Source organism: Vigna umbellata, chromosome 6 (assembly GCF_029865625.1).
Source record: "Vigna umbellata cultivar VRB3 chromosome 6, Vumbellata_1.0, whole genome shotgun sequence".
Taxonomy (NCBI): domain Eukaryota; kingdom Viridiplantae; phylum Streptophyta; class Magnoliopsida; order Fabales; family Fabaceae; genus Vigna; species Vigna umbellata.
Genome location: NC_142170.1, coordinates 11,745,588 through 11,817,676, shown reverse-complemented (window position 1 = coordinate 11,817,676; position 72,089 = coordinate 11,745,588). Strand labels below are relative to the sequence as shown.

Here is a 72,089-nt window from a genome sequence, read left to right as displayed (position 1 = left end):
TCCCCCATTTTTGCCACGAGGGTGACCGAGCGGTCAAGACTGAAGTTCACCGAGCGGCCAACACTAAAGAGGACCGATCGGTCTAAATTGGAAGAATTCAAGAGGAGCACACAAGTCAAAGGTTAGTGTCTCGGTCTCACAAAATCCTTACCGAAACAGTAACAAATTAAAAAAAAACTTCCATATATATGTTGATTAATTTAAATTAAATTGGAGCTCTATCTAAACATGTATTGACATATTTAAACAAAAAAGTTATTGAATTAAACTTGTGACAAGAGCGGTCAAAACGAGTAATCTGATTCGATCCGGTTTGACTCATCACAGGTTGGTCACTTAGTGAACCAACCCAACCCGACTCACTTATTAGCGAAATGAAAAAATTCGAACCCGGCTTGACCCACCATGGGTTGGTGGATTAAACGGGTTGGCTCACTGACTCACTTAATTATAAGTTTTTTTTAAATAAAAAATTATAACTTTTTTAATTCAAATCTAAACATATTTCACTATAAAATGATGTAAAACTTTAAAGACAACTCGAAATAAATAAAAATATCATACAATCCAAGCGTAATCCACAAACAAAAACAAAAAACAAACAAATAAGTTTTTAATATTGATAATTTTTTTCATCACTTGTCCATGTATAATATTAGAGTATTGAATAGATAAATCTATAATATTTTTCTTTTTTGAAACATCTATTTTTTTTATCACATCTACAATATAATAAAAAAATCTAACTAATAATATTGAAACACAAAATAATAAATAATTAAATTAAATTAGGTAGGTTGGTAAGTCAATTCAGCTCCTTACGGGTTCAACACAGGTGAGTCGAGTTTTAAGTAAGTCGAGTCGGATTAAAAGCTAACCCGCATAAAAAGTTACATATTTTCAAGTTCAACCTAACTTAAACCCGTGTTAAACTGGATTAACTCGCGTGTGTATTAAGATGAACTTTATTATTATCGTTTATAGAATTTCATGTAATATCCCAATGTTATAAGTCATTCAATTCATCACACCAAATTATAACACTATTAATTATTGCTTCTAAAATTTCATGTAATATCTCTAATGTGATTATTTATTATTAATTATGATTCATTATTATTTGATTTTTTTCTAAAAACTTCAATTTTCATTGGTGTTCCTCATTTTTAACATATATAAGTGTTGATATAAATCTAAAAGTTAATTTCTCAATTCAGATTCAAGACAGTATTATGGGCACATTCATACCCACCACATGATTCCAGGAAGGTGCTTGTGCTCAAAATTGATTTTGAGTTTGGTTGATATTTACAATCATTCAATATTTTATAAAATAAGTTTAAGAAATGTAAAAAACATTACATAATTGTATATTTTAAACATAATAAAACAATTTATAATTAAATATTTTGCTTTATCTTTTAGTTATATTTTAAACAAATTTATTTATATTTAAAAATTAAAGAAATTTTATCATATAGTTAATTTCATAATTTCACAACATAACATTTTAAAAAGTGTAAAATATTCATCTGTTAATTAATTTATCCAAAACATAAAAGAAGCGAGAGCAACATTGATTGTAACATGGTCAAACATCAAATAGCAAAGGAAAGAAGCAAAATTATATTAAAGTGAAATTAATTTAATTATTCATCTGTTAATTAATTCATCCAAAACATAGAAGAAGCAAGAGCAACGTTGATTGCAGGTGCAACAAAACATGGTCAAACATTAAATAGCAAAGGAAAAGAACCAAATCAAAGTGACATTATGTTGCCCACAAGCATACAAATCATTCAAAACCCTTTGATGATTCATTCATTCAAAATCGCTTAGGCTTTGTTGAAATTGCAAATCGACAAAGTTCAAGAGAAAAATATAGTCTTATATGAATATTAACTCTTGTAGGTACATCTTCCCAAAATCCTCAAAGCTACTAATGTTTACTCATCTTCAATGTGAATTCTTGTTTAGTAACTGGTTTTAAAAATGAAGACATCGAGTCCCTATGTTATGAAAAATGTATGAATAAGATTATATCCGTTAAGTTGACAGCAACGGCATTAAGTCCTGATGTGAGGGTACTTTTTCTCTTCTCTCTTATGTTGTCCAGTTTTTTTTCTCTTGTTCAGTTTTTTCTTTGATGATTTGTTGAACTTGTTCTTTTTTTATGGACCTTATTCATATACTTTTCATAACATAGGGATCCAATGTCTTCATTTTTAAAATCAGGCTAAACAAAAATTCACCTCTTAACATGAGGACGAAGTAAGCATTTAAGCTTTAACAAAAATTTAAATAAAAAATAAGATATTAAATAATTAATAAAAAAACAAACATTGAACTTATATTTCTTTTTAAAAATCAGAGTAAAAGACAAAATGGTGGGAAAGAAGTGAGAAGAGAGCGGCGGTTTAATCCACGTTTTTTCATCCAAAAACCAAACACAGCCTAAGTTATTTTAGTAGCCAAACATTCTTTTTTTACACTGCAGTGAGGTAGTCAAACCTTACTTCATGGTTTATAGGTTTGATTTTATAATGATTAAAAGTATCTACTCTAATGGCATAAGAAATATGCTTCTCAAATATTGTCTTGGTTTAATAGCTGTCAATTATAGATAAGTTTTATTAAGTAATTATAAATAAATTATTATTATGGAAATTATAAGAATATGATGTTTCTACGTGTTGGGTATGTAATTTGAGACATTTGAATCTAATCAGTATATGAATGGTATATTTATATATTAAATATTGGAAAGTATAGAGATATTCCATCCAAATATTAACAAAAGTATAATGGTATTACAAATTATAGATTATTAATCAATTTTGTTTCTATGAGATATTCTCATTAAAAGAATTAGTTATAACATGTGACACCCACTAATTTTTTCAATAAATACATATATACTTTATTAATGTAAAACTACGGGGTTAAAAAGTTGTCTCTTAGATAAAAATAAATAAGATGAATAAATATAATGAAAGAACTCAGACAATTTTTAGATTGAAAATAACGTCTTAGTTTCTTATTTTTTATATAAACTTGTTCACAGGATATATTAGTATTAATTTTTTCTATTATATCTTCTCAAAAAGTGTAACATATGGAAGAAATAAATATTATTGAAAAAATCAGAGCAAAATTTTATTCCACTTATATATGTTTCAACCATTTTTTTTAGACTTGTAAATCATATATGCACTTAAACGATTTATCTTCTTATATAACCTTTCTAGCAATATACAACACTATGAAAAGACTAAATTTCAAAGACATTTTTCATATTTTTTTTAATTTCAAAGTTAAATCTAACTCTTTATTACAAAATCATCTAAAAGTAAATTTGTGATTTTTTTTTCCTTTTTATAGTTAACGAGGATAGAAATGTTATGGATGATATTAGATTTGTTTTCTCAAAAAAATGTTAAAATATTACTCTTTTAGTATGGAATGTATGAATTAGGAGAATTTAATTTGGTTAAATATTGTGTCACCCGTTAAAACTTTGGTTATTTGTTATATGATCATTTACATATTGATTTGAAGAATAAAAGTTAACTTTTTTTCCCATTTATACTTTCACATTATTCTATTGCCACATAATTGAGGAAATGGTTAAAGGAAAAATTTTAACATTTGTAGTTTTTCTTGAATTCAATTGGTCAATTTATAAAGTTTTCTTATAGTTCTTTGCTTAAAGTGGTTGTCAATATACTTGGTGATAGTATATTTTATATTCCAATTAAGGAGTTGATGCGTTGGGACTAGGAATAAATTTAAGAAACATATGAATAATATTATTTCTAATATTTTGATGTCATTTTTTAATATTTAAACTAGAAGGGTAGGATGGAATTATTTATGGATGTGATATAACAAGCCTCGTCTGCTAATTGGCTTATGGTGAACACTGATGGTATAGTTAGGGGTTATCTTGGATATTAACTGCATGTGCTAGTGTATTTTTAGAGAAACCTAGGGTGAACGTGTGAGTAACTTTTAAACTTTTTTAGAAGAACAAACTTCTATTTATGTTGAGTTTATGGAAGTCACTTATGCTTTTCGACAGTCTTAGAAGGAAAACTTTTAGAAATTTTAGTTATAAAGTGATTTTGTTTTAGTTTATTCTGATGGTTAGATCTACAATGATTCTTTAAATTTTTAAAAGAAGGTGATGCTAATGATTGTATTTTTATAAGTATATTTAGTTTAAAAATTTTCACGTAGAAAATCATTTTGTTAATAAGTTAGAAATTTAACTTTTCTTTGTAAATAATCGTATAAGTTGTTTAATGTTTAATCTGTATTTATTGAGATTTTTTTTATAATAGATATAGTTTATTCATGTTTTATGAAGTATTATTTTTTATGCAATCTCTTCCTACTTTGTATTTATTTATTTTCATTTGAATCAATTTTAATAAAATGACAAATAATTAATAAATTTTAAATACATAATTAAGATATTAAAGTTTATTGTAATGTCTAACGTAAACTTATTTAAGTTTATATTAACTCAATATATAACTAAAAATATAAATTCTTATATATATATATATATATATATATATATATATATAAAAGATTATTCTTAATATTTATCATTTATTTGTTTTAATCTAAAACCTAAAAGTAAGTTACTAAAATCATTGATTTAAAATAAAGGAAAGATGAGAAAGAAGTGAATTGCTAATGAGTGAGAGTGATGTTTATAAGTTTTGTAAAAGTAATTATATTACGTATATTAATGGGTCTTTGTTTTGTACACCTTTATAATTTCTTCCCACACCTCCAATTAAAGTGGAACAATAAAAATAGGCTTAATACCCTATTTTGTCCCCAGTTTCGCTCGAAAATATCAAATTAGTCCATCCTTTAAAAAATGAGTCAATTACGTCCTCACTTAATAAAATTTGCATCAATGAAATCCCTTCCGTTAAATCCGTACAAACAGCGTTACTTAATAATAGAGAAAAATAATTAACGCCGTTTGTACGGATTTAACGGAAGGGATTTCATTGATGCAAATTTTATTAAGTGAGGACGTAATTGACGCATTTTTTAAAGGATGGACTAATTTGACATTTTCGACTGAAACTGGAGACAAAATAGGGTATTAAGCCATAAAAATAACATTTTAAAAATTTTACATTTCAATTTATAATTGTATTAATATATAATCTAATATACAGTGAATAGACTCTTTCTATTTCTTCAGGTAGAATGTAAAGTTTTGGGTTTAGGTTAGATTTTTTTTTCCATCTAAAGAAGTATTCTTTATCATATTTAAGTGGTACTTATATTTGAGTCCTAAATAAATAAATAAATAAATAAACACGTTAATAATGATTGAACATTAATTTATGGGTTAGTGTGTGGTCTAAATTTTAAAAATAATATATACCATCCTCTTTAATCCAACTATATTAAATATCTTTTTACGTATAAAAATAAATTTGAAATTAACTTCGATTTCTAGAGATTCTGTTTCACCCGAGTTAATTTTCTTTTCCACTTGGTATTTTCTTTTTGCACTTTTATAAATATAAAAAATTTCATTTTATCTTTGAAAAATGATTTAGATTGTGCAGTCTGTAAATTTTTTTTAATATATCATCTAATCTTGTATGTGTAACCTTTTTATATGAAAAAAAAATTCGAATTATATAATTTATAAATTATTTTTTCTTTTCAAATTGTATAATCTTAAAAAAATTTATTTTTGTGAGGACAGTTTAACCATCTCCATGATGGTGCGTATGGAAAGTATGTGGGTGCAGAAAGAAATGATATTGACCCAAATGTGGAATCCACACCCTGAAAAATGATTGCCCATAAGGCCCACTTCTGTAAGTGACTCAATCCTTTTCTTTTAACAAATTGAATCTTCTGTTGGGACGGTTTAATATTAATATTTGAGGGTTACTCCCTTCACCACCACATGTTGCTTCTTGCACCTCTTTAAAATCATAATTCTGCAGCTCCATCCTCTCACTTTTCACTTTCAACGATTTGCTTTATTTTATAACAATTTTTTTATACATAAAAAATGTTACAAAAATTATTAAATTATGTAAAATCTACACAAATAAACATTTATAATGTTTAGAAATTAAAATCTACAAAAAAATATTAATAAACTAAAATAAAAAAAATTTAAAAGAGTTTAAACACAAAGGCTTGAACGATGTGGGAAATTCGTTCAGCCTTCAACAGATCTTGACATCTGTGAACGGATCTCAAGATCCATTGAAGGCTGAACAGATTTCCCATATTTGTTCAAGTCTTCACATTTCTCTTCTTCTTTCTCTTACACAACACATCACATACATCCATTTAGAGAGCACATATATAAAAAGAATAAAAAGAAGGAAGCTTTAACCACAAAAGTATGCAAAGGAAAAATAAACGAAGAGAAAGAGAGAGGAGTGGAGACTCTGTGTGTGAAGAAAAAAGGAAAAAAGAAAGTGAGGGGTGAGAGTTCTCTCCGTGAAGAAGAGAGAGAGAAAGTGAGGGGGTGAGGGCAGCAATATTAGGGTTTTAAAAAAGGTAAATAAAATTAAAATGATAAAAGTTAAAAATTTTTAATCTAAGATATTTTTGGAATAAAAAAAATTGGAGGAGTTGGGAATATTGGAGGAAGTAACTCTCTTACTATTTTTGGTTGATTAATGAAAGCCAGGCCATTTGATAAAATCTGATGGGTTGATTCACATTGTCATATTATAACAAAAAGGTAAAAAAACATTTTAAATTTTTTTACTGTCCATTTGATTTGATAACAGGTTAAAAAGCAGTTGTTCTTTAGATTTTTATTTTGTTTGATATTTATAATTTTTATAGTTATCATTTTATCCACACGATTATTTTTTTTCTCAAGTCGCTATGAGAATATTTTGATGAGTTTAATTGTTTTTATACACGTTTTTAAGCACCTAATTATAATTCTCCTTCTCTTTTTATAAATCTCCCCACTACATTCTATGTCTTATTTTAATTTCTTTCTATACTTCTCTTAGTTGTAAGAAAAAAAGTTATACATACAGAATTTGTCTTTTCTTAATTATGGATTAAGAAAAAGCTCACAATCTTAAGTATGTAATTTTTAGTTACTTATTTTTCATAACATGTTTCTACAATATATTCTTACTTCTTTTTCTATCACATTATTCATATTCACACACATTTTTCACTTCTAGATATCCTCTAATTGCACAAAATAACATTAATGAGAATATAGTATGAATAGTTTTAATAATAATTTTTTGCATTAGTAGAGAATAATCTTAGCTAGCAAAGAGATAGGATAGAGCTATATTATTGCGTGTTGTAGATGCTTCGTGTTGATGGCTAAAAAGAGATTTGGTGATAATGGGAAAGGATGCAAAAATAGTGATTTTAGATTTTAGGGACATGGTGAGTAATTAAAATAACTTTTTAAATCCTCCTTACCATGATATTCGATCACGGATTTTAACAATTAATGCTAAATAGATTAATTTAAATTTCTTAAATTTCGAATTATTTTTTAGATAATATAATTGAATTTTTCCTATGTTCTTTTGTTAAGATTTGGTTGGTAGGTTTCAATCAATGTCAAACTACTAATATTATAATATAGATTAACTTTACGACACATAATTTATGATTGAGTCGAGTCTTTGATCAAAACGATAACATTTTAAGAAGACTCAAACTAATTATGCTACAACTGTAAATAATTTTTTTTTTAAAATAAAACATATACGTGAAACAGAAAAGATTATGAATAATTCCAAGATTCCATTTTTGAGTGGAATTTAAAAATTTATAATTTTAAGTAGTTAAGTTGTTTGCATAAATTTCTAAATATCGATTAAAAAAAGTTTATCGAAAAACAGATTTTAACATAAACACTTTAAAATCTGGATAAAAATCGTTTATATTTCTACATTTAAACATATGAATAGTGTTTTTTAAGATTCAATTTATCAAAGAAAATTTGATTAATAAGTTAAATGAATAGTGAAAAAGTCATTTGAAAAAGTTTATAAATATGTTTAAGACAATTAATTCTTGATTTAAATTAAAATTTTCATTTTTCTATATATTAATCTGAACTCTTTAAACCTTATTTCTAAGATTTTTAGTTGATTTCTCATCTTTTCCACGATCAAATTATATTAGTGAGAAGACAATTATGATTAGTTTAAGATAAATTAATAAAAATCCTTTTTTCCTCTATAATTTTTTCCTTTTCATTTCCTGGATGTGTAAGAGTTTATTACTCCACTGTTTAAAATAACTAAGGAATACTATTAAAAGTAATATGTATTTGGAGAAATTAGTAATATAAGTTGAAGTTTTTGAATTTTTACTAGAATAGTTTTGGAAGTTTGTGGATATTGGAGTTGTTTTTATTACAAAGCAAGCTACTTATAGGTAAAAAGGGAAGTAATAACCTTCACGTGTTCAAATTTTTTAGTTCAGATGTGTTGAGAATATAACAAATGTATTGGTTAGACTTAATATTTATTTGAGATTGAAATTGTTAGTAACACAATTCATTTTCTGCATGAATAACTTAAAATTGGGAGTTTGTATTTGTTAATTTTAGTTTGAGTTTGGTCTACAACGAAGATTGTGTATAATAGAGTTATGTTATGATGATCGATACATGTTAGAGTAAAAAACTAATTATATCCTTTCATTTTAAATATTTTTTTTATAATTTTTTCTTGATATGCCACTTAATAGTTATCATGACTAATAATACGTATCATTACTTAATTATCCTAGTGATTGCTCAAACAACATAACACTTAATTAAGGAATAAATGTTAATTCTATAAATTTTAGTCTTATATCATAAATGAATGTTTGAGTAAGAAAATGTCAATAACTTTTTCTTATTTAAAATTGTCATTTATAGACAGATTTACTCACATAAATATATTTTTTCTTAATTTACTAGATTCAATTATTAGTTTTTTTCTGTTTGATAAAAATAAGTTATAGAAATTATTTTCAAAGAACACTCTCTAATTTTAATTGTTGTTTTAATTATATATCTAGCGGAAACATTTTGAACTACTTGTATTCATCTGAGTCTAGTTTGAAAAGACACAATATATATATATATATATATATATATATATATATATATAAAGAAAATAACTTACTAATATTTTTAATTATTAAGATATTAATGGCTAAGAGAATAAAAACATTTTTATATTATACTATGTAAAATATTACTGAAATACAATTAAATATTAAATTGTAAATTAGGTGTAATTTATAGTTATAATATAACACTAAAAAGTTAAGAAAATGTACTTTATTTGTTAACTTTTTCATATAAAAGATAACCAATAACTAATTGTCTGATTGCAGATTTCATAAAGTAGCTAACTATTTATGTGAATATAAGAATTTTCTTACTGACCTTCTTATATTTAATTTACTAGGATTTTTTAAAGCATCTTTCTAACTTATTGTGTGACACATCTATGCATTAAATTAAATATTTTAATTTGAACAGTGTTTAGAATGCATAAATGTGAATATTCTCTGTGGATTTGAAAAAATGGGATTTGTTAGAAACTCGTGACAGACAATAAGGATCATACTATGTTTAGCCACCATTGTTAATAATATATTTATGAAGTTCACGTGCACATCTAGTGTTACTGTTGTTCATGTATCATAGGTTAAACTTAACTTAGATACCTCTCCAATGTCATTAGGGTTTTTCTTTTAATACAAGATTTCGGTTTTTGATTTTCTGCACTAATATTTCCATATAATTATACCTAAATATGTGAATATTTTTTAAAATGGCATTGGATCCTCTATATTTCATCTTTGCCACTTTATATAATATTCTTATGAAGAGGACAAACCCTCAATATTCTTTGGTATGTGATTTCTGACAGCTACTGACATTTTGTCAAAATATCTTCCTTTCTAATTTATTTAATTGTTGAAATTGTTAGAATTTTAAAAAATAAAAAGGTAATAATATTTCACATATTTGATGCAAAGAAAAAAAAAGTTGCAATACTTATAAGAGTTAAAAGTAAAAATTAGAAAAATATGGATTGAAACACTCCTAAATTTATTTTGAAAATAACAAAAAATAAAACATTTGATTATTTACTCTAATAAACAAGCTTTACGTGTGCATGAAGAGTATAAAGAATTTGGCAAAGAGATTAGCACAAGCTTTTTCAACCACAAGACAATGAATATAATCTTTTTTGTCAAAAGTTATATTTTTTTTACCATTTTACATTATTTTTGCCTCCCTAAGCATAATCTGAAAAGACAGTGTTGCTACACTTTTTTCTTTTAAATTCACATATATATGGATGTGAATTATACTATGTAAATGGGTCAAATTTAATGTTACAAATTTAAGCTAATTTTTATCAAGACTCTCTTTTATTAAATTTATAAATAATAGACCTAAATGTATATAAATTTTAATCATTTAATCCTTTTATAAATATCTTTAATTGGTAGATATTTTATTTTTAAATTTTATTCTGATAAAAGACATTTTGAGAAAACTTGTTTCTATAGCCAATATTAATAAAATTTTCAATTATAAAGATTGGTTAATTTCACTCCTGTATAAACTGAGGAGGGAGTATTGATGTGTTAATATATACTTTTTTTTTTCTGTGTTATAAAGAACTTGTTGATATATATTAGTCTGAGAGGTAAGAACCTTCAATGAGAGGAATCATGATAAGCATTATAATTAACAGAGACTGTCATGTATATAAAAAAATCTTAAAACAATATTACTTTATTGATAAAAAATAGAAATAAAATTAAAAAAGTGTCATTGAAAATTATTTGAACAGTTACATTTATAAAAATATAATTTAGAAATATTTTATCACATTACATTTTTTTTTTCTCTCTAACATGCAAACGAAGATAAAGAAAGAAGACAAGAAATTATGCTGGAGACCAGATCGATGATGTGGGCCACATGAACGAATTTATAGAGAAAAGTGAAGCAATAGACAGCAACTCGCTCAAGAGTTTATCTATGAAATAAGTATATAATTTTTTAAGTAAGATATATATAGATATATAGACTTCACATTCTTTATAAACAAAAAGTTACTAAAGCAATGGGATAATTTTAAATTTATTTATAAAATAATTATTTTATTTTTAAATAACTTTCATTTTGATCTTTTAAAAGTTATTTGTCATATTTATGAAGTTTTGGTTTTTTTATTCTTATGTCATTTTTTCGTGTTTATTAACTATACTATATAAATAACAATAAAATTGTTGTATTTAGGTATAGTTTATTAAAATAAAATAAAAACTTTAAAAAGTATCAGTGTGGACTTATTTATTTATTTATATCACTCAATAATCATTAATTTTCAGTTTTTATTTTGTACTAAATCAAACACGGGTGAAAGAGAGAGTTGGTGTGAATGCTTATTGAAATCGATCGAATTTAAGAATCATAATCGCATCTAAATTAAGCAACTGTGTAAAATATCTATTAAAATTATTTACATGGAAATAATGATATGTAAAATATCTATTAAATTGTGGTTATAATTATAATTTTTAAAGTTTACTTCATGTTGTAATATTAAAAATTGAAAACTCTTATCATTTATCATTGTCCTCTAACATTCTCATGTTTCAACTTTTGAGCCATAGACACAGATACATCACTCTCTCTCTCTCTCACACACATACACAGAGAATGGTTTTGTGTTGTGGGCTCCCATTCCCATTCCCAACAGGTTAAGCCTCACGGACACCATCATCATCACAACGCCACCTTCTCTCTCTTCCTTCTTTCTCTTCAGATTCAAATTTCTTATTACATTATATATATAATGAGAATTTCTTATATATTTAAATAATACATATACACAGACACAATAGTATCTGTGTTTACGTTAATGTAATATAATATAATCCAATTATGAATTAATATTTTCATGGTTGCATGTAAAGAGTCACCTATGATCTGAAATTAATGAACCTAACTTTGTTTCTATTCAACTTAAGTAAATACATATTTTATGTAGAAAGGTAGTACACGTACTCAGATGTAATTAATAGTTTCTATATAAATATTAATTTTCTTACAAAAAATTATCACCAAATTATAATTTATTTTTTATTTATAAAAAGGAAGAACCGCGCGGGGAAACAAGAAAACAATTAACTAATGAATAAAACAATATGATTGCATCGTCATCAGTCACGAAAGAAAATATGAGAAACATGACATCCCATGTTTTGCCAAAGTATCTGTGCTGGGAAATTTGTCTCCCAGAATATGTGTTCCTGAGAAATTATAAGCCACAGGGTGCAAACATAGAATATTTACCGTATTTGATAACAAGATTCCAACTCATAAATATCTTCATAAAATACATGTTTAATTATATTATCACGTGGAGCAATTTGTTAGCCACAGGGTGCAAGCATAGAGCATCTGTCATTTATTTATTTATTTAAAGATCTAAACTTTTACCATATTTAGCCATGTGGAGAAGTTAAATGATTAGTGCATGCTATAACATAAATATCTAAACGAACTGCTGAGATGACACTTTAACTAACGTAAATTAACTATGATGTATATTTAGTAAAAAAAAAAGGTAATTGATATTTTAACGAGAGAAAAGCCAGTAGTTAAATATGTGAAATTTAAGAAGGTTTTCCAATAACATTAGCAGTGTAGGAAATGACAGGGTGAAGAAGCAAAGCTTCGTGAACGAACAAAATATATATAGATAGTTGTATATGAGATTGAAATGAATAAACGGTTGGTAAAAAGTTGACTTTTAAGTGTAATAATCTTATAAGATGAAGTTTTCATGTACATTTATATATATCATATATTATTATGAAATGATTTAATTTGTAATAATAGTGAAATAAGAAAAGGAAGGTGGTTTAATTTGACTTGGTAGATTAACAGTGTTAGTTTGATGAGTAGATAGTAGGTACTGGTTTTGCTAGCTAATGGGTATTGGTATATATGGTGAACGAAAGCGAGAGACAGAGAAAGTGGTCCAGCTCAGTCTATGGCTGACTGACACCCTCAGCAGCCGTGTTGATAAGGAGAGAAATCAGATTCAATTAATTTTAACATATTCACTCCCAAACTATTCCTTATTCTCTCTTCTCTTTCACAATTCTCCAACATTTCTCCTCTCACCGCAATTCACATGTACGTCAAACAACCATTTTTCATTTCTTCTCATCTATATGCGTGTACCTTTTCTTGTCTCAAATCGTGAAATTAAATAAATTTATTGTCTTTTAACTTCTTCCTTGTTATGCCACTTTGTTTTGCAGTGCCTGCGTCACCGTTGTCTGCTTCAAAACTTTTGAGCTAGCTTGTACTTTCGGAATTTGCGAGGTTGCTTGTTCAGGACACTTCAAAATTCTCTTCGGTTTCAAACATGATGTCTGGTGAAGCAATAACTGTCCCTTCCAACCTCAGAGATTCCTCGGTTCAAGTTCACGACCCAATCTCAAACCCTAATCCTAACCCTAATCCAAACTCTTCGGTTAAGAGAAAAAGAAGCCTACCCGGAACACCAGGCAAGTTATTATCCAAGTCCTTCTCTTATGTCAATCAATCAATCTCCGTCTTTGTCTTGTATATGTTATTTTTTTCTTATATAATTCACAAAAATTATATTAATTAATTCTGGATTAGTAAATTAATGGACCAATATAGCAGATCCGAATGCTGAAGTGATTGCTCTGTCGCCAAAGTCGCTGATGGCCACGAACCGGTTCATATGCGAAGTGTGCAACAAGGGTTTTCAGAGAGACCAGAACCTGCAGCTGCATCGGCGAGGGCACAATCTGCCGTGGAAGCTGCGGCAAAGATCAAAGGAAGAGGTGAGGAAGAAGGTGTACGTGTGTCCCGAGAAGAGTTGCGTGCACCATGACCCTTGCAGAGCCTTGGGAGACCTCACTGGGATAAAGAAACACTTCAGCAGAAAGCACGGTGAGAAGAAGTGGAAGTGCGAAAAGTGCTCCAAGAAATACGCTGTTCAATCTGACTGGAAAGCCCATAACAAGATTTGTGGGACTAGACAGTACAAATGTGACTGTGGCACAATATTCTCCAGGTATCTACTATCACTGTTAACACATGCTTCATCATATCAACCTCATTCTATTAATTACTTCATGTATGTCTCCACTTGATTTGATGCATGTTTAATTATCATATGATAATCTCATCAGTTCATCTATTTATGAGATGAAATAATTCTTGAATTTTTTAATATGGCCAATTCTTGAATTTAATGTATGTTGGGACGTTTATTAAATGCAATTAATGTTTTGAACTGAGAAGTGGAGAATGTTGAGGAATGATGTAAACGGTGTAGGGAATTAATTATTGTAGTTGTTTGACAAATCAGGAAGGACAGCTTTGTAACGCATAGAGCCTTTTGTGACGCTATGGTGGAACAAAGTGGGAGACTTCCGGCAATTTTATCAAACCTCGGAAACGATATTTTGATGAACGCGCAAGGCCCGAGACTAATGCCTCAGGGACTACAACTACACGGGTTTCATTCAGAGTTTGGTGGGCCAGGTTCAGAATCATACATGGGAAATTTTGCTGATGCTGAGCATGTTGAACATAAGCTAAGGTTGCCGATATGGCTAGACCAGACAAATCTTCAACTCAACCATCCTCTTGGCGTTGTTCCAGGCAATTCAAGTGTATTCTCAACTGGAACAACCTTGCCGGAAACAAACAACATGTTCGGGATATCGTCGTCACAGGCACAGTGGACAAATTACCGATACCCCGAAGCATCTTTTAGAAGTGCCAGTGTTTCTGTGCCTCATGGACTGAAGCTAGAGCAAGAAGAAAACAAAGGGGAGTTGTCGCATAGCGTGAGCTCTTTGTACCCAAGTCACATGGAATCTATTAGGATGGGTGGTAATTCACCTTTCGACAACTCTAACTTTGGCCTGTTAGACCCGAACATGTCAAGCACGTCAACCAACAATGTGGTCGAAATTCAGAAGATATTCAAGCAAGGAAACGAGGCTGAAAACTTCAGTCTCATGGTGAGTTCCCAGGCAAGAAGCAACATGGAAAGTGGGTTTTCCTTGAGTTGCAGGAAGAGTTTGGAGCATATGGTGATGCCTGGCATCGAAGAGTGGGAAAGTGGAGAAGCAGAAATAATGGAGAAGCAAGTACATTCGAGTTCAAACACTGAAACGAAAGATTTCATGGGTGTGGGAGATGGGTCAGTGATGAACCTGCAAAGGCAGTTCCTTGGACACTACTGATGGAGTTGGGTTGATTGCATGATGATGATGATGATTTCGAGCATTAGAGTTTAGAATGAACAGAAGATATGTACCTCAAAGTGACGATAACAAGGAGCTGATACCGACCAGCGAGTGATTGGGTGGGCATGCACAGTGAACAGGGAGCTATCACGTGATGAAATCGATATCATAAAGGCATCCCGTGAAGGATGTGGGGGCCATTGCGTTTTCGAACAGACAATATATATTCTCTCTATTCTATGCTACCTAGCTTCTTCTATTGTATATTCTAAGTAACAATTTCATTTCCCTCTTTCTCTTTAAGTTTCATACATTCTGCATATCCTACCGAGTAATGCTGTGTACTATAGGGCAAACAATAATAATAAGTAGACACACGTACACACACACTACTCTTTTTCCTCCCTCAATGTTATCTTGCTCAAACACTACCACTTTCAACTCTCTTTTTACTTTAAACCAATCTTACAAAATCTTTTATGGTCATCAAATTTCTATTTTACAGGTTTTGGAAACAGTTGCGATATAATATGTGTATAAAATCACGAACACTGTTACGATTTTTTTACCACTACAGTGTTTTAAAAATAAAACACAGGCCTTGTTACGTGTTTTTACGACGATGCAACTTTAGCAGCTACAGCATCTGTTGTCCATGACCTACTTTTTATTTGTTTTCTGTGACCTTTGGGAGGCTGTGAACTACTTCCCCCCTCAAATAAAATACTCACAAAGAGGCAAAACCTTTCTTTCCAGCTATTTCTTTTTTGTTGTTTTTCACACACAAATATATTATCTGATGTACAAAAGCGTGACCACTGATTCAACTATTAAACCAAGTCATGTGTACACTACTTTTCGTATTTAAGCAGGACCATATATATATATATATATATATATATATATATATATATATATATATATATATATATATTAAAATTGTGGTCACATTATTACAATAAAAGTTAAATTTTGAAAGAAACGTATGTTTCTTAACTAATAAATTAATTAGTCAAGATTAAGATGATATATGCATGCAAAACTTTGTAAAGAAACAAAATGTAACAATTAAAGCTTTTTGGTTGCAATTCTTGTAATTTATTTAAAGCTATTATAAATATACCAAATATATCTATTATGGAAATTAGACCACAATTTTAGACCTATAGAGTAAAATTTTATTTTGAAGGACTTGAACATGAGATAAAGAAAATTTTGTATGACCGTCATCTCCTTCGTTTGATGATTTAAGAGGGGAGACGATTCTGATACACTTTCATTTTCCCAAAGCTCTCCATGACAAAGTTTTTCACGTAATCTCTGACATTTCAACCAGTAATAGAATTTGCTTACCTTATTGATTTTTCTTTTCTTGTTTTGTTTTTTTCGCAGACAATACTTGATCTGAATAATATAACCAGTCAATTATGTATATCTGAAAGGTATACATAATTTCGAGTAAATAAAACTCTTCTAAAAAATAAACTTCGGTAAGTAGCTTATAGATAACATATTATGAATAGTCAAGTTTAATTTAGAGAATATATTATTGAGTGTCAACTTTATTAGCATTTGATTTGATTCGAAAGAGAGAATCGCCAAGTCATAAAATATTATGACCTAAACATAAAATAAATACATTTCTGTTTTCGGTTTGTTTTCTGGAATAGTTTAACTATTCTATTGTTGAAATTCTTTTAAGACATTATTACTTACAAGAAATTCCTTTTTATGATCGTTAATTTCTTGAAAGCTTTCTTATAACTATTATATCATCGTTAATTTCTTGAAAACTTTCATATGACTATTATATCTTTAAAAGATGAATGGTGAGAATAGAATAGAATGTAATGTAATGTGTGTGTGAATAGAATGTAGGTTCATAAGTCCTAAATGATTCGGAGTCAACTCTTGTTTCATAAATACGAAGTTGATTTTTTTTGCACGTCTTCAAGTTTATGTAGAGTGATAATTCTCTTTAAAAACATTTTTTTATGTCTTCAAGAACATGAAGCGAGTCCTTTTCCTAATGGTGTCTCATTATTATAAATGCATGGTGGATAAATTGTATCACAGATTGCAAATGAAACAAGGACAAAAGATAATATAAAAATAGTATACATATACCTATAAGATGAATAAAACTATCATTCAACAATTAATTAATCTTTCTCAGTACTTTATTGCCCTTTTATTCCATGAATATATATGTGGTTGCATCAATGACTATAAATGTCTAGTACAATAATTAATTTTATTAGAGTTTGCAGACAAAATGAGGGTACGTGGTTTCTTGAAAATGTTTGTCCACTTGTCATATTTCATATTTTCTGCTCATCTATCAATCTCCAATTTAAGAAATATAATTTCAATTAAAAAGTTCAAAATGTGGTTCTTGAATAATGGATCATTATAACCGATTCCAATTTTGTTCAGTGATAAGTTTGACTTAAAGCTTTAAAACTATTTTTTATTTATATATCACATTATTTAATATTTTTTTTATAATGCTATAATGGATCAGAGGAATTCATGGTTCTATTTCATAGGTTTCACAATTTTTTTTGAATTAATTTTTTATTTATTTTTGTTCTAACCACAATTCCAAATTTTGATTGACATAAGACACTACAAAAATTACGTATTTTAGAAGGGTTTTTTTACATTAGGTATCATTCTGAATCTATTTAGAAGATTTCAACATAACATGTAAAACAAATTCAAAATATCTCAGTTTGAAAATGGATTCCTAACAAAAATTTGAACGAATGGCTGCAACATTTTTACCTCTAAGCCTAAAAAAGTGAGCATGTATCCACATTATCATGAGAAGAATAACTAATTCCACTAGGTTTGTACAATTTTTGCAATTAAACATAAAATAGAAAAAAAAACTTTAGAAACAAATTAATATAATCAAAATCACTACAACAAAAAAAAAATTAAAAAAAATAAATAATTATTAAAATTATAAAAAAATAACCACAAAAAAATATTAAATTACGGACAAACTTTTATCAATAAAAACAAAATTTATCAATAAAACATAATTTACTGATATTTTATCGAATGTTTTAGAATTTTAATTAGTGATAAATATTTTTCAATAATGAATCTATGGATAGAATGTTTTAGTAAATAATAATATTTATTATTGATGAAAATAACCATTAATAATGGTTATGTCAATAATATTTATTGATAACTTATAATGTTTATTATCGAAGCATATTTTTGTTAGTAAATTTTGTTGATAAAATGAATGTTAAAATTGTTGTTTTTGGTTTTAACAATGTTGTTGGTAAATCCATTAATAACTAAGTTTTTTAAATATTATTAGCAAATTAATTGGTAGTTGATTTTTTTGATGATTTATCGATAATTCACTTCTTATAAAATTTGTTCGTAAATTCATAAAAAAAAATGTATTTTTTATAAAGTTAATTCATAGTTTTATCACTAAATTTATTGATAAAATGGACACTATATTTTTTAATTAAATTTGATAAAATATTTGTATAAATTAATTAGAAATGAGTGAGAAGAAGATAAAAAGGAGGAGAAGGAGGAGCACTAGCAATAGTCACGGAGATGACAACGACTGTAATGGCGATGACAACAAAGGAAAAGAAGGAGAAGGAGAAGGAAGAAAATAAATATGAAGAGGAAGAAGAACCGAAAGTTCTATTGATGAAAAATTGAGCAATGATAGCACACACTAGTAATAACAATAGTGGAAAATATGGATAAAGAAGAAGAAAAAAAAAAGAGAAAACAAAATAAAAAAAAAATAAAAATATTAAATCGTGATATGTATAACAAATTTTGATGATTATCGACTAACTTTAGATTTATGTAATTTCATTATAGTCTTAAAATAAATTTATATATTATAGAAAACAATAAAAAAAATGAGGTGGTGATGGATGATAAAAACATGTTCACTTCTAATGTGACGTGAAATGATTACGGTCAAGTTGAGATAATGGTTAGAGTGAGTTGCTTGGTTTTTTTATGTGTCACATAGGTTATCTTTTCATAAAAAGTCTTGGAGGGAACAATAATGATAATGTATGGGTAGAACTTGATATAGAAATAATGGATGAAAGGTGGTGCATCCATGGCTGATGGTTTAGAGGTCAATTCACAGAACCGTTTGGATATTATTTAAAGGAGACATATCTTTTACTTGCTTTTCGGGTTGTTGCACAGCTATATGCGTGCATCATATATATGAAATGATTTTTCAAAATTACTCATATTTTTCATATCCTCTTATGTACAAATATTTTTAATAATATTTTATTTTAAAGTATGTAACTCAACCTAAATATAATACTTTATCATTGAAAAAATTACTATATGATTAAAAATATAGATAGATCGAGTAATTTGCTTCAATAAGGAGAAAATGGTTATATGGAACTAAGGGGCATTGTGCATAGAAAGTTTAATCAGCTTTAATTTCACTTTTTAAATAACATAATAATTACTATAATGTTGTATTATTTATCAAAAGTATTAGATATATTTTTTATTTTCAAATTATTTTTGCAAGTTGGTTTCATTCTTAAATTACAATATATATTGTAATTTATAGAAATTATGTATAATATGCTTTTTAATATTTATTGTTGCATTATAATTTATAGTGAAACTTTGTTTTGTCATATGATAAAATATATGATAAACATCCACGTGCCACTATTTAAAAATTTGTTTTACATTATTTTATATTTAGTTTAGAAGAAACACATAATTTTTTTAAAATATTTTAATAGCAAAAAATATATTTAACGTTATATTATATCACCTAATGGTAACAAATCAATTTATCTAAGTAAATTAGAATTGAAAAATAGAAATCGCGGTTATATATATATATATATATATATATATATATATATATATATATATATATATATATATAGGGTTAAATATGTTTTTAGTCCCTAAACTATTGACCGTTTCTGGTTTTCGTCCCTCTTCCAAAGTAAGGTACAATTTAGTCCTCAATCTTTAAAAAACGTTCGTTTTAGTCGAAAAAACGAACATTTTGAGGACTAAAATGAGGACTAAAAACAAAATTTTGAGGACTAAAACGAACGTTTTTCTAAAGAATGAGGACCAAATTGTACCTTACTTTGGAAGAGGGACGAAAACCAGAAACGGCCAATATATATATATATATATATATATATATATATATATATATATATATATATATATATATATATATATATATATATATATATATATATATATATATATATATATATATATATATATATATATATATATATATATATATATATATATATATATATATATATATATATACACACACATAGATACTGTGCGGATATCTTTTTAATATGTTAAATCTTTCTTTACGTATTTCAATTAAGATAATTTTATTAAAGAGTTAATAGTTGAAATAAAATTTGTAAGCTTCCTGAATAATTTATCTATTTTTATTTTAAAACAAATTCCTTCTAAGACATGTTCAATAATTTAAAGGTTGTGTATATATAATTAATTTTGAAGTGCCCAAATTTATTCATAAAAAAGGATGAAATATAAATTAATATTAGAGTATTTTTCAATAATTGTTATAGTTATTAATCTAATATTTTAGAGAGATGAAATAAGGAAGATATTAGAGTTAGCAAACATAAAAATTTGTTTTGGCTACTAAGAAGAAGCAGACAAACATAAGAAGAAAAAGACAAAGCTTAGAAGTAAGAAAGTAGTATGGCACTCGTTTTATTTGAACAAATACATAGCAGTTAGTTCTTCAATTGGTTGGTATATTCAGACACATCACCTTCCTATATACCCAGAAACCTCAAAAAGACGACACCAAGAACAAGAGGCACCACCCAACTTCCTCTTACACCAATTCTCGTACCTCCAGAGGTCACAGTGGGAACAACCTGCGTTGACGATGCCGACGATTCTTCGGAGGACGGCGGCTTCACCTTCGCCGGTTCAGGGGCCCTCGCCGTTTCAGTAACCGGCGCCGGCGGCAGAGTTGGTGCAGAAACGATTGTCTTTTTCTTAGTGGGGAAAAACTCGGAAGGAAGAAGCACCTTACCTACCTTATAAACAGCAAGATGCTTATCCATGTATACGATCCCATTGATGGTGGTGTTAACTTGTCCCGTGGAGATGTTAACGCTGCCCCCGTAACTTATCACGTCGAGCTCCACCTTCCCGGGCTTGTTTCCGGCGAGGGTTCGAACGGGGTTGGTGAGGGTGTCGAAGCTGGCGCTGGAGATGAAGTCCGGGAGGACGTGGAACTGAACGAGCTTCAGTTTCTGGCCGTCGGAGAGCGTGTTGAGGAACCCCGGTGGGAGCTCCGAGAAGGCGCCGTCTTCGGGTGCGAGAATGGTTAAGCCACCGGATTTTATGGTTATGAGTTGGGAGTTGAGTTGGTTGATCAGTTGCGTGGTTTTCATGAGGCGGAGGAAGATGTTGAAGGAGTTCGTTTGTGTTAGAATTGATGCTATGTCGGTGGCGCCGGGATTGTTGTCGGTGGGAGGCGGCTGGGGTAGGGTGGGAGTCAAGGGTTTTGTTGGGGCGGCGGCCGGCGCGGTGGTGGGAGATAGAGCTGTTAGAGCGGTTGCATGCAAGAGGAGAAAGAGAAGTGCAATGGGAAAAGGAGAGTGTTTTGTCATTTTGGAAAAATTAAGGTTGTGGGGGTGTTAGTTGGGTGGCTCTAATGATGAGTGTATGTTTGGTTTTTTGATGTGTTGGAGAGATGAAAGGAAGGGGATATATATATTGAGGATTTCTGTGAGTTGTATTGTTGTGTTGGGATATAATTAAGGTGTTGGATCATTTGAGATGAACAAGACGTGAGAGTTGGATGCATGTGTATGGTTTATGTTGGAAGAGATTAAGGTAAGGTGTCATTGAGGATTGAAACAAGGGAGCACTTTTCTATTTGTTTTGTTTTGGTTGAGAAGGCCAATAAATTATATGGGAGTTAATTAGATGCGTATATTGCTTCTAATTTAGAAAGCTTTATAAAAATCTAAACAACCCTTTTATTTAGTTCTTGTAGTGAAGAAAATCCAGAGTTTATTTGGTCTCTTTATCCTCGTGTAATCTTAACAAATGTGTCTAAATATCATTATTTACAATTAAGATAAATGTGGAATGATAAAACAAAGTTGAAAATACAAGGACATACAAATAATGTTTAGGTATTTTTTAAGATGTTATTATATATTTTTAGTTACGTGTTAGTTTTAAATGATAAATTATTATATCTCAAAAGAAATTATACATTGAATATTTCACAATAAATTGGATTGACTAACTTAATTTATTGACACAACTATGAGCCTTAATCTAACTTAATTTATTGACACAACTATGAGCCTTAATATCAAACTTTAGATCTCATAAACATCAAAGATTGATTAGTGTTGGAAGTCCACTTAATTTAGAGTATATATGTGGTTAATTTAGATTATATAAGGAAATGCAAACCTTACTTTACAAACAGATTTTGTGGGGTTGAGTTAAACTTAAATCCACTTCTTAACATGGTATCAGAGTCAAGTTAGAGTCTATCTTAGCGATATTTGTTGTTTGTTGACATATTACTTCATCCGTTATCGGACCGTTATCGGACCACCTATTATCGGGTTGCTATCGAACAACTCATTACGCTTGAGATATATATACCTCGACGTGAGATGAGTGTTAGAAGTTCCACATCGGCTAGAGATAAAGTCAATTTAGAGTATATAAAGGGGTGCAAACCTCAATTTACAAGCTGGTTTAGGATTGATTTAGGCTTAAAGTCTATTTCTTAAAAATTAGAAAATCAAGTTATATTATATTGAAATACATTAAATGATTTTGTGAAAAATATTTCTTATATGGTAACAAGAATCATAATAAAGTAGTAGATATTATGTCTAACTTGGTGATAAACATCTAGTAAGGAAGTATAATATGATGCAACATCTAGTAAGGAAGTATAATATGATTTTCTATTTCCAAAGTTTGTCGAGTGATATATATAGGGTGAATCATTTCTTGTCTAAGGTATTGTTTACTTTGAAGCCTAATGTTCCATCACAATTTTATCTATAAAAAGCATCTCATATGGTGAAAAGATGAACAATTATTTAAATTTATCATAACTCTCAACTTCTAAAAGACGTGAGACTATCGAGTATAATAAAAAAAAGCTTTTTTACATAAAAAAAGATTAAACACATTAAAGTTAATTGTTGTTTTATTTAAAAAGAAATATCATATTTGAAAATATTTATTAACTCAAGTAATTAATTAACAAATATTTTTATTAAATTTTTAAGGAACCTATAATTAATTCTATTTGTAATATGTTTAATAAATACTTATGTGCATTAGCTTAAAAATAATCTTAGATATTGTTAAAATATCATTAAATATTATTAATTATAATATCATATATTAATTTTAAATGTGAGGGATTTATGTCCATCTCTTTATATTTTTTTATTTATAAAATCTATATCTTCAACATATATTAAGGAATCATCCTATTATTTTTTTTAACAAATATAATTGTGGTTTGTTTTGTGGATTGTCTCATGTGTCACGGACAGTATAAGGATTTTTTCTTTATCACTGTCCTCGTGCACTGGATCGCAGTATGTAACTCTGAATAAAATATGAAATTCAGATGTGCTAATTTTGTGCAAAGAAAGAAAGGAAACAAATAGAGGTTGAAGTGGAGCCCTCATACATGTCGGAAACAAATAACTATTCTATAAATTGGGCACGCAATAATTTGACACTATGGGCCATTACAATGAAATGGAGATACAGTTTATAAAATACATAAAATTCAATGATTCATACATAAAGTAAACAACACATTTTTTTATTAGATAGATCAGAATATCTTTGTTTAATAACAATATAATTAAATTTTAAGTTATGATAAATGTAAGTGTTTTTAATTAAATTTTAATTTTAATTTATTTTATCAAGTACTTAATTAACATTTTTGTATTTTTTTGTTGATTCATTTTTACGGGAATATGACTCTTATTTTTCATTATCATCTTACTTACTTTTTACTACATAAATTTATTAAGAAATGTGAAATTAAATTGTTAATATAAAAGTGATATTATAATTAATTCATGTAAAATAACAAATGTTTAATTGAAAACATGTTGAATAATAAAAATAGTGTTGTCTTAAAAAAAACATAAAAATCTCATTATCTAATATATTTTTAATGTATACAAGTTAATGAAAAGATTGAAAATAGTAAAACAATACTCAATTGAAAAATATAAAAAAAAAATAAGTATTCAATCGGCAAAATTTTTAATAAAAATTAATAAAAAATATTTAAATTTATTAAGACTTAAAACCTAATTAAACCTTTGATAATATTTCTTTTATTATCTAAAAAGGTATGTTTTTATCTCTTAAAAAATATTTAAGCCTTGTTCACTTGAATAGATTTGGAAGAGAGTGATTAAAGGGATTTGAAGGTAAATTTTTTTGTTATTTATTTGAGTGGATTTGGAGGTAAGTGGAGGTGAATTTGGAAGTAAAGTTTATGAGAATTAGTGTAGGATTTGATTGACGTGATAGATTAAAAAAATTTACTTCCAAATCCATTCTCATTTACCTCTAAATTCATTCAAATAAATAACAACAAAAATTACCTTCAAATTTTCTAAAATTTCCTGGATCACTTCCTCCCAAATTTCTCTCAAATTTATTGAAGTGAATGGAGAGGCATTTAAAATAAACACAAGAGTACTTTTCTGTATTTAAGAATCAATTTAAAATTTTATGACAACTGTGGTCATGATAGGATTGTTGATTTGGGTAAGCATGGTAAAAAATAAAACATATGTTGGACTACATTAATTTTGCTGCAACTTTAAGTGAATAGATTTTAATTCATCAATATTAAGTTTACCACTTCTAATTCCGAGATTAAAGTCTAAATCTAATCAAATTTAAGTTAAACATCCAACACACTTACAAAATCTAATCAATATCTTTGTTTAATAACAATATATATAACATGAGAGCCGAACGAGTAAAGAGAAAGAAGTACCTTCAAAATCGAATACATGTTTCACCACGGAGTGAGTACGAAAAAATAAAAATAAAAATGAAAAAGAAGAAAATAATCGAAAAGTGCTACAAAAAGTTCACGATTCCCCTTGAATCCAACCAATGACAAAAAAGCAGGTGGAAATTAAGAAAGCACGACAACATCGGAGGCCAAGTAACGTGGTTGGTGTAGGTGTCACGGTGACAGTGAGAATACTGCTGCTGCTGCAACTGCAAGCGAGAACCAGATTTTGAGTTTCAAATTGGTAGCAGCAGAGTGGGAATCAGCAGAAGCAGGACCATCTGTAGATGTCTTAGCAGAAGAAGCCTTAGCCTTTGCAGGTGCAGGAGCAGGTGGTGGAGGCTTGGGAACGAAGAAGTCCCTGGGAAGAAGAACCTTGTCCACTTGATAAATGGCAAGCTGGTGATCGGAGTACACACTTCCACCGACTGTGGTGTTAACAACGCCGGTTGTCAAGTTCACTTGGTTCCCGGAACTTGTGATGTTCAACGCCAACCTATCAGGGTCATCACCGGCCTGTGTTCTGACGGGGTTGCTCAGAGTGTCGAAGTTTGAGATGGAAACGAACGTGGGCAGGACGTGGAATTGGATGAGCTCGTTCTTCTGTTGGTCGTTGAGGGAGTTGAGGAAGCCAGGTTTGAGGCTTTGGAAGGAATTGTCGTTTGGTGCAAACAGTGTTAAGCCGTTGTTTGAGTTGAGGAGCTGGGCGTTGATCTGGGTTGAGACCTGCGTTGTGGTGAGAAGACGGATTAGGGTGGTGAAGCCTCCTGCCTTTTTGAGGATTCTGATGATGTCTGTGGGGGCTGAGGATGGTGATGGTGCTGGGGTTTGAGCTGAAACGGTGGTGGTGTAGCAGAGAAGCATTAGAAGTGAGAGAGAGAGGAGATGGTGTTTCTTCATTTTCATTTTCATCATCGTCATGATCACCATCTTTTGTGTTATGAGAATGAGTGAGTGAGATTTGAATGTGTGAATGGAAGAGTGGTCCTTGGTGTGGGAGTGAGGGAAGGAGTGTGGAATTTATTGAGGTGTTCATAAGGATGAGGTTGAAATTAGGTGGAATGTTTGGTTAGCATTTAGCAAAGCTTTGGTGTTAGATTATAAGGTTGGACATTATTGAAAGGTGGTATGTGTGTGTCAATGGAGAGGCTATTAACCACTTGGATTTTGCTTGGAAATGCAGGAAAAACAGTAGAATCTCAAGTGGGGTGTGGGGGCAAAAAAAGATGGCCATGATTGCTTTGCGTTGGCTTGTAAGTTGGAAATTCTTCTGAAACAGGTAAGAGAATCAAAGTGTTTGCTGATATCTTAAGGAACAAGTCCCTGATTTATTTATTTATTTATTTTTCCAGTTTTAGCAAGTTTGATGATGAATTGGGTTGGGTGAGTTTGATGCATTGCTACTTGCTCGGTGTTCAATGCCTGTGGGTCATTGCGTTATTTGTTTTAGCTCATGAAATTTTCTCCTTGTCCTATGCATACAAAGAAGGAAATGGTAGTTATTTTACCCCTTCTCTCTGCAACTTTTTCTTTTATTGCAACATATGATCAAGTGTGGATACTTTGACATCATGGCCATCGGCCCATAAACCAATGAGACAAAGTTTAATGAGGTTTGAAAGGTTGAAAACTTATGTTAAAATTAGCAACTGCTATTTGCTTTGATACCTAAAACTAACACCACCAACACTCATTTTGACTTCATCTCTTCACCATTCCACTATGGAAATTTAAGTCGCCAGTGGTTATTTGATTAAGATACTGATAGGTTTAAAGTTACATCTTTAATCATTTATAAAATATAATCATCTTGGTCAGATGTCAGCAAACTGTGCTTAAAGGCTTGATTTGAGTTGACACCAATTTGAATCTTACGTTCTTGAAGAACAATAGTGAAGAGAGAGAGAAAAAAAAAACAAGTAAATTTAGCAGTTTTCATTATGAATGATTTATGAGATAGAAATAATGTATCTCTGCAGAGCGAATCATATCTCATTATATAGGAACAGGAAATTATCTGAATCCCACTTTGCTAGAGAGATGAAAGAGGGATCACTCTTGAGCTGCACTCCATTTTAATTGGAAAAGAGGATTCACATATGATTGCGAGTCTCAGAAATTTAAGTGTTAGCGTAAACTATTAGAATAAGGGCAGAAATGTATTTTTACACTGCCAGATATTACTTTCACTTTAGAAAGTAATATGCACGTGAGATAAGAGAGAGAGAAAACGTGAAAGAGAGAATGAAATTCAGAGAGAACGAAGGCACCCTGAGCTCTGCTAGGGTTTCTGCTTCTATGGAGATCACCACCATGCACGGCTGAGCAACACCAGGGTTCAGAGAAAACAACCGATCAAGAAGTCACAAATGCACACAGGTAAACTGTATAATACCTCAAAAACTTTATTACACTGTAAATGAATGTTACAACGTCTATTTATACACAACTGCACACACAGTAACAGAATAACTTTGTTTTTGTTTATTTCCAACACTCCTCCTAAACAAAACAGTAAGGATTACAAGATTCTGAATAAAACCAAAGTTTCCAGCTCATTTCACCGATTGATCGGTGAAAGCTTCAGTTTTTCAACTCCGATCTGCTTTCTAAGCTTTAGAAAGCGTTCCCCCTTTAGTGCTTTGGTGAGAATGTCTGCAATCTGGTCTTCAGATCTGCAGAACACCACCTCTAGCTTCTTCTTACTTACTTGCTCTCTGATGAAATGAAAACGTGTCTCGATATGTTTGCTCCTACCGTGTGAGGTAGGGTGCTTAGTCAGGTCAATGGCTGACTTGTTGTCAACAAGCAGTCGGACCTTCCCTCTCCCTTCAATTTTAACTCCTCCATCAGTGAGTCAAGCCAGGCTGCTTGACAAGTTGCTTCACATGCCGCAATGTACTCTGCTTCACATGAAGACAGAGCTACAACGGTTCCTTAGTCGAGCTCCAGGAGATAGGTGCTCCATCAAAGTAGAACACATATCCAGCTGTGTTTCCTGTCACCCTTGTCCCCACACCAGTCAGAGTCAGAGTAAGCATTACTCTTACCTCTCCTCCTGATCCATGTTTGGGCAGCAGAATTCCATACTCAGTGGTACCTTTTAGATACCTTAGAATCCTCTTTACAGCATTTAGATGAGACACTCTGGGGTTTTGCATAAATCTGCTGACCAAGCCTACACTGTAGCTAATATCAGGTCTTGTATTGCACAAGTACCTTAGGCTCCCAACCATTCTTCTATACTCAGTCGGGTCAACAGCTTCTTCCTCAGGATCTTTCTCTAGTTTTATGCCCACCTCTGCTGGAGTAGTAGCAGAGTTGCATTGATCCATGTTAAACTTAGTTAACATGTCTGTAATGTATCTAGACTGATGCATCATCATACCTGTATCAGTTGTAGTAAATTCAATCCCAAGAAAGTAATTCAGTTTACCCAGGTCACTCATCTCAAACTCTTGTAGCATCTGGGCCTTGAACTTGTTAATTTTCTCATCACTGCTGCCTGTAACCAACATATCATCAACATACAGGCACACAATCACCATATCCTTCTTATTTCTTCTCATAACACTGAACATAAACTCCATGTTCAGACACACATTTTTCAAAGCCAATGCTTCCCATGAATCCATCTATCTTCTGATTCCAAGCCCTTGGAGCTTGCTTAAGCCCATATAAAGCTTTCTTTAACCTGTATACCTTGTTCATGTGCTCCCTGACCTCAAAACCTTGAGGTTGAACCACATAGACTTCCTCTTCCAGGTCCCCATTTAGGAAGGCAGACTTTACATCTAATTGATGTAAAGCCCAGTTGTTTTGTACAGCCACTGAAACTACCAGTCTCACTGTCTCCAATCTGGCCACAGGTGCAAACACCTCTCCATAATCAATTCCAGCTTGCTGTAAAAAACCTTTAGCCACCAATCTGGCTTTGTATCTAGTCACAACCCCTTGAGGATTTATCTTAGACTTATAAACCCATTTTAGAGCTATAGGTCTCTTGTTAGGAGGCAAATCTGTCAGCTCCCAGGTCTGATTTTTCACAATTGACCCTATTTCCTCCTGCATGGCCCTGTTCCATCTCTCATCCTTCACTGCCTCATCAAAATTCACAGGTTCAGCTTCTGCTATTAATGCAAAGTGGACAAAGTTACCTTCTGATGAGATAGTTGCCTCATATGCTAGGTCATAGTCTCTCAAGTAGGTTGGTAATTTAGTAACCCGAGAGGACCTCCTAGTACTCTCCTCCTTCCTGCATGCTTCCAACTCTGCTGCAGGTTCACTTTCCAACTCAATGGTTGGGTTCTCTTTCCTTTATCTTCCCACTGCCATTCTCCAGTTTCATCAAATCACATCCCTGCTGATTGAAGCAGTACCTGTTACAGGATCATACAATTTGTATCCTCCTGTAACATGATACCCAATCATCATAGTGGAATTCCTCTATCATCCAGCTTTTTTCTCAGCTGTTCTGGAACATGCTTGTAGCATAGGGACCCAAATACTTTCAGATGCTTCACATCTGGCTTCACTCCTGACCATGCTTCCTTGGTGTGACATCTTTTAGTCTCTTTGTTGGAGACAATTTAGTACATAGGTGGCTGTCAACACAGCCTCACCCCACAAGAAACTAGGCAGCCCCTTACTTTTCAGCATGCACCTTACCATGTTTAAAATTGTTCTATTTTTCCTCTCTGCCGCCCCATTGTGTTGAGGCGTGTAGGGAGGAGTAACCTCATGAACAATTCCTTCTTTTCCACAATACTCTCTGAAATCAGTGGAGATGTACTCTCCTCCTCCATCTGTTCTCAGTATCTTCAGCTTATTCCCACTTTGCCTTTCAACCATATTTTTGAACTGCTGAAAATGTTGCAGTACTTCCCCTTTTCTCTTTAAGAGATACACCCAACATTTTCTGGTCCAGTCATCCAAAAACAGTAGGAAATACCTGCTGCCACCAGGTGTCTCTACTTGCATAGGGCCACAAACATCTGAGTACACCACTCCTATTTTCTCTGCAGTTTTCTGAGGTAAAACTCTTTGAAAACTGCCACGGGTCTGTTTACATTGACACATTCCCTGCAAACAGTTCTTGGAACATCTACTTTTGATAAGCCAGTCACCAAATTCTTCTGACTTACATTGATAGATCTTGAAAATTCAGATGTCCAAATCTGAGATGCCACAGCCACTCATTTCCCTCTTCTGTTGCAGTAAAACAGTGATGATTTACTGCCTCCATCACCACTTTAAACGTTCTGTTCTGGGAAATTTCAGCCTGGATTACCTCTTTTCCCTCTTGGTTGAAAATGCTCAGGACATTGTTTTCCATTTCATCACATAGCCCTTTTGAAGTAATTGTCCAAGACTAAGTAAATTAGTCTTTAACCCAGGTACATACAGTACCTCTTCAATGACAACTTCTCTACCATCTTCACCCCTCAAAGCTACTCTGCCAGAGCATTCTGCCTCCAAACTGCTGTTATCAGCAAATTTGATCTTCCTGTTCTTCACTTCTGCACTCTCACAAACCAGTCTCTTCTTCCAGTCATGTGAGTTGAGCATCCAGAATCAAGATACCACACGCTTTCTGGTTGCTTATCATCATCATAGGCCATCAAAATTACTGCCTCTGAATCTGATTCTTCTTGGACCAGATTAGCCCTCTTGGGTTTATTCTTGGCCCCTTCACCCTTCCAGCACTCCTTTGCATAGTGACCCAGCTTCTGGCAGTTATAACACTTCACCTTTTTCTTATCAAATTTCCATTCTCCATCAGCATTCTTTGCCTTCTTCTCTTTTCCAGATTCAGTGGATTCTTCTCCTTGCTGATCCAGAGAATCTTTTCCTTTCTTTCCTCCTTTTTCACCTTTCTTGAACCCCTTTTTACCTCTCCATTGTGATCTGGCCTGTAGGGCCTGCTCCTGACATTGCTTGCGTTCATTGAGACGTAACTCATGAGCCTCTAGTGAATGCAGTAATTCCTCACTGTCAATATCCTCTCTTCTACGGGTTTCTTCAATAGCAGTCACCACATAGTCAAATCTGGGAGTTAGGGTTCTCAAGACTTTATCAACTATGTACTCATCATTTACCTTTTCACCACAAGCCCTCATTTTATTAACCAGCTCCTGGACTTTATCAAAATACTCAGCCACGGTTTCACTTTCCTCCATGATCAAAGTTTCAAATTTCCTTCTCAAGGCTTGCAGTTTAACCTTTGCATTTCTATCTCCATCACCGTAGGTTTTCATCAGCATTCCCCAAATCTCCTTTGCAGTGGCTGCATTAGAGATCTTGTTGAAAATTTTCTGACTTACACATTGATACATCAAGAACCTGGCCTTGCTGTCCAGTTTCTCCAGTATCTTGTGTTCTTTCTTCTGTTCTTGGGTTGCCTTTTCACTCAACTCAGGCACTCCATCTTCAATTATTTCCAACACATCCTGGAAGCCAAACACAGCCCACATCTTGATCCTCCAATCTGCAAAATTCTTGCCATCAAACACAGGCAATGGCCCCTGAAGTCCTCCAATTCCAGCCATCCTTTCTTGCTACTATCTTTCTGAATCTTTGATCTAAACCCAGTCAAATAAACCTCCTTTTCTGCAGTTCTGGATACACACACCTCCAGAATACAATGCTCACTTTTCCACACACCTCAGGATAGCAACCTTGCTCTTGATACCATATTAGAATAAGGGCAGAAATGTATTTTTACACTGCCAGATATTACTTTCACTTTAGAAAGTAATATGCACGTGAGATAAGAGAGAGAGAAAACGTGAAAGAGAGAATGAAATTCAGAGAGAACGAAGGCACCCTGAGCTCTGCTAGGGTTTCTGCTTCTATGGAGATCACCACCATGCACGGCTGAGCAACACCAGGGTTCAGAGAAAACAACCGATCAAGAAGTCACAAATGCACACAGGTAAACTGTATAATACCTCAAAAACTTTATTACCCTGTAAATGAATGTTACAACGTCTATTTATACACAACTGCACACACAGTAACAGAATAACTTCTGTTTTTGTTTATTTCCAACAGTAACTGCATCAAGTACAAAGATGAAAACTTATAATTTTTTACAGAGCAGAGAACCTTTTTTTTTTTTTAGGAATCAAACCAGAAAACATAAGTTTTAACGAACAGAGTTTTTGTCATGTGACATGCCTGCTTCACTTGCTTAATGCTTACACCATGAATTACTTAAAAGAAAGAAAGTACTCCATCAATTCAATTGGTGGGCAAAAAGTGTGGTCCCAGACAATTAGATAAAAAATTTAACTCTTCTGAGATGTTTTTCTATTAAATAAAATCATCTGAAACTAAAATTAGCTTCTTGTTGAAATTTTACATAATGTTTCGGATATAATGTTTTGGATGTTTCTAATCAACGAGTATTTATAAAAGACACTCTACTCGAGTCCATAATCTAACTGATTAAAGATTATAGTAAAATTTCAAATTTGTAATAAATATCATCAATTATCATCTTATTTTTATCTGTATTTATAAATATTGAGTTCGACTTAATATTACTAAAATTGTAATAAGATCCATTATCTTAATAATAGAACTTACTAATAAACTTAATTAAACACTATCTTTAAGGTTAATTAAAACTACGATCACCCGACTTTCCTGTTTTCGTGGATAACCGTCCATTGATGCGAGATCGTACAGTCATATAATAGCCAACAAAATTTGAGTGCTCCATGGAAAACGAGACCATGTTTCAGATTTTCAGTTTCTCTCATCAAACGCAGCTAAGGCACTGTCGCATTACACAAGCCTGCTACAGATGTTTTCTATCAAATCTTTCACACTTGTTTGAATATTGATATTAGATGAGTAATTTTTTCAATATTATATTTAAACTATTTATTATTATAACAAAAAATATCCTTAATCAATTATAGTCTTTGTTTCAGAATAAATCCTTTTAAAAATTTCACTCCATAACCTGCTGATTTTATGCCATGATTCGTTATGCTTTTTGTGTCTTTCTTTCTTTACTTCATATATCCATAATCAATTATAGTCTTTCTTTCTTTTCTTTTTTTACTTCATTTGAATTATACAAACACCATCTGCCAAGAGTCTTTATGGAAAAACTTCACATTTATTCTTCTTCTCATCTTTGATTTTTGATGGGAGAACTCACATTACACAAAATTATATATATATATATTATATATATATATATATATATATATATATATATATATATATATATATATATATATTCGTAACAGTTAAGGGAAAATAAAGAATTTGATGAATATAAAAAAAATTGACGAGTTGGAAGAGAAAATGAAAACTTGTATAATAAAAGAAGAGTAATTAAAATTTAAAAACTAAGAAAAGGGAAAATAATTTTTTTAAGTTTACCTTATAAACTAAGGATTTATATGATTAAATGTTTAAAATTGATAACCAAACATTTTTATCTAACAAAAATCAACAATAAACAAAAAGTTAAAATGCAATGAAAATGATCAAATATATATTCAAAAAATAATAATTTAATAAAATTAATGTTTACATGAGAAAATCACACCAGAAAAAAAAATGTATAATTAAAATTATAATAAAAGAATATATTAAAGATCTAAGTAAACTTGATAAACACTGAATAAGTTAAACAATTAGTAAAAACAATTAATAATCGTGTAATAGAGGAGAATAGAAACAAAATAAAAAAGAAAAAACGAAAAGAACATTAAAAATGAGTTATTTAGGATGACCAACAAATATATAAATTTTTTTTTCATGTTTAATTTAAGAAATCAGATATTATTCTGAAATAAGAAAAATTAAAGAAGAAAAAAATGACAAGTATTGTTGGCTGGCAGGCACTTGCTTCTTTAATGAAGTGACATTTAAGTCAATGAAATGCAATTTAAAATTCATACTTTTATGTTAGTTTGTTTTCATATCCAACCTACTTTTTTTAAATGCCAGTTTAAAATTTTATGAATAATCAAGCAGTATAATAAATTTTTATTCTGATAAAATATTTATAAGGTGAAACTAATAAAAAATAAGATAAATGATAAGAATATAATTAAAAAATAATGTTATTTTAAACTTTAAAAATTACAGTTAAATACAAAAATACTTATAAGGAAAATGGAAACAAATGAATACAAAGAACTGAAGTATTCAATTGGTATGAAAACGAGAGAAAAAATATATCTCTTTTTATCTTATTTTATTATTTTAATTTCTTATATTTTAATTAGTTTTGTTACAGCTTAAAAAAATTCAAGAGAAATAGTAAAAATTATGTTAATAGTGTTTTCATCTATGTAAAATTGAATATCATTGATTTTTGTCCCTGCATTTGGTAATTGTCCAAATTTCCATTAGAATTGTTATTTGTCATGTAGATCCATCCATGTATATTAACATTGTAGTGGTCTGAATCAAATTAAAATTAAACGTGTATTTTAAAAAATATTTTGAAGTAATTAAACATATATTGTAGTTTTAGGTTCATATAAGATTGATATTGTTAAATTTAATTTAATTTAAAGAAAAATAATATGATTCTATTTTAATAAAAATTAGTACTAAACTAAATATGATGTGAGAAGCGATTGTGAAGGCCAAGTTGTTGAAATGCATGCTATGGCCAAGTGTCCTGCAATTTGCGTGGCTTTCGTTTCATGGTCCCACGACGTCGTTTTTTAATTTAATTAGGTGATAAAGTGAGTATGAACCCTAATAATAATATTTATGGTGGGCGTGCTGCTTAATAAATACTCATCCATGGTGCTTGCAAATTAATCTATTTCATACTCGCTCATAAATTCAAGAGATTCAGAAAAAAAGAAAATAAAGATAAGGAAAAGATCATTGCCATTTAGGTGGTAGATAAATGAAACTGAAGTAAGTGATCAACCGTTGAGTTATGCTAGTATGAATTTTTCATTCTGAAATTTTAAATTCCACATCAATTATTAATTGTTTATTTTTATAGAATGTCAAAATTTGAAATATCTTTATTTTACTTTTACCTTTATTTGAAATTTCTTTATATATATATATATATATATATATATATATATATATATATATATATATATATATAAAATGAATTCTAAGTTTTAAGGTTAAGGGTATTTTAATAATTTTCATTCTCAAAACTAAAAAAAATAAACCCCAAACCTTTGCTCACCTCCATCATTCCTCTCAACCCTTTCTCTTTCATCTCTTTCACTCCAACATTTTCTATGTCATCCTATGGGAATCCCAATTGAAAAAATCAGAAACACTTGACGTTAAACAATTTTCTTCAATTTCACTATCTTCACTAACCTCTCTAATTTCATCATCTACATATGTTGAATCATCATCTCTAAAAAATTCCTTTGATGCTTGTGAAAATTAGATAAAATTAAATAAGACAAAAATTATAAAATGAAAACTCATTATAAAATCATTTTTTGTAAGAAATTGTTTAAGAGTGAATATTTCTGATTGAAAATTAGATAAGACAAAAATTATAAAATGAAAACTTATTATAAAATCATTTTTTGTAAGATTGTTTAACTGCAAGTGTTTCTGATTTTTTTCAGTTGGGACTACCATAGGATGACATAGAAAATGTTGGAGTGAGAGAAATGAAAGAGAAAAGGTTGAGAGGAATGATGGAGGTGAGCAAGAGTTTGAGGTTTCTTTTTTTTAGTTTTGAGAATAAAAATTATTAAAATATCCTTAATCTTAAAACTTAGAATCCACGATATATATAAAGATATTTTTGTTTACTAAAATCCGGTATACATTGCTAAAATGTAACAACTGAAAAACAGACATACACGCGTTAACAAACCCTTGTCTATACATATACGTATATATACCAAACTATACATGTACGTATATATATACCGACTTTGTTAGTGTTTACTTTTAAATCTTAATACTGAGTTAATTTATTTTAATAGAAAATAAGTACTGTGTTTACTTTTAATTTTACACAAATTTAATTTCATTCACGAGATCGAAGTTGACTTAGAGTTGACCAAAGTAATGGAAAGGAATATGAATAAAACAACAATATTTGAGGTTGTTTTGAGAAACTAAAAAACCAATATGTAAGGTTTGTTCGTTGAAATTCGTTGTTTTACTTAGAATTTCTTTTATTGGGATAAATTGAGAAGATTATAAGACTTCTAATGTAAAATATTAAGGTTTAATGTTTATGGGTTTTATTTTATTTTATACCAATTAACTTTTTTAATTTTACGAAACTTTCAATTATATTTAAATTCTTAAAAGATAAGAAAAAATTGTCATTGAATTTTGTTGTATTTTGGTTTCATATATGAAATATCTGGTTTTGTTCCATAAAGTCTTGAGTGGTACGTAGTAGACAAATGTACCAATGCTTTTTTTTTTCTTCCAACCACATGATGGCGATGGTGGGTACCATTTGGGATGTTTAGTTCAATCCTACTAATAATCAATTAAATGGTTAAGAAACTTTTACTTATATTTTTTTTTATTGTGATTTCATGTATGCATATTATTTTTTTTATAAATTCTATATTTTCACAATTATTTTTTATATTAACATAGTAAAATTTGTTAAAAAATGAATCTTAAACCTAATTAAATCCTACATTTTTATGATAAGATTTATATTTATTTATATATTTTAAATTAGTTTTATTTTTTAATATAATTTATGTAAGTTTTTAAAATATTAAACAAGTGCTTTTTCAAAAGAAAGAAAACGAGAAGTACACAATGAAAAAAGAAAAAAAGAATAGTAGGTTATTATGCTTCATTTAAACTAAATAAGTTTGTAATGGTTGAACTTCAATTTTTAGAAATATAGAATCTTATTCATATATATAATTATATAATTATGGTAATAGAACTTAGATAAGTTTGTGTTTAAATTTTTTTCTATGAAAGGTTTCATCTTATAAAACATTTTAAGATCATCCACACTATTGGTCATAAAACCTTTAGAAATATTCTCAATCAAACTACATCCACCAAATTACCATGGATAGTGAGGAAGAAAAAACAATAAAAACAATACATTTTTTTAGCATTAAATGATCCAAAAATAGTTATAAAACATAATGTTCTACACATCCACCAAATGTGAGCTACAATTATTGACAAAAAAGTTAGCACCCTTTGTGCTTAAATTATTAACCACAATATTCCGCTTATTTTATTTCCTTCACGTACTATTAGTATAATTTTCTTAGTTTTATGTTTAATTTTTATGATTATAGAAAAAAGGTTATTAATTATACTCTTCTTTTACTAACACATCTAACATAGAATTTGGTGAAGAAAAAAAGATAGAAGAATGAAGAGAAATATATAAGGAACAAAAACGCAAATCAAATAAGAATATTAATATACTAAGAATGGCTAATTTCTTTATTTTGGCTTAACCAAATATTAAAAAAAAAACATGAAAACATGGAAGAAATAAAGCTAATCAAGTCAATCATTTCTCTTGTTTAGTCAAAATGGACAAGAGAATAATATTTATGAGAGATCATGTCTTACACCTTAGCGCAGACTCTCGTCTAATGAATTTTATTGATAAAGAACATGAATAAGTGTTTGAAGATTTCATTTTTAATAAAACAAAAAATATTTTAATAAATAAAAGAAACAAAATTTATATCAAATGCAATTAATATATATATCTTACCAGTCTAATTAATTAGATCATGTTATTCTACTTGATTGTATTATTTCAGTGTTTGTTGGTTACAGGAGAACATAAAAAGGAAATAAAAGGTGAAAAAGAATTAGTTTTTATTATAAGCTGTGGTTTTTGACAAGGGCTCTATGACTATGCATTTCTAACATTTTTTACGTCAATTTTGAAACATGTGAATGTTAGAGACAATTTTTGATTGAGGGAAGTAAAGTTAACATAAGACACAGACAAAAAAACTGCTACATGCAATGCAACTGAGTCCAAATAAATACGGTAAAAAGAACAAAAAAGTAGGGTGAATAAATATGGTCTGAAACAGGTTGGTCAGTTATAGTTGCTATACCTGTGTTTGTGTCTCCCCTACCTAAACCATACTTAGATTTTGTCACTAATCTTAACATAAGCAATTTCCAATCTATAATATACGTCTTATTATTGTTTTAAGTCATGAAAGTCACCACTTACTGTGTCTCCTTCTCCACCATATCCTACTTTCCTTTTTAACTACCCATTTTTGACCGCCATTGCTATAATAAGACCCCAGTTCCTATGCTCCACCCTTCACCATTGACTCGCCGACAGACCAAAACGACAATCTCACCGACAAACCATTTTTTCTTTGTTGACACACACATCTGACACCTGGAGTGTCTTTTTCTCACAGCAGAATAAATGACAAATAACAAATAAATCATAAATGTACATATATAGCTTGTTAGCTCAACTCTTCACTCTACTTCTTCTCCCTTTTGATTCCCTTCCCTCTCTCCAAGTTTTATTACCTCTTGCAGTTCAACCACTTTTACTTCCCATTTATATATCTCCTCGAAAAGCGGCATTTGCATTTTACACGCATGTGAGGCACGGCACAAGTAACAAATCAAGCAAAGCAAGATCGCTTTGCATTGTGTTAACAAACAAGGCAACCCCATTGTTTGTTGCCGTTTTGGTTTCAATAAAGCCTCCTCCTTTTCTTGTGGGTTTGCTCCTTTCTCTCCGAGGTGCCAAAACTCTACCAGACAAAACATGAGAGCGACGCGTGTTGTGCTGGTTTTGTTTTGGTTTCTCAGTATTCACACTCCCGGGTTGTTCTGTGCCAATGTGGAGTATGATCACAGAGCATTAGTCATCGATGGCAAACGCAGGGTCTTGATCTCCGGTTCCATTCATTACCCTCGTAGTACTCCAGAGGTTTTTTTTTTCTCTCTCTCTCTCTCTCTCTCTCCCTCTCTGTGACCTCTTCGTGGTTTTTGAACTTAGAAGGGAAATGTTGTAGATGTGGCCTGACCTTATTCAAAAATCCAAAGATGGAGGGTTGGATGTAATAGAGACTTATGTTTTCTGGAACATACACGAACCAGTTCGAGCACAGGTTATGATTGTTCTCTTTCCATTTTGTATTTTGTATTTTTATTTTGCATTCTCCTATGGCTTCCAGTATCAGCATTGCATGTGTTAAATCATGAACTATTGAGCAGTTTGTTTGTGTGATTTTGGATGAAAAGACTAACAAGAAAAAATTGGCAGTATGACTTTGATGGGAGGAAGGACTTGGTGAAATTTGTGAAGACAGTGGCAGCGGCTGGTCTCTATGTGCATCTCCGCATTGGTCCATACGTTTGTGCTGAATGGAACTATGGGTAAAGTTTGTTCCTTTTGTGTTATATTTTCTGGGGGTGTTCATGTCTAATTGGGGGTTTCATTTTTCAACAGTGGTTTCCCTCTTTGGTTGCACTTCATTCCGGGAATCAAGTTCCGAACTGATAATGAGCCCTTCAAGGTAACCCTCCTCCTTCTGCTTTGTGGTGCTGTCCTTGGATTCGAGTTTACTCACCAACAACTTTGTATTCAGGCAGAAATGAAGCGGTTCACTGCCAAAATTGTTGATATGATGAAGCAAGAGAACCTATATGCGTCACAGGGAGGGCCTATTATTTTATCTCAGGTTTCTCTTCTTTTAATTTAATCAGAATTTAATCATAATTGGATTGATAGTTATAATAACTATCTTGCATGTCATACCTAACACTTTCTAATCAAGGGCAAAAATCTTTACATTGGTGGTGCGTACAGATTAGTCTCATTTAATAAAAGCACGTTCTTTTTGTTTAAAAGAAATTACTAACATCCAGATTTTGAGGTATGGCTGTAAATTGCAATAGTTTGTCAATATGCTAATGTTAGTACTTTCAATTGCCAGATTGAAAATGAGTATGGAAACATTGATTCTTCCTACGGTGCTGCGGGAAAATCCTACATCAAGTGGGCAGCAACTATGGCTACATCTCTTGATACAGGGGTTCCATGGGTCATGTGTCAACAAGCTGATGCTCCTGATCCAATTGTAGGTTTTCTCCTGTTTATTTTTCAACATCAAGGGTTGGTGGTTTATGTTTTACTAGATTGTTTGTCTTCCTCGAAGGAGAAATCAGGGTGTTCTGTCTACATTCTTTTTACTTTATTGATACTGGAACAACCCGCAGATTAATACATGCAATGGATTTTACTGCGATCAATTTACACCAAACTCTAACACAAAACCAAAAATGTGGACTGAGAATTGGAGTGGATGGTTAGCATCTTTTTCTATTTAAATCAGTTAGTTATTTCAATGAAATATATCCCTTGAAATGTCATCTGATTAGTTTTTGTATCTGATATTAGAGTCTATTTTTTTTGGCTATTTTCTGAACTTTTTTGGAATAAGGCTTTGTTTCTGTTGTTTTAAATTCTTTGGAATGGTAGGTTTCTTTCATTTGGTGGTGCTGTTCCTTTCAGACCTGTGGAAGATCTTGCATTTGCTGTGGCACGCTTTTTTCAGCGAGGAGGAACATTTCAAAATTACTATATGGTAATGCAACCTTACATGTGACGTCTGCATTTCATTTGATATCATTCTTCCAGAAAGAATATGATACCATTTAATATTGCTTGCTTTGAAACAGTACCATGGAGGGACCAACTTTGACCGAACTTCTGGTGGACCTTTCATTGCTACAAGTTATGATTATGATGCACCAATTGATGAGTATGGTATGCACTCACTCTTCCTTCATATTGCATTTATTTTGTTAACATTGCAGACATCACAGTTGTGCTACCAACTGTCAGTTGAGGGCAGCTTGGCTTCCATATGCATTGAAGAAGTTGGATGAACAGTATTTTTGCATGTACAATTTATTAATATTTATATAAGACAAATTACACTGGACAAATTTGTGTGGGATTTTAAAAATTATCTCTACCATATGCTTCAGGAATTGTTAGACAGCCTAAGTGGGGTCACCTTAAAGATGTTCATAAGGCCATAAAGCTTTGTGAAGAAGCATTGATAGCTACTGATCCATCAATTGTATCCCTTGGTCCAAACCTTGAGGTATGAATTGTTTATGTTGAACATTTTGGTCCATTAAACTTGCTACTTCATGTCTTTGGATGGAATTTCTTGATAAACTTATTTGTAATGCTCCTTATTTATAAATTTTATGTACGTTTCTTTCCCTTGAAATACTTGGTGATAATGGAATGCTAACTTGATTATGAATTGGTACACTGGCTCGTTGTCACAGGTTACACTGGTAACCTCCTTTTGCAATAATGCTATTGCATGCTGATGCTTATCTTTTTTCTGCATTACCACGTATATGCTTTATGAAAAATTAGTCTCTCCATAATGCATCTTTTACTGTCTAAACCACAGGCTGCAGTTTACAAGACAGGATCTGTATGTTCAGCCTTCCTTGCTAATGTAGACACCAAATCTGATGTAACCGTAAATTTCAGTGGCAACTCATATCACTTGCCTGCATGGTCTGTGAGCATCTTACCAGACTGCAAAAATGTAGTGCTTAACACTGCAAAGGTTCGCCTCATCAACTTCTTTTTCATGTTAATGTGGCTCCCAAACATTAAATTAAATGTGTTGTTGGTTGATTTTCGCAATCTAATAAATAGTTTAATTGACTGGAGTTACTTTGAAAGTGCAATGAATATAGTCATTTTGTGATTAATGCATCTATAGTAAAAAAAAAATTGTTTTTTGCTAGTCCAAGAAGCAAGTAGCATATAATTAGAATCACATTTTTCATGGCAGATTAATTCTGCTTCTTCATTTTCAAGCTTCACAAAAGAATCTTCAAAAGAAGATGTTGGTTCTTCAGAAACTTCTAGTACAGGATGGAGTTGGATAAGTGAACCAGTGGGTATTTCAAAGGCCGATTCATTCTCACAAAATGGATTATTTGAGCAAATAAATACAACTGCTGATAAAAGTGATTACTTGTGGTACTCATTAAGGTAGATAATAGGCCTACATGTTGAAAGACATTTCCTCTGACCTTAATTCTCTCTGCCTCGTTAACACTGTTATTTGTTTTTTCTTAAAGCATTGATCATGACGATGGTGCTAGTTCTCAAACGTCCCTGCATATTGAGTCGCTTGGTCATGGCCTTCATGCTTTCATCAATGGGAAGCTTGCAGGTAAATAGAAGTAAAACAATTACAACTGATGATATATCGGGGTAACTATGTATCTACAATACAAGCTCTTTCTTCCTGAATATTCTTATGTTTTTGTTTATATAATTGAGATTCATATTTAATTGCTGGTTATGTTGACCTTGGTAAGTCAGAATTGAAAATTGTAGACATGTTTGGTTAACTATAGATTAATTCTTGGCTAATGAATAAAATCAATTTAAATCAAATTCCATCTAGCTGTATGACCTTACAACATTATAATGTGTCTAACCCAAATGAAAATCAAATCTGTTGAATCAAACGAAACACTAAGTACTGGCCTGTTGTACAGGATCCGGAATCTCTATATTTAAATAATGCGGAGAAGAGGATCCACCAAATCTTAACATGATCATAATCTTGAGTCTTTAAAGATGAGAGAATATAAAATCTAAGGTTAATCTGAAATCAATAAGGACATAAGAACGGTTGCTCCTTGCTAAAATGTTCGGAGTTTACTCTTTCAATTAAGTTCTTCTTGAATTAATTAATTTTAATTATCTGCCATATATTGAAAACTTCTCAGGGAGTCAAGCAGGCAACAGTGGCAAAGCTAAGTTCACTGTGGACATCCCTGTCACCCTAGTGGCTGGAAAGAACACAATTGATCTCTTGAGTTTAACTGTGGGACTTCAGGTTAAATTTTCCACACCATACTATATAAACAAATTTACAAGATATGAAATTATTTTTTTATAGTATGCAATTATGCATTGGCTTGTTAGTTTCTGTTCCACATTATCATTCTTGCTCGTCCAGTGATTTATATCAGTGATCACTAACATCAACTAATTAAATCTTATACACAACAGAACTATGGAGCATTTTTTGACTTATCAGGAGCGGGGATCACTGGTCCAGTGATACTGAAAGGTTTGGAGAATGCCAATACACTTGATCTCTCCTCCCAGAAGTGGACATATCAAGTCAGTTTTCTCATTTGGTTAAACTCCATTTTCTCCTTTGTATATTACTTAATCAAGTAAACATTGGTGAGATTCATGTAATGCTTAAAGCTATCCATAAAGTGTACTTGTATGTTACAATCATTTTCTCTATTCCCGCCAATGAATTTCATAGATCAATAAACATGATAGAAGAAGAATAGTGCTATTTTTTAGTTCAGGAGCCTAGAAGATGTAAAACTGAAGTAAATTGGATTCCATGTTTCGGTTTTGGTTAAAATCATAGAATGCAGTCTTAAATTTTTATGATACAGGTTGGACTCAAAGGTGAAGACTTTGGCCTGTCTAGTGGAAGTTCTGGACAGTGGAATTCGCAATCTACCTTCCCTAAGAACCAACCTTTGACTTGGTACAAGGTAATATGATTTTCATTTCCTTGTTTTACTGGTTATGAATAAGGAAATTTAAAATTATTACAACTCCCATATCTTCATATAGTTTTACCAGCAATGTCTTCAGCTGTTATCTTCAACTTGCATTAGCATACAATCATTAAACTGAAGGGAATGGTATATTGGGAAAAACACTTCTGCTACTAACTAATGTAGTTCATGTTGGATTAGACAACCTTTGCTGCTCCATCCGGCACAAGTCCAGTAGCAATTGACTTCACGGGAATGAGGAAAGGTGAGGCTTGGGTGAATGGGCAGAGCATTGGCCGCTACTGGCCTACATTTGTAGCTTCAGATGCTGGTTGCACAGACTCTTGCAATTATAGAGGACCTTACAGTGCATCCAAATGCCGCAGGAATTGTGGAAAACCATCACAGACATTGTAAGTGATGGATATCATAAATGAGTGAAGTTGAAAAACGAAAATAATCTTTGGTTGATAATATCACTGAGGCACTCACTAATCCTGCAGGTATCATGTACCACGATCGTGGTTGAAACCAAGTGGCAACATCCTTGTTTTGTTTGAGGAAAAGGGAGGTGATCCAACACAAATATCTTTTGTCACAAAACAGATAGAAAGTTTGTGTGCACATGTATCTGATTCTCATCCACCACCGGTAGAATTGTGGAACTCATACACAGAATCAGGAAGAGAAGTAGGTCCTGTACTATCACTCACATGCCCTCAGCATAATCAGGTCATCTCTTCCATTAAATTTGCAAGCTACGGAACCCCACTTGGAACTTGTGGGAACTTTTACCACGGACGCTGCAGCAGCAACAAGGCTTTGTCTATAGTGCAGAAGGTGTTATTTAGCTTCCTCTTTCTCTTGTTACATTGATATGTTTTCGCTTTGGTTTAGACTGACTCATGAAATGATTTAAAACAGGCCTGCATTGGATCAAGCAGTTGTAGTGTTGGAGTGTCAATTGATACATTTGGAGATCCTTGTAGAGGAGTTGCAAAGAGTTTAGCTGTTGAAGCTACCTGTGCATAGACAGAGACATGTTGCTACAAGAACACTCCTCAATTGTCTCAAGATGATTCCTGCTAATAAGTCACAGTAGATTTGCAATCTAGGAACATCCATGAAAAATTGTCAACTATAACTGTCTAGTCTCAAGTCAAATGCAATAAAAGAAAAAAGTCTTAGCCGATGCAAGATACGCCACAAATGGCATTTTTATTTATGAAAAAGATGACTGATTTCCCAACTTGCAAGACAAGTTGTTCTCATGATTGGTGTGAGGAAAGTGAACAGTAAAATGTTGAAACTAAGGAATACAGACTTTTCTTCATGAGACAAGTTGGATTGACGTAATCGTATGGTAAAATTTACTGAAATGTAAAAGGATGTGTTGAGCATTTGAAATTAACAAGTTTCATCGGTAGAAATCAACTTCATGCGTTGCAGTTTCATCAAGAAATTAACAAGTCTTGGATGCATACATATGCATTACACACATGTGACGATTTGTTCCTGAAGAATGTCTTATTTGTCGTGACTGATATCAGTATTACAAGTTAGTATAGCAAACTGTGAAAACATAAGAAAGAAGAAAACCCTTCTTCGAATATAAGATGTGATTTATATTTTTAAAGTATTAAATAATATGTGTAACAAAATGTTACATTAGTTGGTAAAAAGAAATAAAAAAAATCTCATATTTGAGTCTAAAGAAAACTATACTCCCCAAATAGCTGACTTCAAGATTAAAATTTCGACCTCTAAAAAGTGATTTTGATATAAATGGCTATAAGTTATTATTAAAATTTAATAGCTGAAGAAATTGGATTTTGATTATAATTGTGATGAAGTATTAAAATTGATTTAAAGTAGAAAAATGCGTTTATGGCGTGGCTAATAATAATGAGAAATGGCGTGCAAGAAACAGTTATAAATTGTATTTATAGTCTGAAAAAATGAGTGATGCCCAATGTGGCCAACCTGTTACCGTTGTTGGATTCCTCCTAAAAATTGAACAAAATTTTTAATTGCTATACTGCCCCTCTTTTTAGCTTCGCACTTTCACAATATCCTGTATTTATTCATTTTTTTCTTCACTCTCTTCCTGCCCGACCGATCGATTTCCTCCGCCTAGGGTTTTTCCCATTCCGATTTTCCATTCCAACTTTTCTCCTCCCCATCCACAACTCCAATTGCAATAGGGTTTTCCTTTCCTTCGGTTTCCTTCTGTGGTAATTGCAACTCTCTCGATTCAATTTTGGATTTAGGGTTCCGAGTCTTACTCTAAAGGCCGTCGATTCGTGCTGGAATTCTAGACTTTCGGAACCGCAGGGATAGGGTTCTTCCATTTTGTCATTTTCCCCTGGAGGAACAGAGGGAGGGGTAAATTATTGAACTTTTATTTATAATTATAATTATAATAATAATAATAATGGACTCAGCCGTTGACGTTTCTCTTTGATGGCGTCCAGAGCTTCTGTTCTCTTCTCATTTCTACTTTCCTTTATTTTATTAATCTTTAGTTTTTATTTTTTATCATTTTAAAAAAAAATTCCTGTTCCTGTTTGTGTAAAAGGTCAACGAATTGTTGGTGGTGAGTTGTGGGCTGAGCCTACAACCGTTACTATAAACTGGAGTTATCGCAATGTTGGGTGTGAATCGCTGCGGCTTTAATTTCTGTAGCCGTTTTCTCCACCTAGCGGAATGGCATCCCTTAGAATAGTAATGTTAAACGGGGCTTGAGGCCCTTCTCTTCCTCTCATATCAGGTAATCATCTTCTCTTTAAGGGATAAGTACAATCCATGTTTTTGTGATTGTGCTTAATCCTTGCAACTGTGTTGAGGTAACCTACTCATTTGATGAGATTCCTATTTTGAAAGCAATTTGCAGGGTCAGCAGAGACAATTTAGTAATTAGGATATTGACTTTGGCCGTTTGAGGTGAGTTACTGCTGTGATGGGAGATTATAAGAGATTTTCATTTTCCAAAATGATTGGCTGCTGTGGTTGCTTCGGATTTGTGAAAAAACCTAGACGGCGTCGGGCTAAGCGTAGCATCAACAATTTCCTCTCCCATGGCCTATTATATGATGGAGAAACTGAAGGTGATGAGTCGTTTAGTGGTGATGTTACTAGTAACGCCACCAGTGGAGATGATAATGAGGCGCATGCTGTACGGAATCGTTCCGAGGATATTTTGAACTTTAGAGCTGAGAATGGCATGGTTTGTAGGCCACATCCTGTCAAGGAGACTTTTGAACTTGTTCGCTCAGAGGTATATGTGGAGATAGCTTTTTAGTTTTTTCTCAGTTTATAGTCAAACGTAAAACGTCGAGACTAGGTTGACTAGTTTTGATATGCGAGTGATATTGGAATCATTATTAGTGAACAGTGAAGTCATGTGTGTTTTGATCACTTTATGATATTCAAACCTTTGCCTGAATATTTGTGAACTTTATTTAATATAGTTAGAAAAGAATTGCTTTTAATTTTTAATGACCCGTACATGATAAAGGGAAGTTGGGTTTCACACTATTTTACCATTTTTGGTCATATGACATTTTATTAAGACTAAACATTGAAATGGTTGGTATAAATTTTTTTCTGTCTAGTTGTTGATTTGTTCTACTTTCCTGCATTTGCAAGTTGTAACCATAAATTTAGAGAGATTACTTTACATCTTACATGGCAATCTTGGTCTCGAATTTTTCGTCCATCCTTACCTGACAGTTGTTAACTGTATTCAGGCAAAACGTCTGCACTGTGATGAATATCTTGATTTTTTTTTATCACGGTCTTTATTTAAATGTTTTAATTCCTTCAGGATGAACATGGGAACAAGATGATAAATGAATACATCCGAGAGTACAAAATTGGTTCTGGAAGCTATGCCAAAGTGGTAAGCTTAGTTTTTGAGAAGTTATGCTTCGTCCTCATTGGATCCATTGTCCTGAGTCCCTTCCCTTATACAAATTGCAGGCTCTTTATCGAAGTTGCTTTGACGGAAATCACTATGCAATTAAGGTATGAACACTTTTTGGAGTGAATATGCAGATTATTTTATTATAGCAGGTTTTTAACAGGACAGTAGTCACTGCTCCTGATAGTCGGGAAGTGTGACACTGGTAGATTGTTGAGCCAGCTAAATTGCATTCTATATTACTTTAAGAGACTGAAAAGAACATAAGAACTCAAATCAAAAGCTCTCTTCTTCATGACAACATGCATGTGTGAAATGTCATTATCGTGACAAAGGGCAAAGATAGTCATTTATTGAGGTTAACTTGTTTGAACTGCAGTCCTTTCACAAGTCTCATTTACAAAAGCTTCGCGTTGCACCCTTTGAGACGGCCATGACTGATGTTCTAAGGGAGGTATGTATTTAGTATCTTTCTATGAACAATTAGGGAGTTCTCATTTCATGGTCGGATCATTGGCCTTTTCTTTTTAACAACTTCAATCATAATTTGTGGTAGAAATAGTCCACGTGTGAATTTTCATTGAACCTGATAACACGTTGGTTGTTACCTGGCCGCTATTGGCTAGCCACCAACTGCTTCATATGGCTCTTTAACTTCACTAACAGTATATGGAAACTACTAAATTTTCTGCTCCTATAGCTTTTCTGTTCTTATGGAATGTATTGTCGTCTGTGATTTTTTTATACCATAGCATGCATATAGGTCAGTTTTGGAAAATGGAAGCTTTTTTTTTCCTGGTGCTTTTTTATGTTCCATTTTCTTAGAATTTTAGCTTAGGGCATGACACAACCCCAAAAGCTAGCTCATAGGGTAAGGGTTGTTCCCCATTTATATATTCTATCTAGGCACTATTCCTAGTTAGTGTGAGACTTGAGCTTTTCCTTATATGTTCTTAAAATTTGTTCTTAACCTAATTCAACCTCAAAAGCTAGTCATGTGCAATTTGGTTCTTCCAATAAATTTTAATATTTTTAATCTTTTGCCAAGAGCTTGCTTTTTATTTTTCTTCCTATGTTGTTTATTTTATGATTTATTATAATGTTTAACTCATTTATTGGGATGTTCTTTACTGTCCCTGCAGTATTTTAATAGGCATACATTATTTTCAGGTACTGATTATGAAAATGGTGGAACATCCTAATATAGTCAATCTCATTGAAGTTATTGATGACCCAGAGTCGGATGACTTCTACATGGGTACCAAATACTAGTGTCTTGGTTTTTTAAAATTTGGATAGATTGTTCCTGTAATTTGTTCTTATGTATTTGAACCTGAACCTCAAGTTTTAATAACAATCACTATTAAGTACTCTGTTTAACTACTGTTTTTTACTTTTACAGTACTTGAATATGTGGAAGGCAAATGGGTCTGTGAGGGTACAGGTCGTCCTTGTGCATTAGGTGAAGAGACCGCTAGGAAATACTTGCGTGATATAGTCTCAGGATTAACATATCTCCATGCTCACGTATTATCTCTCGACCAAATCTTATTGTGGTTAATGATGACTCAGTGCCCCTCTCACACAAACGCACATTTTGACCTTCAATCACATGATTGTAGTTTTTATAGTTATTTTAGTTCATGTCTTTCACATTTCTATGCTTCTTATGTAGAAAAAAAAACATTTATGAGTTGAATTGCAAATAGACACTGCTCAATTTTTTGTTCAGGCGATTTGTACGTACGTTGATGTATGTTATCCTTCTCAGACTTTCAATCAGTTTTGTCTGTCAACTTGAAGCTGCTAATATTTATTTATGTTTGCCTATATTTGGCTGAAACATATTTTTCCATATTAATAGAAATACATATATTTGATATGTGTGCTTAAAAACTGGAACCAGCATATCATTTATTGGACATGCACAGACTCATTGATGTAACATGCTTCAAAATAGTTTGACTATGTTACTATGATGATTCAATATTTGTTTCAATGCAGAATATAGTGCATGGGGATATAAAACCTGATAATCTGTTGATTACTCGTCATGGCAAAGTAAAGATAGTGGATTTCAGTGTCAGCCAGGCTTTTGAGGTGATCTAATTAATATACTCAAAAGTTCTTGAAAAGATGTGAAAGCTGATTATTTACTCCAGGCTTCTCATATTATTTTACTTGTGTATTGGAAATTTGATACTTGAAAGGACGTTATTTTTTGAGGGAGTTTGAAATTTGAATGGTTAAAGGAAAGCTGGTGAATGTATCTTTTAAGGCGTCCTTGAAAGCTGGAAGTCATTAATATGTGAATTACATAATTTTAGAGGCAGAAGCCTTATTTTTGTTGGTTTTTTTACTTCATTGTGCTGATAGCACACGTCTCTGCAACAAATCCATAGGATTCTGACTCCATTCTTGAAACTATCATGGAAATAGGTCCATAGTTTTTATTATGACACTTAGTTTTCTTTCTTGGGGGTAACTATAAGAATCTAGCTGGTATGAGAATGGGGGCAGAACCTAGGAAGTTGAAAATGATCAATCAGGGAGAAATTTTCTTACTACTAATTAATGTGTTCGACATCTCCTAGCACATTCCTGTGATATATTGGCGACATCATATGTGTAGATATAATATCAACTAATAAGGAATCAATACCTTACCTTGATTTCATTTTGCAGGATGGCAATGATGAACTTCGTCGATCACCTGGCACCCCTGTTTTCACTGCACCAGAATGTTGTTTAGGTTAGAGGTTTGCTTTCAAGCTTGCAAGGCCCTTCTTTGTGGACTATATCATCTCACTGCAGTTTTGTTTTTGATATTATTTAGGTCTTACTTATCATGGTAAAGCTTCTGACACGTGGGCCGTAGGAGTTACTTTGTACTGTATGATATTGGGTGAATACCCATTTCTTGGAGATACACTTCAAGATACATATGACAAAGTATATTAACTTAACCTCAGATATTGTTACGTAGAATTCATGTTACGGGTTTTTATCCTATCACAGAAATCTAAGCTTGCTGCTTTCTTCCTTGTCCAGATAGTCAATGATCCTTTAGTTCTGCCAGATGACATTAATCCCCAGTTAAAGAACTTAATAGAAGGATTACTGTGCAAAGGTACGCGGCATTCAAGTTTTCACAGGCGTAACTGTATATATTTCCTGTGATTTTGCTCACGTAATTTTATCATCATCCTATTTTTTATTTTTTGGGGGCATCATTTTATATTGTTCCCACCTTACCTGTGTCATGCAGACCCAGAAAAAAGGATGACATTGGGCGATGTTGCCGAGCATGTCTGGGTTATTGGAAATGATGGGCCGCTTCCTGGGTACTTATGTTGGTGCAAACGCAAGAGCCTGTTGGCTGCTGATTGTGATGAGAGCAATATACCCTTGCTTGATCCACATTGATTTTAAGTTGGGTTTCTTATGTACAGTGTGAGAAGGCCCATTAATTTATCTCCTACTTGGACCCCACGGAAGGAGGGATGATATGATTAAAGGGAGTCTGCAAAGAATCCTTGGAATTTAAGCAAATACAGCTCATTTTGTCGACGATAAGTAGCCAACTAAATCATGTTTATTTTTGTGTTATGAAAAGAAGCATCTGGTCTCTGCGGACATAGAGGTCTTGTATACGGCTCTTTCGCATAGAACGAGTTTTTTTTTTCCTTTTTGTCTCAAACACGTGCCGAATTGTGTTCAGTTCATATTCTATACATCATATATAATATATAATATTACATTCCTTGGAGTGTTTTGCTTACATAGATGACATGCTTTGGTTTGGTTTGGTTTGGTTTAAGATTCAAAGAATTTGATTATTCAACGATCCACGCTAAGCTTGAATTTAGGCTTTGATTGTCAAATTTACGAAACTCCACTCCTATCCTATGGTCTTTTTCTGACAGTGGATTCTTGCCAAACCCTCCTGGAAGAGCAACCGGCACACTGTATTGTATTTACTTTTAATAAGCTTTTAGATGTAATGGGATAAAGTTGTTATTCGTTGCATAAGTTCGGTTCTGGTTGTCGTAAACGCGTGGTACTCTTGAACAAAAGTCTTCTTCATCCACGCAAACAAACAAAAGTAGACCCAATTTTTGGCTCTATTGCCGTCACCACCTTCTCACCCATTGTTTTTATATTTAGGGTTTTTACCATTTGACTTCCAATTTAAAGATCTTCAACCATAACTGCAACTCCCATTCTCTACGTCTCTCTCACTCACTCTTTTGCCTCACCCAATGCATGGAGGACCAAACTCCTATCGTTTCAATTTGAAACCAAAACGTGCATTTTTGGTCACTAGGAAAGCTTCCTTCACCAAATTTCAACACCTTTCTACTCTATATTTTAAGCTTCATACGGCACCAACAGTACATAAAAAAATTGAAAGAATGGATTAAACAAGAGCCGTTCAGAAGAATAACTAAATAGATAAACGTATATGATGGTGTTGTTGTTGGGATAAGGTAAAAGTAGATGAATAAAAAAAAAACAAGGAACCACGTCACACTGAGACTGATTGATAAGACTTGTGTCTGTCAGCCGAATCAACCTTCTCTGCATTCAAATACACCTTAATTTTAATTTTAGTAAATGTAATAAATTATATCTATCAAAAGCTTAAAAACTATCAACCATAACCATAACAAAAAATTGTAAATCTGTTTAGAGAACAGTAATCTGTAAGCATTTGTATGTGGATATGGATAAACGTTATCATTGACCAAGACCGTGTTAAATCAATGTTGAAACATGCAGAACGTGAATTGAATGTGAAACACGAAAAGTATAATCCATCCAGATTGACAAACCCACATTAACTCTAAATTAAAGTCGTAGATTCTGATTGACTAATCCTCCAATCTTAGGGTTTATTTGGATGACAGAAAAAGTATATAAACTACAAAAAAATATTTTCTTATCAGTAAAAAAATGTTTAGCAATATACATGACAGGTGAAAGTACAATGTGTTGCAACAGTTACAATTACAGCACAGCAGTTACAGTTAGAGTAGTATTCTACTTGAACTGACATGACATGATGAGTGAAGAAGATTAGTGCAGAGGAAGGAAGAAGAATAGTAAGTTTTCGAATTTGTTAATTGGAAAGAATAAAGTTGTTGGATGGTGGAATGATGTTGACATGAAAACGAAAGTTGAACAAAATGAAGGGGATATCGAACATGTGGCCTGTAATGTTCTGATTAGATTAGTACAACAAGTGATAAGGTTTTTTGTTTTTAAGATCATATTAGTAACTAAGTATTTCACGCACGCTACTACCATGTAACCTTATCGATCATTCTTCTACAACCATGCATGTCTCTCTGTCACTGTAATATGCTTTCATTTTAGCTTTCTACAAATCTAACACAAGATCTTCTTATCCAAGTGCCAAATATCACACATGCATGAGTTTATTTATATTTTAGCATACAACATGTCACAAACAACATATCAACACATACAAATTTTTTCATGATTGAGTTTGGTTATATTGTGTTCATACAAAGTAAATAAATAAAGGATATGTATTTAATCTCTAAATTTTGATACAAAATTAAAATTGCTCTTTGTTTAAACTTTTATACAGTTTAGTCCCTACATTTTTATATAATTTGGTTTCTTAATTTTTTTAAACTTTAGAAGTAAATAGATATAATCCAACTAATTGAGTTAAATAAATGATGTTTTACACTGATTTTTTTCACTACTTATAGCATTTGATACGTTTTAACTTACGTGTTAATTTGGAAGATTGTTTAATATGTAAAAAATAATATTATTATATTAAATTAAAAATATTACATTCATTTATTTTTTAAATTTAAATACTGTAATGTATCAAATTTGAAGATATGGATAAATTTTATTTTTGTGTTCAAATTTAAGAATTAAAAATATATTTAACTTATAAATATATTTTTTTTTTCATAACTTACCGTTAATAAATCAAATAATATTAAAAGAATATTTTTGTCTTTATAGAGGTTGTTTTGAAGGGGTGAATGAGGAAGAAAAGTCACAAGATGAATAGTGGTAGTGTTTATAATTTTTCTGGTGTTTGAATCCTCTACAAGGAAGCATGAATGATTAAAAAAGAAAAAATAAAGATGAGACTTAGATTTGTTTGCAATCTGTTAAAAATCAGAAAAAGAAAATGAGAGAGAATTCTTTATACACAATAAAGGAGTAAATATCATTATATTTTACATATTTTTTAAAAAATGTTTGTCATTTTATGCACTAATTTCTTTTCTTTTACTTTTTTATAAAATCTAATAAAAAAATAATCATTTAATATCTCTCATACAAGGTACTTGCCCACATTATTTAGTATTTATGTTAATCACGCAATTCCTTGAGGCTTTTTAATCACTTAATGCATCTATAGAGATTTCTTAGGAACAGACTTTTTTTAAAAAATGATATGGCATCCATATAAAAATGGATAAAAACAATAGTTTTTTTTCAGTGTTTTTCGTGTTATTTTTATATAAGTAAAACAATAGCAAAAGCACCTTGAAATTACATCCAAGTTTAGTTCAATAATAATGACTCATAATTTTAATTTTTATATCCAAATTAGTATCTTATTTTATAACATATTTAATTCTATCTCCCTTCTACCTTAACGTTTTGAATTTGTATTCCACTAAAAAAAGTTAAAGACTTTCAACCAATAAGATAAACTAAAAAATAATAGATCAGTTCTAAAATAAAAAAATTTACATTTTGTTGATTTATTTTAACAATTAAACAAACTATGTAGTGATCTATAAAAAAAAAATAGATATTCCATTCATTATTTATAACATATCAATCACATTTACACTTATTAAATCTTGTTTACAAGTTATTAAGCATTAATGAATTAAATGTATTAACAACATCATCCACTAAAAATAAAATATAAAAAATATAGTGCACTTGGATGCTTAAAAGTATACGTTAGTCATTAAAAAAATTATTTTAGTAAACTCGATTAAGAAGCTTACTAAAACAATTTATTATAAAAATATTATTTTAATTTAACTCATTCACTAATAAAAATATATGTGCATGTGTATTCTCTTATTTTTATGATAGATAGTTAATTCAATTTAAAAAACTGAATTCAAATGAATAGTAATTAAAAAAATGATAAAAACTAATTTTAATTTAAAAAATAAATAAGTTTAAATAACAGTTTGAGGATAAAATTAAAAATGTAATATTTTTAAAACAAAAATAACTTAAAGAATAAATTTATTAAAGAAAATGTAACAACGAAAAGTAAAATCTCTTTATTTATATATAGGTATAAATATTATAAAATAAAATTTACATATAATCTAAATTTATCTCATCTCTTTACATCTAAATTGGTGAGGTTAATTAAATCGATTAGAAATTAAAGATATAATTGAAGAAAGTTAAAGGTCCGACAGGAGAGACAGAAGACAATGTTGAATGGGTGAACATCTTTTCCTAAAAATAATTATGTCAGTTGTTGTATCGCTATCGTGGCTGAACTATGTTACTATGTATTCCATTAATGAATAAAATGTTAAGTTTTCCTTTAAAATGAGAGGGCATTGGGCATAAATACTTGTAAAATTTTAAACTTTTATTGCATTTATCACTTTTCTTTTGCATTTTCAGAATGAATTGCCAAAAAGCAACAGGCCTTTTCAAGCTCCACAAATGACACAATCATGGCTTTTTATTTATAAATAAATAAACAAATATATATAATTTTTTTCATTTTTCATTCACATTATTCTCTTCTTTCTTTTAATAAAGAAATCGTATTAGATTCTCTTCCAACTTCTCATGTTCCTATTGCTTTTACGGATTCTTCCATTCATATGTATCTAATCATATAAATACATTATGTGGTATGATTTTTATCATGAAGAAAAGTGAAAATAAAATTATGTATGTAATAATAACAAAGAATAATTTATTTATATGTGCAGAAAAAAAAAGGAGAAAAAGTATATATACACTTTTATTTAGTTTTTAAGAAAGATATAATAAAAGAAGGAAGAAAAAATGAATGAAATAGAATAATAGAAGGTTTATGGTTTTTATGTTATTTTGTGAAAGAAAATGAAATAAAAAAAATTAGAGTAAAAAATATTTTTGATGGTATAGAAAGTTGAGGAAAAAATACAAACTGTACGTAAATTATACAAATATTGTTAAGAGAGAACAAATATGAAAAAATAAGGGTATATTTGGTCTCCATACATTAAATAATTCATTCCCTAAGGGTATATTTGGTCTCCATACGTAAATTAATTAAAATTAAATTAAATTTTACTAGTATTTAATTAATATTTGATAATACTTTTTGAAACGAATTATTTATTTACAAAATTTATCATTTTAAATTAATTACTTATAGTTTAAAAATACTTAAATAATATTTTATGAATAAGAAATAATTAAGTATTAGTAGTTTTTATCAATGACTATCGATTAAGAATATATATTTAATAATATATATTTAATGTTTCTTATAGATTTTATATATGTTTTTTTTTTCTTGGAAGAATTCTTATTGAAAAAGTGTTATTGTTTTAGAGAAAGATCTTTGATTCATTATAAGATTTACTGTTTAATTAAGATGTCTTAGAGTTTAACGTGTCATATATAAATATATATATATATATATATATATATATATATATATATATATATATATATATATATATATATATATATATATATATATATATATATATATATATATATATATATTAGATTAAGTATTTATAATATATTAGGCTACAAGTTAAATAAAAAATATTGTTATAATTTTGTATTTTTTTTATATATTTTTGTTCAAGAAAGAATTAGGCAAATAAAGTATATTATTTTTTTCTAATGTTTTCTTACTCAATCACATTTTTATCCTTCAAGAGATGGTTATATCATTCTAACGAGAATAATGCATAGAATAACTCTCTTGGTTTGGATGAATCTTGCTTAAACCAAATTTATATTATGATATTGATATGGTTTAAAGTTGATAAATATTAGATATAAAAAGATGAAAAAGTCTAAAGATATTAATTGATTAATGATATGGATGTGTTTTAATGATTATAAGCTGTAAATTATTGATGATCACCAATAAACATTGACTGTGATTGATGATACGGTGAACATGTGATACATATGATGTTTTATGTGTCAAAAATTACTAAGAACATATATTAAAATGTGATATAAACATTAAATTCAGTAGTAGTAGTTGAATGAGATATTCAAACATAATTAAATATCAAGTCAAATAGATAAATTTATCATATGATCGAGATATGTGATGAAATATCATTACTCACCTAGAAATGATGTTATCCAAAGATATTAATCTCTTTGTCTGAACTTAATTGTTACAATAATGTACATTAGTCCATTAACTAGAAGTTATGTTATAGAAATATATTAATCTCTTTGCCTAAAGTTAATTGTTATAATAATGTACATCAGTCAATCCTCTCTAGTTATATTTATATTGATATTGAAATTATATTATAATCATACTTTTGATATGGAAGCATGTATATCTAAAAATAGTGATAAAGGATAAAAATATTATACTTTTCCTAACTTTTATATTTATAATAATAATAATAGTAATTATGACAGATCTTCTAAATATATTTTGTGTGTGTTAAAATAGATTTATAATACTTTGAAAAGATCGAATATATAAGTTATATTAAAATAAAAAATATCTATATATTATTATTACTATGTGAATAAAAATAAAAATCAAGATCTGCTAAATGTAAACCAAGTTCCCCCACTATATATATTACATACATTTATAACAATATCTTTATTTCTAAGATGTTAAAATATTTGTTTGAAAATTAGAGTAACCCAGGTAAACGTTATCAAACACACAAAAATATAATAGGTAATTTACTTCTACTATTATTATGTATAAAAAATTTCTTAAATACTAAATGGAAAGAGAAAACAAAAAAGATATAACAGATAATTTATTTAAAGTTATATTTGAAAATAAAAAATTAAATATATTCTTTAATTTTGGTAAAAAGGAAAAACTTTAAAGGACCATTATATAATAAGATAGGATTGTTATTTTTATAGGAGATAAATCTTCTTAAAACTCGATATCAACGTTAAGATGTTAACAAAAATTTTAGAGTTATTTATGCAAATATCAATACTTTCTTATCATGTTGTGGGCCCGCATTATAAACCTATGAATAAAATTATATATAAAAAAATCAGTGTCGAATACGTCAAACAGAACAGAAACAAATGTCAATAGATCATGAAAAAAATCAATTAATAGATTATATTTAATTAATACACCGCAGATCCTTCTCACTATAAAAACTTATAAAATCACAAATTCAAAGTTACTATTCATAAATTCAGAAATGTCTTGAATTGGTTATAATTATAATTACATTAAATTATTAACATAATTTCAAATTTTATATACTTAGTTTCACGTTAAAAAGTAATTATGTAAAATAAATCTTTTGTTTCATGTAATATCTCACTTAAGTAATATAAAACTATTAAAGAAACATCACAAAATAAATAAATTAAAACAACTAACTAAGAATGTATATAAAAATTTTCATACAGTTATCTAAAATAATTATAAATCAATTTTATATACACAACTCTAACCAAAACTATTTACTTATTTACATACAATTTATAGATTATAATCTAAAATAGAACTTTAACTATACTAAGCAACTAGGCATTTGCTATTTGCCTCCTAAAACATGTCCAAAGAAACATCATCTTTTTTGTTCACACTTATGAAGTAATCATTTCAAATCATATGACAAACACAAGCAAACAACAACACAAGAATGGTAAGTTAATATTATAAAAGAATCACATCATGCAATTGTAAAACCTCATATAACACAACTCATCTCCAAATCAAACATAAGTATACAAATAAATTTTAGACTTGACTAATTCAAATATATGTATTGATGTTAGATTGTGACAAATTGTACACTTATAGTGGTGGATCAGCTATCCTGCAGCTACCACACAAGATTAGTCAGTCAATCACTTGGACAAAGGACACTAAACCATAGATTAGGACATCTTTCTACTCTTCATCACATAATCCCCTTCCCTATCTGAAATGGAGTGGTTATTGGAGCGTAGGATAATTTTCAATATTGAGTCCTACATCAATACATTACTTTACTTGAAAATAATCATCAATAATTTCACCTTAGAAACTCTTTCCAAACCATATTTCAATACATACATCACTTCATACATGAACCATCATATAATTCCATTTATATTATTACACAAGTTTTAAAGTATCAAGACATATCCATCCATAAGACACAAAAGAGAAGAAAACAAAAGATATATATATAATTTTTTAAATGTTGAAAATAAATTATATAACTACAAATTAATGTTCAACATCAATATCGAACGAAATAATTTATATATATAATAAAATTTATTAAATATAACAATATTCGACATATCTGAAAAAAAAAAAATTAGAAAGAAGAATGGTTCTTCAGTTTATAAATATTCCACAAATTACAAAGACAAACTATCTTTTTGCCTTCAAATTTTCAGATTATTTCTTTTATGCACGATTGTTTTCTCTTTTCCCCTAATATTTGAAATCATCTGCATTTTATATAATAATAATAATAATAATAATAATAATAATAATAAGAATAAGAATAGTAATAATAATAAGAAGAATATAATTGAAGGCATGACATGCCGAACTCAAAATCTGAAACATCACGCCTACTTTCGTTTAATTGGATAAGTTTATCAAATTATATATTCTCATGTCTCTGAAATAGTTTAAATATTTTTATTATAAGTATTCTTAATATTTGGTTCTACATATGACAATTGAAATAGATTCTACAATATATTTTATTCCTGAAAATCTCCCATGCTAATGCTGAATAATGTTTCACGTCATCCTGAAAAAAAAAATTGTAAAGTAATAGATATTTAAAATTACGTGTTCGATATGTTGCTAGATTTGCCTTTTCTTCTATCACGAAACTACTGAAAAATTAAAATAGAATAAAATTACATTTTTTAGATATTACAAAATAAAAATATGGTAAAAAACTAAAATAAAAAATAATGTAAAAGAACCAATCATTAACCTCCCTATAGACACGTATAATTTAATTTCCATACAAATATAGAAAAAAAGAAAAATATAATATTGTCTTAAAAAAGTTGAAAATATAAAGTTTATATATATGTAGTGGCCTCGGGTAGGCAATAGCTATCAAAGTTTATGAAAAATCGTGGCAAGTTGGGATTCATTTCACGCAGACACAAACGTATGTTGTTATTCCTTTTTTTGAAAAGAAAATGAGGTTTCGGAATGACTTTTTGGGTACACATTTGGGGCTTGCAAATGGAGACTCAATCTCTGAGACAAAAGTGGCATTCATATCGACTAGTCAAAACTTTGGTGCTAATTTCCAATTTCCAATCTTCAATCTTCAATCTTCAATCTTAATCTTTTTTCGCATGATGTCGCATTCCAATATTATATTAATTATCAAATAAGTGTTTTTTTTAACATCAATCCCATGTGTTACACTAGTTGTCGATGTTCTTCTTTGTTTTCTACTCCCAAAATCCAAAGTAACGTGGCAAACCAAAGCTCACTTTTATTTGAAAATTCAAATCATTTACGTTATTATCTTTTGCACCTGTACCACAGAAAATTTATATTATTTTTTTAACACGCCTCGTCGATTGTTTCAATGATCAAAATTCTTAGTATATTGGATGATAAGTTTATTCAACATGAGTATTTAATAGAGTTGGTTAATCTCGGATAAAACTAGAGTGACTTTTATTTTAATATATAATAATACATATTGTATAGTATAAAATATTAACCGAGTGGTTACAAACAACCAACCGGATATTCAGGTAATCTGTTTATATCTTATTCTGTTTATATTTTATTGGGCTTATATCAGCTCAGGATCCATGAGATAAATTATAAATACAAAGCCAGGGCCAAAAGCCAGGTACGTTCCACTTACGCATTATTCACTCTACGCTACTCTCAAATACTCAATAGTGATAATCATTCACTAAATATTCAACCAAGAGCCGAGGCTCTTCAAATCACACGCCTAACTTGGGCGTCGGAGTACCTTTTGCAGGTACATCCTCCCTCGTCAAGAAGGAGACCGATCGGTTTGTGTCAACACCGATCGGCCAATAGCAGGAGTTTGGAGGCGAGCGAGCGGCCCAGACACGTCAGCAGGTTAGTCTCTCGGTCCCAAAAATATCTACCGAAACATTTTGGCGCCCACCGTGGGGCCGAGCGGCAAACCCAACGGTGACCACGAGGAGCATGGAGGAACAACAAAGCTGAACGGTAAAGCCCGTTCCCTATGAAACACTCTACGTGAATCATCATCTCTACGTGAGACGTCATCCACAAGATAAGTATTTTTTGAAATATGAATATTTCATAAAATATCTAATTAATAATAGATATTATAACAACTATTTTATATATATTTTTTAAATATATATAGTATAATCCATAATATATTATATGATATATGATATATATATTATAGTATATAACTATAAATATAGTTATCTAATTATTATAACCGAAATATTTTCTAGCATGATTAAAATAGTCAAAGAAATTGTTGTGTGAGAGATAAGTATCAATAGCAATATTATAAAATCTCAAGACGGTTTTGATACCTTGTTTATTATCTATGTGATTTATTCGGTGCAATTCATAATATCTGGTAACCGAATCATTATTATACGGTCATATACCATAATATATATCATCATGAGAATTTCAGCAATGAACATCTTGAAGAAATATATATCAAAATCCACGCCATCAATTATGCAAGTGCATACTAAGATCTAGTCATAAACGGACTTCATGGAATTCAATTAACGAAGGGGAAGTCTCCTATTACAAACACTGATTGCCAATTTCGTCAGCAAAGTTCATAATTAACGATCAAGTCAGGGACCGAGCGGTAAATCCCTCTCGGGAGAGAGGTAAAGCCCTCTCAAAGACGAACGGTAAATCCCGTTCACTAGGAAACACTCCTAGATCAAAGCAGAGGTAAAACCCTCTCAAAGCCGAACGGTAAAGCCCGTTCCCTAGGAAGCACTCCTAGGTCGAAGACCGAGCGGTAAATCCCCCTCGGGAGAGAGGTAAAGCCCTCTCAAAGACGAACGGTAAATCCCGTTCACTAGGAAACAATCCTAGCTCAAAACAGAGGTAAAACCCTCTCAAAGCCGAACGGTAAAGCCCGTTCCCTAGGAAGCACTCCTAGGTCGAAGACCGAGCGGTAAATCCCCCTCGGGAGAGAGGTAAAGCCCTCTCAAAGACGAACGGTAAATCCCGTTCACTAGGAAACAATCCTAGCTCAAAACAGAGGTAAAACCCTCTCAAAGCCGAACGGTAAAGCCCGTTCCCTAGGAAGCACTCCTAGGTCGAAGACCGAGCGAACGGTAAAGCCCGTTCCCTAGGAAGCACTCCTAGGTCGAAGACCGAGCGATAAATCCCCCTCGGGAGAGAGGTAAAGCCCTCTCGGTTCATGTTGAAGAACGAGCGGTAAATTCCTCTCGCTTAATGTCTAAGGACGAGCGGTAAAGCCCGCTCGGTTAAAGTCGAAGGCCGAGAGGTAAATCCCTCTCGGTTCATGTTGAAGGACGAGCGGTAAATCCCGCTCGGTTAAAGTCGAAGGCCGAGAGGTAAATCCCTCTCGGTTCATGTTGAAGGACGAGCGGTAAATCCCGCTCGGTTAATATCGAAGGCCGAGAGGTAAATCCCTCTCGGTTCATGTTGAAGAACGAGCGGTAAATTCCTCTCGTTTAATGTCTAAGGACGAGCGGTAAATCCCGCTCGGTTAAAGTCGAAGGCCGAGAGGTAAATCCCTCTCGGTTCATGTTGAAGGACGAGCGGTAAATCCCGCTCGGTTAAAGTCGAAGGCCGAGAGGTAAATCCCTCTCGGTTCATGTTGAAGGACGAGCGGTAAATCCCGCTCGGTTAATGTCGAAGGCCGAGAGGTAAATCCCTCTCGGTTCATGTTGAAAGACGAGCGGTAAATCCCGCTCGGTTAATGTTGAAGGTCGAGAGGTAAAACCCTCTCGATTAATGTTGAAGACCGAGAGGTAAATTCCTCTCGGTTCATGTTGAAGGACGAGCGGTAAATCCCGCTCGGTTAATGTCGAAGGCCGAGAGGTAAATCCCTCTCGGTTCATGTTGAAGGACGAGCGGTAAATCCCGCTCGGTTAATGTTGAAGGTCGAGAGGTAAAACCCTCTCGATTAATGTTGAAGACCGAGAGGTAAATTCCTCTCGGTTCATGTTGAAGGACGAGCGGTAAATCCCGCTCGGTTAAAGTCGAAGGCCGAGAGGTAAATTCCTCTCGGTTCATGTTGAAGGACGAGCGGTAAATCCCGCTCGGTTAAAGTCGAAGGCCGAGAGGTAAATCCCTCTCGGTTCATGTTGAAGGACGAGCGGTAAATCCCGCTCGGTTAATGTCGAGGGTCGAGAGGTAAAGCCCTCTCGGTTAACGTAGAAGACCGAGAGGTAAATTCCTCTCGGTTCCTATTGAAGGACGAGCGGTAAATCCCGCTCGGTTAATGTTGAAAGTCGAGCGGTAAAACGCTTTCAATTCCGCCAACACAGCCTCCCTCAAACTCATCAGTCCTATAGTTAACCACGGCTAAAGCCAACCGCTTAACTCGGACTTGGGGGGCATAATGTATAGTATAAAATATTAACCGAGTGGTTACAAACAACCAACCGGATATTCAGGTAATCTGTTTATATCTTATTCTGTTTATATTTTATTGGGCTTATATCAGCTCAGGATCCATGAGATAAATTATAAATACAAAGCCAGGGCCAAAAGCCAGGTACGTTCCACTTACGCATTATTCACTCTACGCTACTCTCAAATACTCAATAGTGATAATCATTCACTAAATATTCAACCAAGAGCCGAGGCTCTTCAAATCACACGCCTAACTTGGGCGTCGGAGTACCTTTTGCAGGTACATCCTCCCTCGTCAAGAAGGAGACCGATCGGTTTGTGTCAACACCGATCGGCCAATAGCAGGAGTTTGGAGGCGAGCGAGCGGCCCAGACACGTCAGCAGGTTAGTCTCTCGGTCCCAAAAATATCTACCGAAACACATATTAAAATATAATGCTAAATATATACATATATATATATATATATATATATATATATATATATATATATATAATAAATATCTTTAAACATAATATAATTGTATCGTATGACTGCTCAATTAATCATAATTCAGATAATCAACTATAAAAAATGATAAAGTTGTTTTAATAGATCAAATATATATCACTAAACCAAATGATCAACTAAATTATTTTAATGACAAGTCGTTGAGTTCAGACAATTAAATAATATATTATTTGATCTCGCATCAGATCCATGATCCATGTATCTGAACAGTACCAAATCAGATTAATTTTAAAAGTAATTAACTCGAGATTAAAGTATGATTATGCATGTTTGAATTGTGTTTAGATTAATTTTAATTAAAAGTTATCACAAAATTTATAAATAAAGGTTTGAAGTAGAAAGTAAGTTACACAATAATTATAACCTTCATTAAATATTCTGTTAATACCATCTATAGCATTTAAATACATTAAAAACTTCTCACTAAACAACACTTGATCCTTTGACGTCACAACGAAAATGGGACTACTGAACTTGACCCACACCCGAACAATAATGTTTTTGGTATAATATAATCTAATTTTGAATTTTATGAATAAGAAGTAAATCATAAGAATCCCTGGGTAACATTGAAATGGTAAAATAGTCAAACGTGTCTCTTTTTTGCGTCTGCACAAACGGTATAGAAAACTTGATTCGTTCCAGCTAGGGAACTCAAATATACTATTTATCACACATAGAAAAGAAAATACGATACTAAATTCCTTAAATAAGGTTTAAAGTTTGAGAGATATAAATTAAAAAGAAAAATAGTACTAAAATAAGAGAGTTTATGTTGAAAGTAGCAAACATGTAACATTGGTGAAAGGACAAGTGTTAACAGAAATCGAAGAATTTAACCACTACGGACGCTGGGCAACAAAGTTGATGTTATTCATGAACGACACAGCCTTTGAAAATCGAACCCAACCCATTAATTTAACCCAACAACTTCAACTGTTTGACCTCGTCAAGTTTCGCCCACTTCAACACTCTATCGGTTCAAAACTAGTCAAAACACGTGAACCTAATTTGCTATTCAACTTTTTAATAATAAGGTTAATGCAATGAATCGTGATTAAGAGTGCCATAAGCTGTCAATTTATTTAGTTTTAACATGCTTCCACGCTGACCCGTTTTAGATAGGAAGCTAGAAATATTTACGCGTCAAATCATGGATAGCCGGAATATTGGTTGGTTTGTCGATTTTATATTTTAAAACTTTTATTTTATTTTTATAAAAGTATATTTTATATATTTTTTAAATGTTTAATTAATTAATTGATTAACAACTTAAATCGAATAAATTAGAATAATTATTATCTTTATATCTTAAATTATTTTATTATAATTAATAATTGAATTTTATATTATAAGTATTAATATTTTAAGTGATTATATTATAATATATTTACATTTTTCAAATAATATGATAAAAAATATTTTTTCAATTAATATTTATTTTAAATTTAATTTTAAAAATAAACTAAATTCACGAGTAGTTCAAAAAAATAAACTAAAACGAGTTGACAAATCAAAAACTTCTAACATAAAATATTAAATTTCACTATTGAACTATTTACCTACAGTTTTGTCACCCTAATTTATGACAATTCATATATTTACCAAAATTACTTAATTTCAAACTGTTTCTTGGTTTAAACTACCAATAACATAAATTAGTTAACATAATAACTTAATTTTAAATGATAGCAGTAACTCTCTCATTTTGAAAAACTAACATCTCTTAAATAAACTACATAATTGTTTCTATAAAATTAGTCGTAATAGGAACTCTTGAAGGTTTAACTTTTCGTCCTTTTTTTTTGTCGATCCTTGAGTTGTTATCTTCTGTTCGGTTTTCAATATCTTATATATATGTTTTGACATGAATTATATAGATTTTCATAATAAGAGATAAATCATGTTAGATGAATCCAATGATTGAAAATATATCTTGGCTAAATATTTGTTAAAGAAAAGTCTTAATTGAAGTTGAGTTTGAGAACAAAGTTGATTCCTTATTAGTTAAAGACAAACTCAAATATATTTATGAAAATTAAATTAGAATTATACAAAATGAAACCAAACGGATTCTAATTAAATTAAAAATACTCTAATAAATGGAAAGTTGAAATATTTTGGTTGAGCTAAATTAAAAATAATTTCAAAATAACCATAGATGGACTTACATTAAGTTCTTTATTATATGGGTTAACAGTCTCAAAATCATTATAAATGAATAAAGTAATGTTGGTCCTAAAAGATAAAAAAAAATTAACACCTCCATTAAATTTCCTTCATAATTAAATTAAACTCTAGTAAAAAAAAATAGAGCTTTGTAATGAAAATATTCAATTATTTAAGAGAAAAAAATAAAAAAGAATTTCCAATATTATGTAAATTCCCAAAAAAGTTCACTTGTCTTTTTTTTCAATCTTTTTGTATATGAACTTATTAAAATAATTATATAAGGGTGGAGGAGAGCAAATTCCTCTCTCGGTCACTTATAGTTATTTTATTCATTTATATATTTTAGAATACCAAAAAGGTATATTTTAATTAAATATTACCAAATTGTATTGTCTTTATAAAAAAATTGTAATTGTTTTAATTGAATATCGTAATACTTTTTTATACTATTTACTAATTTTTCCTATTGACATTAAAAATGTATGAACTAACATTAAGTTTTTCTTCATTACGAAAATGTCATAAGTTATTTTTGATATTGGACTTATTGAGGGCTGATGTCAAATTGGTAACTTTATAAACATTTTTGTTTTGATGTAATAAAACATATAATGATACAATGTTAATTATATACAACAATAAGATTAAATGTGACACATAACACTAAATAATACATTAAATATAATAAATAATACTTTTTCCCTTTATTTATAAGACTCAAATTTTATAAGACTGAAATTAAATAGTGGTGATGGTATTTTTTATAGACTGGAACAATAAATTTTTTATGAATTGTTTTCATATTAAAAACCCTTTAAAAGGAAAAAACTTGCATTGTCAAGCTATTAAAAGAGAAAGAAGAATATTAATGACAAGAATAATTTAAAAATATGAATCGAAACAAATTTATTATTATTAATTAAATTAACCAATTTTCTTGATGATTTGAATACTTGAATGTTCTAAATAGAAACACAAAATCTTATGATAAAGGATGAATTTAAGACCATTTTCGTTCAAACAAAATTTAGTTTAAAGCAAGTGTTTTAAAACTTTAAAAATTTATCAATTGTCCTTTCTAATAGTATTCGAACTCTCTACTAACTGTGTTAGTTAATTAAAGTGATTCTCTGAACTAATTTATTTATTTTTACTAAAAATTTGTATTATTTAATTATGTCATAGGTTTTTAGAATTTCATAAACTTTCCAACTTTTTGTAATTAGTACTTAAATTAATCTAAAGTAATATTACAAACAACCTTTCTTATAAAGAAAGTTATTTGAAATTACAACTGATTCATTGATTGAGTATAATAACTATTGATACTAAATTGACAATTTTTTGTATTGAAATTTAATTTGATGGATGTTTGATGTTTGGATTTATTTTTGAAATTGACAATGACTTGGAAGCATCAAAATAAGTGTTTTTGTTTATTTTTGAATAAATTTTGTTTTCTTTGAATTAAAAATGTGTTTTAAACATGCTAAAATAACTAGTTTGGTTAAATGCAGTTTTTGGTGAGTTTAGTTTTATACATAAACTATTATTTTTTTGTCTCGCTTGAACATTGAGTTGTTGTTTAAACAAAGTAAACTCTCACTAGAGATGATCTTATACAATATGAATGATTGTAACATTTTTTTTCTATATTAAGTGATATTTTTAAATGTTTAAATCATCATTAGTTCAAATATTAAATATAATAACAATACAATATTATATTTTATTAATTAAAATAATTATGAATAATATACAGTTCTAATATAAATTCACTTATTATTTGTTAACTATTTCGTAATTACTATATTATCTTTAATAAATAAAATTTATTTTTTATCTTAATAATATATCAATAACATGAAGTTTACTTATTAAATGTAGTATATTATATATATTGAGGGGATACATTAAATGCAATATTATATACTATATTTAATACACATAGTAAATACTACTATTATGTGTCTTTTAAATGCACCCAATTTAAATGCATAATAGTGAAGGTACAAATATAGTGACATTATATTGAATATATATTAATTATATTATTTTTGAATATGTATATGAAGATTGTATTAATTATAGATGGTATTTAATAGGAAGAAAAAAAAGAGAAGGAAAAAGAGGGAGAAAGTGGAAATACAGAAAGAGGTGGGGTTAGAAGAGGAAAGAAGCAAAAAATGTGTGTTGTGTTAGAGTTATTATATTTATTTGTTTATAAGGTATAGCTGGTAACTCGCACATAGTACCTCACTCATTCCATTCCGTGTCCAAAGTTGCAAGTTATCTAAGCCAAAGCCCACTTTCTGTTTCACTCTCTTGGCTTCTCTTTTCTCTTTTCTTCTCTTCTATTCTCTTCTCTTTCCGGCAACACCATGCCTTCACGCCCCAGACACCAATTCCTCCATTTCTGAGATCCGAACCTTCTCATCTTCAGGTACCCTTCTTCCACATTTCTATTTTCTCTCTTCCCTTACAAAATCAATCATTTTCTTTTTTCTAAATTAATCTTTTATTTGGATCCGAATCTGGCTCCCGCTCCTTCAATTGGATCAGACCACACCCTTTTTCTCAAATTTTTTCATCACGCCCTTACCGTTTCGCTCAACCTTCCTTCATTTACTATTCTCCCGAATTTTGCAGATGGTTCTCTCTCCCTAGCTTGGAATCAGGCAGGAGAATTTGCTGGGGGGACCTTCAATTTCGAATCCTCGCGTGATTCACTCGGTATTGCCCTCGCGTTTTTCTCTCTCTATTTTCGCCAGAGTTGTGCTTTTGTCTTCGTTTCTAGAGGGGTGGTTTGTTTTTTTTACTGTAAGGCTGTTACGGAGTAGGCGGATTGATTGAAGATTGGTGCATGTAGATTGTGTGGTGAATTTGTTTTTATGGGTAAAGGCGGCGGATGAATTGAAGGGATTGTGGGGATGATAATAGTAATAATGGTTTTTGCTTCTTCTGCCTTTCATGGTTGATTTTCCGTCTGCTATGGTTGTGTTGGGGTGTACTGAGGATTCCTTGTCATGACAAAAAGATTACGTTTGGGTTGTTCTTTGCAGGCGGAAGACGATGGACAGAAAGTGAATAACTTTTTGGAAATGGATAGGGGGGAAGGAGTGAATGATGGTTTTTCTGGACCTGGACCAAATGATTCGCTTCTCCCTGGTCTGATTGATGATGTTGCCTTGAATTGTCTTGCCTGGGTTAGTGGATCCGATTACACCTCACTATCGTGTATTAATAAAAGGTTCAATAAATTGATCAGTAGTGGGTATCTATATGGGTTGAGGAAACAATTGAAGGCTGTGGAACATTTGGTGTATATGGTTTGTGATCCGAGAGGATGGGTGGCATTTGACCCCAAAGTAAACAAGTGGATGTCATTACCTAAGATACCTTGTGATGAGTGCTTTAACCATGCAGACAAGGAGTCCTTGGCCGTGGGCTGCGAACTGTTAGTCTTTGGTCGGGAAATGATGGAGTTTGCCATTTGGAAGTATAGCATGGTTTGCCGTGGCTGGGTGAAGTGCCAAGGAATGAACCAACCTCGCTGTTTGTTTGGATCTAGTAGTCTTGGTTCAATTGCTATTATTGCTGGAGGAAGTGATAAGTATGGAAATGTTCTAAAATCAGCTGAGTTGTATGACTCTTCATCAGGTATGTGGGAGCTTTTACCGAGCATGCACACTCCACGTAGATTGTGTTCTGGTTTTTTTATGGATGGCAAATTCTACGTGATTGGTGGAATGTCGAGTATAACCGTTTCATTAACTTGTGGAGAGGAATATGATCTTAAGACAAGGAATTGGCGGAAAATAGAGGGTATGTATCCATATGTTAACGAGGGTGTTCAGGCACCGCCACTTGTGGCGGTTGTGGATAATCAGCTATACGCAGTTGAGCATGTAACTAACATGGTGAAGAAATATGACAAGGACAAGAACACCTGGAATGAGTTGGGGAGGCTTCCAGTCCGGGCAGATTCATCTAATGGTTGGGGGTTAGCTTTCAAGGCCTGTGGAGAGCAACTTTTGGTTGTGGGTGGACAAAGGGGTCCAGAAGGTGAAGCAATTGTGCTGAGTTCATGGTGTCCCAAGTCAGGGGTCAGGAATGGCACCATAGATTGGCAGGTACTTGGTGTGAAGGAAAACGTCGGGGTTTTCGTGTATAATTGTGCTGTAATGGGTTGTTGAGATAATTTTAGATTGACTCAACAGAGGATGCTGGTATCCACAATCTGACTTAGCCTTGAAGGGTGCCTCCATGTTCAATCACCTCATTTACTGAGTTAATTGTTGCAGGGATAGCTTTCCAAATTTGGTTTCTTTCTTTTTAACATGGTTTATTTGGATGTATTTCTCACATTCCTGGTCCATAATTCTAAATTGCTTTTCAGATTACTGAGTAGGCTTACATAGATATGTTCTGTTATCTTTTTTAGCCAAATATGTAAACCAATAAATGAAAGATTTTCATTGTTTAATGTTCATTGTTTGCTGCTTCAATCATGTTGTGTATATATAGTATGTTTGTCACAATCTGTGCCGGTCGTGATGACTAGAGAAATCTAGTGTGTTGTGGGGGAAGGGTTTGTCAAATTGTTTTGTCTGACCAGAGTTTTATGAGTTTAGTTTCTCTGGGACTGTAGGCTGTAGCCAAGGTGCTCAGAAAAGGTGAAATGAGAGAGACCGGTGCTAATATTTTGCTCACCAATCTATCACCACATTTGGCTCAAAATTTGAATGTTGCATTTGAAGCATAGCTGAAAACAAAGTTACCAGCTATTTTGATATCATTTTCTTGGTGCTACCTTTTTGTGTAGCATGAAAACGAGGTCCCCTCATGTCTATAATCTGTTCCTGCTCTTTGTTTATCCCTCCAGCTGTACTTCCTGAATTAAGGTCTAGTTTTCTTCTACCCATTTATGTGGTATGAACTTAATCAACAATGTGACGTTAAAATGATTTGTCTTCTCAAGCCTTGGAAGATTAATTGGGACCATGCTTCATTACTCTATTTGATCCCTTTGTCCTCAGCGTTAGTAACCCTTTATTTAATGCTTCACACTCCTTAGTACATCCTGTACACTCTTCATCATCAATTTGATGTTGAGATCAATACATTGTTTGACCTCTTTCCCCGCCAACCAACTACGTCATTTTGTGAATCATCAAACAGCCTCAGCTCAATCCCCACTTTATTTATTCATTAATCATACTTCCACACTTTTCTTTACTGTAACTCATTCTTTATCCTTATTTTCATTCACACTGTATGACAGCAGTCAGTTAAAGAATGCGATTCATTTTAGTTATCACTATTGTTTGAGAATGGAATCTCCTCACTTTTACTCTAAAGAACTAAAATTTCCCTCCACTCAATTTTGTACCCAGTTTTCTATTGGACAACTTTGCGTGTGTGAATAAATTGCTCACTGTTTCCAGTAAGTGATTTGGAATCCTGTTCTATAAAATGACGATGATGCAACTTACTCCATATATCATATTAATCCAATTCCTTTTATTTTAAAGAGACAAGTATTGAAGTGATTATCTGTTTTATTTTTGTTAGATTTAACTATTATTTTGCTTATTTTATTCTATTTTAGGTTATAAAAAAAGGCAAATTAAGGATTGCAATGAATCAAGAAGTATTAGGAATCTTAGA

At 31.1% G+C, this 72,089-nt stretch overlaps 5 protein-coding genes and 1 pseudogene across 9 annotated transcripts; 4 read left to right on the top strand and 2 right to left on the bottom strand.

The window, feature by feature from the left end:
* The first annotated feature begins 13,064 nt into the window (after positions 1–13,064).
* On the top strand, positions 13,065–15,768 carry LOC124843623 (protein indeterminate-domain 7-like). 2 transcript variants are annotated; one of them, XM_047320419.2, is made up of 4 exons: positions 13,065–13,225; positions 13,354–13,602; positions 13,745–14,141; positions 14,439–15,768. In XM_047320419.2, the coding sequence occupies exons 2-4, from the start codon at positions 13,461–13,463 to the stop codon at positions 15,322–15,324; spliced, it is 1,425 nt and encodes a 474-aa protein (XP_047176375.2). In that variant the 5' UTR covers positions 13,065–13,225; positions 13,354–13,460; the 3' UTR covers positions 15,325–15,768. The 2 variants fall into 2 exon arrangements, with proteins under 2 accessions (XP_047176375.2, XP_047176374.2); XM_047320418.2 differs by having other exon boundaries at positions 13,742–14,141.
* Positions 15,769–21,075: 5,307 nt separating this feature from the next.
* On the bottom strand, positions 21,076–22,259 carry LOC124843627 (fasciclin-like arabinogalactan protein 11). The gene has a single exon (XM_047320423.2). The coding sequence runs from the start codon at positions 22,005–22,007 to the stop codon at positions 21,159–21,161; it is 849 nt and encodes a 282-aa protein (XP_047176379.1). The 5' UTR covers positions 22,008–22,259; the 3' UTR covers positions 21,076–21,158.
* Positions 22,260–25,403: 3,144 nt separating this feature from the next.
* Positions 25,404–26,875, bottom strand: LOC124843628 (fasciclin-like arabinogalactan protein 12 pseudogene; annotated as a pseudogene).
* A 12,017-nt stretch (positions 26,876–38,892) lies between these two features.
* Positions 38,893–45,430, top strand: LOC124843621 (beta-galactosidase 8-like). Of its 2 annotated transcripts, XM_047320412.2 has the most exons (19): positions 38,894–39,341; positions 39,427–39,522; positions 39,678–39,790; positions 39,864–39,930; positions 40,003–40,095; positions 40,351–40,494; positions 40,634–40,722; positions 40,896–41,001; positions 41,096–41,183; positions 41,408–41,526; positions 41,851–42,012; positions 42,244–42,446; positions 42,536–42,630; positions 43,196–43,305; positions 43,482–43,595; positions 43,889–43,990; positions 44,198–44,409; positions 44,500–44,836; positions 44,921–45,430. In XM_047320412.2, exons 1-19 carry the CDS (start codon positions 39,177–39,179, stop codon positions 45,026–45,028), a joined length of 2,523 nt encoding a protein of 840 aa, XP_047176368.2. In that variant the 5' UTR covers positions 38,894–39,176; the 3' UTR covers positions 45,029–45,430. The 2 variants fall into 2 exon arrangements, with proteins under 2 accessions (XP_087948467.1, XP_047176368.2); XM_088092341.1 differs by having other exon boundaries at positions 38,893–39,341; positions 39,864–40,095.
* Positions 45,431–45,976: 546 nt separating this feature from the next.
* Positions 45,977–51,699, top strand: LOC124843622 (serine/threonine-protein kinase GRIK2-like). Of its 2 annotated transcripts, none has more exons than XM_047320414.2 (13): positions 45,977–46,381; positions 46,575–46,766; positions 46,890–47,273; positions 47,823–47,897; positions 47,978–48,022; positions 48,298–48,372; positions 49,089–49,176; positions 49,321–49,445; positions 49,923–50,018; positions 50,604–50,670; positions 50,755–50,870; positions 50,970–51,048; positions 51,187–51,699. In XM_047320414.2, the coding sequence occupies exons 3-13, from the start codon at positions 46,956–46,958 to the stop codon at positions 51,342–51,344; spliced, it is 1,242 nt and encodes a 413-aa protein (XP_047176370.1). In that variant the 5' UTR covers positions 45,977–46,381; positions 46,575–46,766; positions 46,890–46,955; the 3' UTR covers positions 51,345–51,699. The 2 variants fall into 2 exon arrangements, with proteins under 2 accessions (XP_047176370.1, XP_047176369.1); XM_047320413.2 differs by having other exon boundaries at positions 46,880–47,273.
* A 16,974-nt stretch (positions 51,700–68,673) lies between these two features.
* Positions 68,674–70,911, top strand: LOC124839909 (F-box/kelch-repeat protein At5g60570-like). 2 transcript variants are annotated; one of them, XM_047315870.2, is made up of 3 exons: positions 68,674–68,862; positions 69,069–69,152; positions 69,482–70,911. In XM_047315870.2, exon 3 carries the CDS (start codon positions 69,521–69,523, stop codon positions 70,613–70,615), a length of 1,095 nt encoding a protein of 364 aa, XP_047171826.1. In that variant the 5' UTR covers positions 68,674–68,862; positions 69,069–69,152; positions 69,482–69,520; the 3' UTR covers positions 70,616–70,911. The 2 variants fall into 2 exon arrangements, with proteins under 2 accessions (XP_047171826.1, XP_047171803.1); XM_047315847.2 differs by having other exon boundaries at positions 69,069–70,911.
* Positions 70,912–72,089: the final 1,178 nt, after the last annotated feature.

Coding starts and splice junctions, on each gene's coding strand:
- LOC124843621 (XM_088092341.1), top strand. CDS start 39,177: ATGAGAGCGACGCGTGTTGTGCTGGTTTTGTTTTGGTTTCTCAGTATT. Junction 40,495..40,633: donor CTGATGCTCCTGATCCAATT/GTAGGTTTTCTC, acceptor AACAACCCGCAG/ATTAATACATGCAATGGATT. Junction 40,723..40,895: donor ACTGAGAATTGGAGTGGATG/GTTAGCATCTTT, acceptor TTGGAATGGTAG/GTTTCTTTCATTTGGTGGTG.
- LOC124839909 (XM_047315847.2), top strand. CDS start 69,446: ATGACAAAAAGATTACGTTTGGGTTGTTCTTTGCAGGCGGAAGACGAT.
- LOC124843623 (XM_047320418.2), top strand. CDS start 13,461: ATGATGTCTGGTGAAGCAATAACTGTCCCTTCCAACCTCAGAGATTCC. Junction 13,603..13,741: donor AAGCCTACCCGGAACACCAG/GCAAGTTATTAT, acceptor GGACCAATATAG/CAGATCCGAATGCTGAAGTG. Junction 14,142..14,438: donor TGTGGCACAATATTCTCCAG/GTATCTACTATC, acceptor TTGACAAATCAG/GAAGGACAGCTTTGTAACGC.
- LOC124843622 (XM_047320414.2), top strand. CDS start 46,956: ATGGGAGATTATAAGAGATTTTCATTTTCCAAAATGATTGGCTGCTGT. Junction 49,446..49,922: donor TAACATATCTCCATGCTCAC/GTATTATCTCTC, acceptor GTTTCAATGCAG/AATATAGTGCATGGGGATAT. Junction 50,019..50,603: donor GTGTCAGCCAGGCTTTTGAG/GTGATCTAATTA, acceptor TTCATTTTGCAG/GATGGCAATGATGAACTTCG.
- LOC124843627 (XM_047320423.2), bottom strand. CDS start 22,007: ATGACAAAACACTCTCCTTTTCCCATTGCACTTCTCTTTCTCCTCTTG.